The 72089-nt window shown below is 37.9% G+C and overlaps 1 pseudogene across 1 annotated transcript; it reads left to right on the forward strand.

The window, feature by feature from the left end:
- Positions 1 to 33953: 33953 nt before the first annotated feature.
- LOC145575391 (neutral/alkaline invertase 3, chloroplastic-like) lies at positions 33954 to 44166 on the forward strand (annotated as a pseudogene). Its single transcript, XR_014098265.1, has 6 exons — positions 33954 to 34154; positions 34511 to 34681; positions 34725 to 34979; positions 38718 to 39211; positions 39964 to 40012; positions 43663 to 44166. The product of XR_014098265.1 is annotated as a neutral/alkaline invertase 3, chloroplastic-like (transcript).
- The last annotated feature ends 27923 nt before the right edge of the window (positions 44167 to 72089 follow it).

The raw sequence follows: 72089 nt of genomic DNA on the forward strand, positions 1-72089 counted from the left end.
TCATCAGAGCTAAGGGACTGCCGACTGGTGCCAGCAGGGTCCTCCGTTAGACTCTCTTCCGGCGCCTGTTCAGAAGGCCCGGCTGCATAGGTTTCATCTGCCTCCTCCAGTATCCTATCACTAGGAGTACCGCTTGAAGAGGGCGAATGGTAATAAGTGGGGGTAGGAGGAATATAAGAAGGGCTATCAGGGTGTTCCGACACCTCACTTCGAGGCACCCTCATTGAGTCGTCAGAATAAAGAGTTGAACCATCCGACGGGAAAAAAGATCCATCGGAGTTGGGTTTTCTTGCTGTTCTTTTTGTTCTGGCCATCGTGTCCTGCACAGACGCGAAACCAGTCGGATTCGGAGAAGTTCGCAAAGCACAATCGCTGGCCAAGCAGTCGGCACTGCAAGTTCAAGATTCAGCTGTCCCCGGTGACCGGCTGATCACTATCCTATACTGTGCCGCATGCGATTGGGAAACCATTTTTTCGAAAACAAAGAAAAAATGAGAAGTAAAAGAAGAAACATGCGTTACCTTTAGAAGAAGGGTGAGAGACGCTTGGTTGGCTGAGAATGGTCGGACAGCGGGCCGAGTGTCGGATGCTTGAGAACTAAGAAACACTTAGGGAATTTTGAGATTCTTAAAGTCAAAAGTCAGAGATTCTCCAAAGATTCGCAAAGGTGTAAAAGATTCGGGGGGTGAAAACTTTCTATTTATAGAGGGGTTAAAAACCCTAAAACTTTCCCTCCACAATAACTCTTCAAAATCCGACCAATCGGATGCTGACACCTGTCACAGGCAACACGTGGCAAGCGCGTGTCACCTGTGAGGGGCAAATGATTTGGGTAAAAATACCCTAGGCCAGTTGGCCCAATCAGAGTCCGCCACGTGTCACTGAAAGGGGCGCCACCTTGGACCTCTCAGGGAACGACACGTGGCAGACGGATAAAAGGACCTGGGATTGGCGGCTTTCAGGCCCTAATCCCGAGGTCTGCAAAAGCTGCATGAATATTCCCTGGGGCACGAAACCCTAGGGAGTGCACGTTTTTCGAGAAGCCTATAAATAGGAGATGACCTCCTCATTTATGGAGATATATACTTTTCTTTTGACACTCTTTACGAGATATACTCAGTGATTGCCTATCATTGTTAGAACTGTCACTCTCAAGAGAACAGTACACCCGAGCTCGGAATCCGAGCAGATAACCCTTTACATTCCGCACCTTATTCTTTGGACTTAGACTAACTTAAGCTTCGGAGGCGGACCACCGACCATTCGGTGCTCCGTTGTTTTACAGGTACAGGCATCCAAGCGAGCATCCAGTCTTAGTGTTGTAACTCTCCCAAGGGACTCAAAAAACCCCGAAACAAACTCCAGTTGGACCCGCATTGTCTCTCAAACACCAACCAATCCAAGTGCACGGTGCACGGTGCGGTTCAGCTGCGACATGCTCAGGTTCATTACACCCAAGCTTTTTCACTAACTTGTTTAACCCAATACTCTTATGTGTGACCTTGTAGGATCCACTCTATAAGGCCATTCGGGCCATTAAGCTAGCCCAAAGATCAATTGTCATATCTAGCACCAAACATTGACGACACTATAGAATGAACTAATTATCTCCATAATCGTGATCCTTGATATATCTAGTAATTGCATTTATCGAAGACATAACTCCTTCAATCTCCCACTTGTCTGAGACAAGTGTGCAATATTCAAATTCCTTAAGTCAATGTGTGTCGATTTGATGATATGATTGCATCTCATGTCGTGATCATATTAATCTACAAATCTTTTCTTGAAATACTGAGTTAGATTCACAGAACAAATGATTACTATGTAATACATTTGAGCACGGCCATGCATTTTCTGAATTCTCCCTCTTCAAGGGGCTAAGACACATTCCTAATTAAATAGGTAGACTCTATCCAATCTTGTGGCAACCAAGGCTCCTACTCAACTCATGAAGCAACCGGGAAACACCCTTTATAATCCCCAGTTACGGCTGGACATTTGAGTGTACCACAGTTAAATCAATCATTGAATGGAATCAGTGTTCCACTCATGTCAAAGGAATCCACTAATATATCCGGAAGTTCTATACTTGAACTTCAAAGTAGGTCTATAGTTCGATCATGCATCATTCATGCATATCCATGTGATTGACTGAGCATCATCACTATGCTCCTATAGCCCATGAAACTGCACTATCCAATCAATCTTACATGCTAGTCCAATTTAAGAAATCATTTATGTTCAGTTTAATGATTTTGAACTAGGAACTCAAATAATATATGGATTTTGTTCACCTGTGGGGTTTCATTCACCAGGTCATCAACCTGATGAGCCCATCAATCCATAATTATTTTGGACATTTTATTTAACATCGAAAAACCATAATTAAATAAGAGAAATAATAAAATTTCTGATTAAACATAATTCTGCAAATGAATGTATAACATATGTAACTTATTTTTCTCCAAAAACAAATACAACTTCTAATTACATCATTTGCCTCAATCCAGATTCATTAGCATGTTTCTCATGCTTTGGAAGTGGAAGGGGTAGTAAGGGGATCAGCGATATTTTCATCCATATGAATTTTGCACATCTTGACATCTCCTCTGTCAACAATCTCTCGAATGAGGTGATACTTCAATTCCTCTCTACATGTTTGGATTTGAAGTGTGACCTAGGCTCCTTTGATTGAGCAATGGTGCCATTGTTATCACAATACAACTCGATTCCCTTTTGAGCACTTGGTATGATATCCAGCTCAGTTAGGAACTTCTTAATCCAAACTGCTTCCTTAGCTGCTTCAACATCAGCTAAATACTCTAATTCTGTCGTAGAATCTGTGATAGTGCTTTGCTTCGAACTCTTCCAGCTCACTGCTCCTCCATTCAAACAGAAAATGTATCCAGATTGTGATCTGAAATCATCTCTGTCTGTTTGGAAACTCACATCTGTATAACCTTTGACAACCAACTCATCTTCGCCACCATATACTAGAAACATTCCTTTAGTCCTTCTCAAGTACTTAAGGATGTTCTTGGCAGCTGTCCAGTGTGTTTCTCCTGGATTTTCCTGAAACCTGCCACACATACTCAGAGCATATGCAACATCTTGCCCTGTACATATCATGGCATACATGATTGACCCTATTGCCGAAGCATAAGGTTTATCAACAATACGTCTCATCTCTTCTAGCGTGCTAGGGCATTGAGATTTACTAAGTGTAGTGCCATGAGACATGGGGAGAAATCGTCTCTTAGAGTCTTTCATGGAATACCTATCAAGAACCTTATCAATATAAGTCTCTTGACTCAGTCCAATCATCCTTCAAGTTCTGTCTCGATGGATCTTGATCTCCAATATGTATTCAGCCTCACCTAAGTCCTTCATGGAAAAACAACTCTTCAACCATTCCTTGACTGACTCAAGCATTGGTATGTCATTTCCCATGAGTAGTATGTCATCTACGTACAAGACTAAGAAAAAAATGATGCTCCCACTAGACTTCTTGTATACACAAGGTTCCTCTTCACTTTTGACAAAATCAAACTGTTTGATTGCTTTATCAAAACGAAGATTCCAACTCCTGGACGCTTGCTTCAATCCATAAATAGATTTCTGAAGTTTGCATACCTTTCTAGGATTTTCTGGATCTTCAAAACCCTCAGGTTGTGTCATATATACTTCCTCCGTCAAGAACCTATTCAAGAAGGCGGTTTTGACATCCATCTGCCAAATTTCGTAATCGAAAAATGCAGCAATCGCTAGAAGGATCCGAATGGACATAAGCATAGCTACTGGGGAAAAGGTTTCATCATAGTCAATACCATGAATCTGTCTGTACCCTTTTGCAATCAGTCTTGCTTTATAGATGTAGGCATTTCCATCCTTATCTGTTTTAATCTTGTAAACCCATTTACAACCAATAGGTTTTACCCCATTAGGTAAGTCAACTAGGGTCCACACTTCATTTTCAGACATCGATTCCATTTCGGACTTCATGGCCTCAAGCCATTTATCTGAGTTGGGGCTCGCCAAAGCTTGTTTGTAGGTTGTAGGTTCCTCATTCTCCAGTAAGAAGATTTCAGAATCCTCAGTTATCAGAACCTTAATAAACTGTTTGTTTCTGATTCTGGCAGACCTACGTGGGGTAGGAGCAACAATAGAAATATTCTCTCCAACTCCTTGAAGATTTTCGCATGAATTAGATTCAAGTGGGACGATAGGAGTCTCGCTAGTCGAATTAGCTTGCTCCGACGCATGATTAATCGACTCATGCGCCCTCGCCTCTGATGTGGTGTTATCCACATCCATTTGTTGCTCGTCTCGAATTTCTTCGAGAACCACTTTACTCCCACTTGGCTTTCTAGAGAGGAATTCCTTTTCTAGAAAGACACCATCGCGAGCAACAAACACTTTGTTATCTTCGCGATTGTAGAAGTAATACCCCTTTGTTTCTTTTGGATAGCCCACAAAGAAACACTTGTCTGATTTAGGGTATAGTTTATCGCCTTGTAAACGTTTTACATAAGCTTTAAATCCCCAAATCTTGAGATAAGACAACTTTGGAACTCTTCTAGTCCATAACTCATATGGTGTCCTCTCAACTGCTTTGGACGGGCTTCTGTTTAGTACTCTGACAGCTGCTTCTAATGCATATCCCCAAAATGATATGTGAAGATCAGTAAAGCTCATCATGGACCAAACCATATCTAGTAAGGTCTTATTCCTCCTTTCTGACACACCATTCAACTGTGGCGTTCCTGGAGGAGTTAACTGTGAAAGTATCCCACAATTTATTAGATGTTCATCAAATTCTTGGGTCAAATATTCACCACCACAATCAGATCGCAGTGCTTTAATTGTCTTCCCAAGTTGATTTTGTACTTCATTATGGAATTCTTTGAACTTTTCAAAGGCTTCCGACTTATTCTTCATTAAGTAAATATAACCATATCTACTTAAATCATCAGTGAAAGTAATGAAGTAATTAAATCCACCCCTTGCTTTTGAACTCATTGGTCCACACACATCTGTATGTATGAGTCCCAAAAGGTCACTAGCTCTTTCACCTACACCCGTAAAGGGTGACTTAGTCATTTTCCCAAGCAAGCATGACTCACAATTTTCAAATGATTAATAATCAAATGTTGAAAGGAGTCCATCCTTATGTAATTTCTGGATGCGCTTTTGGTTAATGTAACCAAGTCTACAATGCCATAGGTAAGTTGGGTTTGAACCATCTGTTCTTTGCTTTTTATGGTCAATGCTGTAGACATGAGTTGTATATTCTAAAACATACAAATCATTAATTAACTTTGCATTAGCATATAACATATTTTCTTTAGAAATAAAACAACATTTGTCTCTTATTTCAAAAGAAAAACCTTCAGAATCTAAAACAGGAACTGAAATAATGTTTTTAGTAATTGTTGGTACATAATAACAGTTATTAAGCACCAAAATAAGTCCAGTGGGAAGTCTCAAGTGATAACTTCCAATAGCAAGTGCAGCAACTTTTGCTCCATTTCCTACTCAAAGCGTTACTTCCCCTTTTGCTATTTTCCTACTTTCTCTTAAGCCCTGCACGTTATTAACGATGTGAGCACCACAACCAGTATCGAATACCCAAGTGGAAGATGAAGTAAGATTAATTTCTACAACAAAAATATCAAATAACTCGTTACCTTCTGTTTTCACTAGTGTATAATGGGGACACCCTGGTGTATGGCGAAGCCAGTCACCACCATAGAAGCATTCACTTTGTCTCCTTTTCAGGTACTCCTCAGCATGGTTGAGTAAAAGGTTGACTAATGTCACAGTCGAGCCCTCATCATTATGAGTAAGCCTGACTATATCAAAACCATCGTGGAGTGAGAACAAGATTATGTCATGTGCGGAGTCATCATCAAACGGTTTCCCAAGGACGTCCGTCTGATTAAATAAATCAATCAGTTCATTGACATGGGTCCTTACTGACTGACCAGGCATGAGTTTCTTAGCCATTATCTTACAATGAACATTGTAAGCCTCATACCTTATGCTGTCAGTCAAGGAATAGTAAATCTGAGGGATCGAATTAACGACCTCTCTTACATTGTAGTCGTTGAAGTTTCCTCCTCCACTTCCTAATGCCCCAATGCCACCTCGACAGATGGCACGAAGACATTCACACAAGTTGGTTAACTCATATTGCCTGAACCTTCTTTTCCAACAATTTGGAATAGATTCTAAAATGAGATTCCTGATTTTCTCTACATCCGAAACAATTTTCGTATGCCTTTCAGGATCATAACCTTCAGTATACTTGCCCTCAACAGGTATGTATAAACGAGATTCAAGCTTTAGGCTTATGAGAACATTTCTCAACTCGTTCTCCCATTCCCTGAAGTTTCTGAGATTCAGCCTTAAATTCAGTTTTGTTGGCAAATAGTGTTGTCATTATAGTTATTCATCTACAAACAAAAAACAAAACGAGGCAAAATTCAATAATTATGTTTAATAAATTTAAAGTACCATAAGCGATTTTAAAACTGGTAACTTTAAAGCATTTATTCAATTTTAATTGATCCCTATTGAATAAAATGATTCCAAGACCCTTTATTTGTGCAATAATTGACCGGACTTTGGCCCTACCATCAACTATTACATTTTCAAGGTGACTAAACTCTTTACTGATTACAACTCTTTGTAATTCTGACGTGGGGAAAACTAGGTCGTTGGGCTAATTCTCCCTAAGCCAAACAAAATTTATAAACACTCAACAAACCTAAATACAAGTATAGAGGTAAGTCAAGGGTCGAACCCAAAGGAACGGTAATGTCTAAGTGCTTCCAATTATGTGCCTAAGCTAGGTCGAAGACAAAGGGTAAATGAGGACACTAACAACTACTAAGACAAAGAAATCAAACAAATAAAATGCTAGGGATTAGGATTCACTTATATTAGCAATGAACAAAGCAAATTGGTTTAGGAAGTTGACTAAGTCAAGCAATGTGAGGGAAGATTAATTATGCAACCAAAAGAGCATATCAAGTTATTCTCCTAGAGGTCTAACTCGCGTCAACTACGATAAACTCTAACTAGGAAACATCACAAGACACCTCAATCGTGTAAATGCAAGCCACAAATCAATGGTCCGTATCAATGTGAACTTACAATGCAATCTAGTGTGAATAACAAGGGTGATCAAGCCTAAATCAAACACACACATGCACATAATCAATTAACCAATTTAATCACATCATCAACTCCATCAAAATCCCCAATCTACATCAATTCATTACATTATACAAACTTCACCAAATCCCTAACCAAACAACTACTCTAGCAACATCATCAATTCAACAAACAACTAAAGTAATCAACAATCAAAGAAGAACAAATACTCTAATCAAACATTAATCATCAAATCATCAAAATCCAATCAAAATCAACAATCTAAACATGAATACTAAACAAAACAATAAATGAGATAGAGTTTAGAAATGCTCATTGATAATAGAGTAGATCTCCAATACAATTATCACCATTGGATCTTCAATCTCTCAATCACCATTGAAATTCTTCACTTTCTCTCTCTAAAATCTACTCCTAAAACTAACCCCTAAATCTAGAGAGAGAAGCTCTCAACTAAGCTAAGAATATGATCTAATTCTATTATTAAAACTTCCTACAAAAATTGGGTTCAAATAGGTATAAGAAGAGAGAGAAAATCGTCAAAAACCGATCGAAAAAGACCCACGTTGGTGCGGCCACACAACAGGGGATGTGCGCCCGCACCACCATGATGTGCGCCCGCACAACCATGGTGTGCGGCCGCACACCCTTCGTGTGCGCCCGCACATTCTGCGCGTGCGGCCGCACTCAGCTGGGTTTCTTCGAATCTTCAACTCTTCAAGCTCAAGGGGTGCACACATGATTTATGATGGTGATGGAGGACAAGGTAGGCAGTAGCTAAGGCTTAATATTGAGGGCACACACTTCCTTTGAAGGGAGCACAAGAGAAGAGCCAAGACTTGGAACTTCCACTTCTTTGCATCTTGAGCTTCCCAAACTCCATGAACTTGATCCTAAAGCTTCTTCCACCATAGTGGATCACCAAAATCACGACCCGAACCTCTTCCAATACCTACAAACACGAAAATAGAGCAAATAAAGAAGAAAAGGCTAGAAAACCAACGAAAAGCACAAAAACTACAAAATAAGAGAAGAAAGGTAAAACTAAGCAACAAAGCATAAAACTAAGCACTTATTAAGCATGAAAGCTATGAAAAGAGAATAGAAAGGACCTAAATGCTCGTCAAATGTGTGCCATTTATGACACACATCAAATACCCCCAAGCTTACCTTTTGCTCGTCCTCGAGCAAAACAAAACCTAGGGAGTGGAAATGACGAGCTTATTAAAACAAACTAAAGAAGAGACGAGATGAGAATATACACTAACTCACTTTCGTAGGAATCACGGTTGTTTTTAGCTACAACAAGCCCTTTAAACCCCAAAGTCACCTATGAGGACGAGTGAGGTCTCGTAAGGGTATCCTAAGAGTTTGACCCATAACTCTCATAATAATACAAACAAGGCAAAGCATGAAAAAGAAAACAAAATACAAGAAAAGCAAACAAATGTTCATGAAAGGACTTTTGCAAATGTACAAGCACAAGTGGATGCAAATCTTTCTAAATAAGTAAGGGGGTGCACGTTCCAAGATACCCAAGGTTGATTGAAACATAAATATGCTAAGCATAGGAACTAGCTTTCACAATCCACTTTCATCCCAAACGATCTTACCGCGTTCTTCCCACTAGTCTCAAATCTCCCCTTAGTGAGTGTCCCAATGATTCCCCGAAGGAACCGGAAAAAGAATTATTTTAAGGCTACTCGACAATCTTGACTATGCATCCCCTTTCCTTAGGCAATGACCCATGATGCCCTCCCCCGAATAGTGACTCAACTATCTAGGTCGAAAGGTCTTTCCCCAAGGTTGTAACGTAAGGCATAAAGGGTGAAGGTAGGCTAAAATTTAAAAATTTGGTGATATTCCTAAAAATGAAGCAAAGAATGGCCAATTCTTGGAATCACAATCAAGTAATCACCAATCCAAACAAAAATACTCACACCCCCAAGCTTATTCAAAGCTATATACCACAAACATATACACAAAAAGCGTGAGAACGCTTCCCCCCAAGCTTAAATGGAGCATTGTCCTCAATGCTTAAAAAGGGAGAAAACTCACATCAAAATATTTTTGAATTTTTCATTTTTCTCTTTTTTTTCTTTTTTTTTAGTGCTTTGTCCTCGCTTCTTTTAACTTTGGACGGCTTTTTCGAATTTTGCACTTATTTGTCCATGCCTTTTATAATATAGGACGGCTTTTACTCATACACATTTGCCATTATTCACAAGGAAATCAAAACACAATCTTGCTTTCATAAGAACCAAACATTTCAACTTCTCCACCACAAACTTCATCAAGTATGATCAATTGCTTCACAAAAACCAAGAAAAGAAAGAAAAATGAAACAAAAGGCCAAAGAACTAAAGATGTGGCTTGAAAAGAAGGTATAAGGCTCAAATGGTTGCAAGGAGGCAAATGTAAACCCAAAAATAAAGAAAATAACAAAAAATAACAAAAATGAAAAATACCACCCCGAAAAATGTGCCTTTGTCCTTCCTAGATAGTTCGGTCTCGTGTTTGAGAATCATACATCAAGCTTTATTAGATTAGGTTTGCATAGTCAAGGATCCACGCCGCTCATACAAGGAATGTTGAAGGCTAGAAAAACAAGTAACCTCACAAGGTTGTGGCAAAAACTCACTAATGGTGTCAGATCAACTATAGGAAGCAACTACCAACGTGCCACAAACAAGTAGAATCCGGCTTCATGTTCCCACTAGTTCTAACCAACTACCTTAGCATGCTTTATCCTAGAATCAACCAAGCGTACTCTCAAACCGTGCATACCATTACCATTTAGGAAGAAAAGCATTCAATTATACAAGTCCAAATGTTATTATGTCCAAAACAAGAACAAAACAAAACACATTGCAAATTTGCCTTGATAGAAACAAAAATCTTTTTGGAGTTTTCAAAATAAAAGAAACATGGAAAAGCATATACAAAGGTGCATAGCATATATGGATCAACATCCCACCAAACATGATAGAATACCCTCCCCCAAGCTTGAATGAGTCAATACATTCAAACATAAATCATATAATCCATGGGAGGGGAAAACAAGGAGATCAAGCCAACAAACCAACATATGTCCAACATGGCATCATCCACTAGAGAAAGAGCAAGGAAGGATATTACCGGATATTAGGTGGGTGTAAATACCCGCAAATGACCCAATTAAACCTTTCATAGCTAATTTCTCAAGAATTGAACCTTGTTTCCATGTGCTAGTAAAAATAGGAGTCGTCCTTCCTTGATTCTTGATCCAAATCGAAGCACCAAAGTATATCAAGTCATGTACCTAGCAAAAGGCACACAAACATTTCCATGAGAGAAAAATCTATTCTAAAAAGAAAAGGAAAATCTAATCTAAAACATGGGTTACTTCCCAAGAAAGGCTTGCTTAAGGTCCAAGCTTGACCGCTCTAGTAAAATAATATTGCAATGATCGCAAGAGCTTGTCAAATGCACTACTACACATTTCATAAGAAAGTAAGTGTGCACATGACAAAAATAAGGCATGCAACAAGCATAGTGCACACCTATGAGGAGAGAGATGCCAAGAGAAGGAAGAAGAATCAAAAGAAAACTCAACAAAATAAGAAGAAAAAGAAAAAGAGGAAGAAAAGGAAAAAGAAGGCAAACTCTCCTCAAAATATTTTTGGGTGGCATCGTCACCCTTTTCCCAAATTGGAGACAAATGAGCCACATTCAAATCATCATAGACAAAAGGGTCCCCAATAGGCTTGCCAACAAAGGAAGGGAGAAAAATAGGGCAATAGGGGATGTGATTAAACTTTTGAGAGAAAGGGGTATGAGAAATAGGCAAAGGGTTAGCTACTCCCTCAACATAAGGTCTCACATCACCAATGAGGGCATGAAAATCAATCATAGAATCCTCAAAAGAAGAACACTCATGATCACCATCTCCCTCAAACATCCAACTCCCAAGAGGAACCACATAATCTCCTCCACTACTCTCATGAATAATAGCTCCCTCAACTTCCTTAAAGCCTAGAGTCTCAAAACCATGCATGAATGGAGGCAAATTAGTTTCAAAATCATCTCTCTCCCATGAAGCATCATCAATGAACTTGCTTAAAAGGCTATGGCTATTCCCTATGCACTCAACAAACACAATTGTCATAACCTCAAACGAGTCCAAATACTCATGGATAGAAGAGTCACATTCATACACTTGAAACTCATCACAATCAACAAAGGAAGAGATGTCTAGACTCAAATTTCATCAAACTCATTATCACTCTCGACTCTCTCTCCTTCACTCTTATGCTCAACAATAGGATCCTCACACACTCTTGGTTGCTCGGAATTACCATCATCACCCTCAACACACACATTAGATTTGTAACTTTCACACATAAGCATCAAGGATGATAAATGGCTTCCTAGCTCTTCATTTCTCCTTCTTCCCTCCTCAAGACGCTCCTCATTCTTTTTCATCATCTCCAATTGACTTCTTAAACAATTAAGAGTCGACTCTTTTATGGGCCCAAGATCATCACGAAGCTCAACATGCCTAATTTGAGTTTCCAAGGTAGCAATAAGAGATTCAAAAGGGGTAGGAGATTGAGGCTCAACAAGAGAAGAAGAAGTACAACCAAAGGTAGGATCATCATCATTACAAACATGAGCATTTTCATCAAATAGGGGGTTGGGAGCATTTTCAAATGTATGAGATTTGTTAGCTTGAACATGCAACACATTATCATGAACAAATGAGGAAATAGAATTGGAAGCATTTGTTCTAGGTTCAACTATGGGGTCATGTGACATATCATGGTAAATCATGCTAACATTGGAAGAATTTACACATTGCACATCAAAAATGGAAGCACGTTTACCCTTATTATAGACTTCCCAAGCAAACCAAACATAAAATTTCCAAGCATCCTCAATAGAAAATGCTCTAAAATCACCATTATGCATTCCTTCAACTATATCCCTAGTTTGCTCATTCAAACCATGATAACAAATCTCACAAGCTTCCCAAAGACTACAAGAATTATAGTCAAGAAATTCCTTAAGTCTATTGAAATATTCACAAAAAGGCTCATCATCATGTTGAGAAAAAGATAGACATGCCATTTTATATAAAGCAAACAAAAGAAAACAAATAAAAGAAAACTATAAACAAAGACCTAGACTCAAGCAATAAAAAACACTCAAACATAGACACCGTTCCCCCGCAACGGCGCCATTTTGACGTGGGGAAAACTAGGTCGTTGGGCTAATTCTCCCTAAGACAAACAAAATTTATAAACACTCAACAAACCTAAATACAAGTATGGAGGTAAGTCAAGGGTCGAACCCAAAGGAACGGTAATGTCTAAGTGCTTCCAATTATGTGCCTAAGCTAGGTCGAAGACAAAGGGTAAAAGAGGACACTAACAACTACTAAGACAAAGAAATCAAACAAATAAAATGCTAGGGATTAGGATTCACTTATATTAGCAATGAACAAAGCAAATTGGTTTAGGAAGTTGACTAAGTCAAGCAATGTGAGGGAAGATTAATTATGCAACCAAAAGAGCATATCAAGTTATTCTCCTAGAGGTCTAACTCGCGTCAACTACGATAAACTCTAGCTAGGAAACATCACAAGACACCTCAATCGTGTAAATGCAAGCCACAAATCAATGGTCCGTATCAATGTGAACTTACAATGCAATCTAGTGTGAATAACAAGGGTGATCAAGCCTAAATCAAACACACACATGCACATAATCAATTAACCAATTTAATCACATCATCAACTCCATCAAAATCCCCAATCTACATCAATTCATTACATTATACAAACTTCACCAAATCCCTAACCAAACAACTACTCTAGCAACATCATCAATTCAACAAACAACTAAAGTAATCAACAATCAAAGAAGAACAAATACTCTAATCAAACATTAATCATCAAATCATCAAAATCCAATCAAAATCAACAATCTAAACATGAATACTAAACAAAACAATAAATGAGATAGAGTTTAGAAATGCTCATTGATAATAGAGTAGATCTCCAATACAATTATCACCATTGGATCTTCAATCTCTCAATCACCATTGAAATTCTTCACTTTCTCTCTCTAAAATCTACTCCTAAAACTAACCCCTAAATCTAGAGAGAGAAGCTCTCAACTAAGCTAAGAATATGATCTAATTCTATTATTAAAACTTCCTACAAAAATTGGGTTCAAATAGGTATAAGAAGAGAGAGAAAATCGTCAAAAACCGATCGAAAAAGACCCACGTTGGTGCGGCCACACAACAGGGGATGTGCGCCCGCACCACCATGATGTGCGCCCGCACAACCATGGTGTGCGGCCGCACACCCTTCGTGTGCGCCCGCACATTCTGCGCGTGCGGCCGCACTCAGCTGGGTTTCTTCGAATCTTCAACTCTTCAAGCTCAAGGGGTGCACACATGATTTATGATGGTGATGGAGGACAAGGTAGGCAGTAGCTAAGGCTTAATATTGAGGGCACACACTTCCTTTGAAGGGAGCACAAGAGAAGAGCCAAGACTTGGAACTTCCACTTCTTTGCATCTTGAGCTTCCCAAACTCCATGAACTTGATCCTAAAGCTTCTTCCACCATAGTGGATCACCAAAATCACGACCCGAACCTCTTCCAATACCTACAACCACGAAAATAGAGCAAATAAAGAAGAAAAGGCTAGAAAACCAACGAAAAGCACAAAAGCTACAAAATAAGAGAAGAAAGGTAAAACTAAGCAACAAAGCATAAAACTAAGCACTTATTAAGCATGAAAGCTATGAAAAGAGAATAGAAAGGACCTAAATGCTCATCAAATGTGTGCCATTTATGACACACATCAAATTCTTGGTTGAATAATTACCCATCACATGTTTAATTATTACCCTTAGCTTCAAGGTTCTAAACTCTTTAGGTAACCTTGTTGAGTATAACCAAATAAAAATGTAAAATTTTTTTTACCCCTACTCCCCTAAGATATAATATGACACCCTTCTTTGGCATGACCCATCATAAATATCGAAGGTTTTTGATTGGAAAAGCTACCTCAATATTACCGGGACCTAGATTTATTATGTTGTGATTACTTAGTGAACTCTAGCGCATCATCAAGCAACATAAATAAAATCTAACATGCATAATCTACTAATGCATAAACATGACATAGTATGACCCCTTAATCCTAAGAAAACTAATAAAGCAAAAAGCTCCCACTTGAACCTTCATGGATCTCATCCATCTTGCTCCTTTGGGCCTTCACTCCATGGATTTCTTGGATTAACTGCAACCTGTAATACTATTCTATTCTAAATAAAATAAAATAAATTACAAAAATACTTAACGGTACGTAGACCGTATTTAGATTACAAAAATACATCACGATGCGCAGATCGTATTTAAAATCTATGGGTCATACTAGTCTATATAGCAATAAATAACATCATATATTATAGAATGCCATATAATAAATCACTCATCATGCTTTCCTAAACTACAACATCGAATGTTCACAATTAAGGAAACATGGCTCCTAAATATCCACTACAACATAAACGAGCAAAAACAATGGTCAAATGCAACGGTTAAAACTAGTACAACGGTCTGATGCAATGGTGATAGTTAATGCAACGGGTCAAAGCAACGGATAAAGCTAATGCAACGTATTTGTAGGCTATTACAACGGTCCTAACATAACCGTTGCATCAGCCTATCAAATGCAACGGAATTTTAGGCTACTGCAACGGTCCAAAAATGACCATTGCACTAGGTGTTAAAATGTGAAAATTCAAAAACGCGCCTTGTTTCCCGCTCCCATCATTTTTCGAAAATTTGAAATCGTAAATCGGCGGGACATCATTATTTTTGAAATAAATTCTTACCATGTACATACTCTTAATGTTTATCCTCTACTCTCTTTCTCTCTCTATATCTATCTTGTCTCTCACTCTCTCTCTCTTCAAGTTCCAAACTTCCAACATCAAGCTTTAATAATTTCCATTATCATCTTCTTTGTAAGTTTTTGTTATGTGAATTTTATTTCTTTAAATTTTTCATATATGAAGTATTAATTAATGTGTGTAGTACAATTTTACTTAATTTTTGTTTATAATTAGCTATTACAAATCAATGATTATTTAGCTAATGCCTTGTTGTATTGAATAATTTTATAGTTAATTTATGTTGGTCATGATATATAGTTCTTTTCAAGTCCTTATTATTTCATTAAATTCTTCTACTTCTATTAATTATGTTTTTAGATTATTTTTCTCTTGGGGATTTTATTTAATTTGCTCATCTAGTTTTTAGATTATTATTTATGGGTGTTTCTAAATTTAAATGTTATTTTTGGGTTTTTGGTTCTATTTAATATGTAGTATTACCATATTATTGTATTATGACAAATATGTATTATTACTTTTTCTAACAAATTTATCTAATAAGAATTTAAACTAACTTTTTTTTTTAATGTAGAGTGATGTGATTAAATGATATATATTATTCTCTAATGTAATTTAGTTGTTTGTTTTATATATATAGGTACATGGTGATATGATGATGAACAACATGATGTATATCGAGGAGGAAGAATGGTGATGGGATTATTGTGACAATATTATTATTATTATTATTATTATTATTTTATGGAATTATTTGCAAAGTCAAATATCAATGTAAAATTACTTAATGTATATATATATATATATATATATACATATTTCTAGAGGAAAAATAAAGTGGTTGTTATATAATTTTGTTTACATTATTTGTTCTTTGTAGTTTTATTAACTTTTTTATTTACTACGAGCATTAAATAATAATAATAATAATAATAACAATAATAATAATAATAATAATAATAATAATAATGATAATAATAATAATAATAATAATAATAATAATGCAACGATTCTATAGAAAGTAATGGGTGTTGCACTAGAACTAAAAGACCATTGCATTAGGTCTGTTGCAACGGTCTGTAGGATTTCTAAAGAACTGTTGCATTAGGTTTTATCAACCGTTGCTTTAAGCCCTGATGCAACGGTCCATGGTTGATGGTATAAGACCGTTGCGTCAGGTAAAATGAACCGTTGCATTAAACCTAATGCAATGGCCGCAAATGCTACGGTCCTTTAACCGTTGCAATAGGTCTATAACAACGGTTTTTTGCCCTATTGTAACGGTTTTTAGGGGTTGCATTAGCTCGTTTATGTAGTAGTGATCTCATATTTTAATTAATTACTGTAATTAGATAATATCATATAATATTCATAACCAATTATAAAATATCATATACTTTAATTTAGGTATGAGATAGAATCAAATCTTATTTTAATTAGGAAGATAAATCATATTTATTTTCCATGATTATCCTAACTAATTTAGGAGATTCTATCCTAATTACTTTCCAATCACATATTTTAAATCAATTAATATCCTAAAATAATTATGGGATAATCACATTATTTAATCAATTATTATCCATATAGAATCTTTTGCTCCATAATTATCCAAACTTAAAAAAAATAACAACTTTAACTTTGTTAATTATCTTTTCAAAATCAGAACTTATCTTTTTAATTTTAATTTTGAAATCTGATTTTTTTTTTATTTAAAATTAATTTTTTTTTGAAAAACGCGCCAGCCACCATGGTGTGGCCAGCTGAAGCCAGCCACGGTGGTCGTACACCTTGCGGTGTACGCTACCCTGCAGCGACGCAAGGACAGCAGCAGCAGCACACGCAACAAGGTGGTGCACTGCTGCGCTGCCCCTGTTCGACCCCTGCCCAGCCTGCCCTCCCTCCTGGACCACCGCCAGTGCGGCAGTCGCCGTGGTTGCGCCACCCAGCCGCAGCTGCCGCACCTAAATTTCCTTTTTTTTTTAATTTAAAACAAAACATTTTTATTAAAACTAAATTAGTGTGGTCCTTCTAATTTTAAAATTAAATCATATTCAATTTCAAAATTAGGGTTCTTCATGAATTTAATCCCAATTCAATTTAACTTTTAAATTAAATAATTTGATCATGAAAAATTCATAATTTAACATGAAATCAAATAGATTAAATTCATTAAATACATAACTATCGAATTAAATCAAAAAACACAAATTTCACAAATTAGGGTTTATGATTTCGAAATTTTCGAAAAAATAGGGTGGGGGGTTCGAATATTTTCGAATTAATTAGGGCAATTTTTGGATCAAATTAAGGCTAATATGGAGCAAATTAAACAAATTTTAATGATTCTATATTGTTAAATCACATTTAATATAATAATTGACCCATAATTAAATTATTCTCCCTCCTAATTGAATTAAAATTATGGATTATCAAAGAATCAATACTCAATATATGTAATTGCAAGAGGCTAACTGATACCACTGTAGGAGATTATAGGTACTAAATTGCGGAAAATATATAAATCATTTTCATAAAGCACGTATACCAAGGATCTCTTGCATAACACATAAAGAAGTAAGAATTATACCTTTGAAGCGTGATTCCACTAGTGATCGAACAAGAACAATAAGGAGAACAAGAACCCCGCGTGTGATTCCTCTACTTAGTCCACGAGCACGGATTAAACCTCCACTAATGCTAGTTTGTTGTGACTGAACACTTCAATCAACCTTCAACGGAGATTTGAGCCACGAACACACCACAACACCACCCACGCGCCACCACACGCGCCTCCCGGGGTGGAGGGCCGTACGGACAGGGAGAAGAGAGAGAGGGCCAAGTAGAGAGAGAGAGAGAGTTAGGGTTTTGGGAAGCTTGGTTGCTTGTGTGACAATTCACTGTATGTCAATTATTATCTCATGCAACCCTAGGCATGGTTTATATTTATAGATCATATCTAGAAATAAAACCATGTCAAGTCCAAAACCCACAGACTCTTCTAACTATCCAAGCCCAATTATCAACATGGTATGTCATGAACTCATGAGGCCCAAAATAGGCCTCTAACTTGTTTAACCCAATACTCTTATGTGTGACCTTGTAGGATCCACTCTATAAGGCCATTTGGGCCATTAAGCTAGCCCAAAGATCAATTGTCATATCTAGCACCAAATTAACATTGACGACCCTATAGAATGAACTAATTATCTCCATAATCGTGATCCTTGATATATCTAGTAATTGCACTTATCGAAGACATAACTCCTTCACTCTCAACTAAGCTAAAATTATGATCAAAATTATATCTAAAACTTCTTACAAAAATCGGTTGTCAAAAGGTATTTATAGGAGGCGCGGAAAACGAAATCGAGTGAAGCCGAAAACATGGAAGAGCGCCCGTGCACAGGGCATGCGCACCCGTGCGGCTGGGCAGCATGGGTTGCGCGCCTGCGCTTTTCTGGGTTTCTTCGACTTCTTCGCTGTTTCGTGCGTTCGCAAATGGGTCTTCGTGCGCTCCACTTGATGAACATTGGGGGTGGCAGTTTCCAAGGGCCTCCACGGTGGGTTCAACACCATATTTCATGAGAGCACGGCTTGAGAGCGCAAGAGCTAGAACTTGGAGCATCCACTTCCTTGCATCTTGAGCTTTCCCAATGCTATGGGCTTACTCCAAAAGCAGCTTCCGACTTAGAAAACCACCAATATCGAGACTCGAACCTCGTACAATACCTACAACCACAAAAAGAGGAGAAATAAAGGAGAAAACACAAGAAGAACCATAAAAACATAAAACAAGAGAGAAAAGGGAACTAAAGAGAAAATGCATAAAACTAAGCATTTATTAAGAAAGAAAGCTATGAAAAGTAGGTAAAAACAACATAAATACTCATCAAATGCTCCCAAGCTTAACTTTTGCTCGCCTCAAGCAAAACCAAAACAAGTAAGGGAAAAATGATGAGCTTATTCAAACAAACAAAAGAAAAAGAGAGGAGACAAAAATATACACTAACTCACTCTCGTAGGAATCACGGTTGTTTTTAGCTACAACAAGCCCTTAAAACCCCAAAGTCGCCTATGAGGACGAGTGAGGTCTCGTGAGAGTTTCCTAAGAGGTTAACCCACAACTCTCTCAAACCAAGCAACCAAGGCAAAGCATGATATATAAATTAAAAGAAAAGAAAAGAAAACAAATGTTCATGAATGGACTTTTGCAAATGAACAAGCACAAATGGATGCAATTCTTTCTAAGCAAATAAGGGAGTGCACGTTTCAAGATATCCAAGGTTGACTGAAACATAAAATATGCTAAGCATAGAGAACTAATGAGACACAATTCACCTTCATCCCAAATAATCTTACCGCATTCTCCCTACTAGTTTCAATTCCACCTCTAGTGAGCATCTCAATGATTCCTCAAAGGAATCGAAAAAGAAGAGATTTACAAGGCTACTCGACATCTTGACTATGCAAACCGCTCTATAGGCTTGACTCCCATCTCCCTCCACCGACTTGTGACTCAACCAAAAAGGTCAAAAGATCTTGAAAAGGGTTGTAATGTAAGGGCAAAAAGGGTGAAGGAAGGCTAAAATTTGAAATTTGGTGGTATACCTAAATTGTGAAGCAAAAGGTGATTAATCCTCAACAACATAACAAAGTAATCACCAAACAAAAATACCAACACCCCCAAGCTTATTCAAAGCCAAAATCACAAACATATATACAAAAAGCGTAAGAACGCTTCCCCCTAAGCTTAAATGGAGCATTGTCCTCAATGCTCAAAATAGGGAGAAAAACACTTACATCAAAATATTTTTGGATATTTCATTTTTCACATTTTTTTAATTCACTTTTTCCAAAGCATTGGAATGTGCTTTGCTTTTTCTCGTTTTTTCATTTTTTTTTCAATTTTTTCACTTTATTGCAATGTCCTCGCCTCTTTTAACTATGGATGCTTTTTCAACTTGGCATTTGCCTTTATTCACAAAATATTTACAAAACAAACTTGCTTACATTATAAGAACCGATAATCAAACTCATCCACCAAAATCTCCAACAATAATGATCAATTGCTTCACAAAAACCAAGAATGGAAACAAGAATGAAACAAAAGGCTCAAAATCTAAAGATATGGCTTAAAAGGAAGGTTTATGGCTCAAATGGTTAGCAGGTAGGCAAATTAAAACCCAAAATAAAGAAAAGAAAACTATCCTAGAAAAGGAAAAATTACCACCCCGAAGAGATGCCTTTGTCCTTCCTAAATGGCTCGGTCGCGATCTCGGGAGATGAGAGTCAAGTTCTAGGTAAAGCATACAATAGTCAAGGATCCATGTGCCGCTCATGCAAAATATGTAGAAGGTTAGAAAAGAATGAAATCTCACATGGTTGTAGCAATAACTCACTTTTAGTTTCAAATTCACCAAAGGGAGCAACACCTTCTTACCACAAACAATTAGAATCCGGCTTTAAGGTCCCAAAAGTTCTAAAGACACTACCTTAGCATACTCTATCCTAGAATCAACCAAACATACTCTCAAACCGTGCACACCATTACCGTTTAAGAAGAAAAGAATTCATCTACACAAGTCCAAAAGTATTATGTAAAGCAAGAACAAATAAAACACAATGCGAATTTGCCTTGAAAGAAGCAAAAATCTTTTTGGAGTTTTTCAAAATAAAAGAACATGGAACTGCATATACAAATTTGCATGGCATATATAGATGAATCAAAATCCTACCAAACATGATAGAATACCCTCCCCCAAGCTTGAATGTGACAACATGCTCAAACATAAATCAAGTAATCCATGGGAGGGGAAGAGAAAGAAATCAAACCAACAATACCAACACATGTCCAACAAGTCACCAACCAAAAGAGAAAGAACAAGGAAAGATATTACCGGATATAGGTGGGTGTAAATACCCGCAAATGACCCAACTTGTACCTTTCAAAGTCAATTTCCTCTAGAATTGAATCTTGTTTTCCATATGCTAGCAATTGTGGTGCCAAACTTCCTTGATTCTTGATCCGAAGCAATGCACCAAAGTATATCCAGTTATGTACCTAGCAAAAGGCACACAAACATTTCCATGAGAGAAAATATATTCTAAAAAGAAAAGAAAATGAAAGCAATAGAACACGGGTTACTTCCCGAGAAAGGCTTGCTTAAGGTCCAAGCTTGACCGCTCTAGTAAATAGTATTGCAACGAACGCAAGAGCTTGTCAAATGCACTACTACACATTTCATAAGAAAGTAAGTATGCACATGACAAAATGAAGGCATGCAACAAGCTTAGTGCACACCTATGAGAAGAGAGATGCAAAGAAAAAGAAGAAAAATCAAAGGAAAATTCAACAAAATAAGAAGAAGAAGAAGAAGAAGAAGAAGAAGAAGAAGAAGAAGAAGAAGAAGAATCAAAATAATGCAAACTCTCCTCAAAATATTTTGGGTGGCATAATCACCCTTTTCCTCAATAATAGATGAGTGGGGAGCTTAAATATCACAAATAGAAGGAGAGTCTCCAATAGGCTTTTTGACAAAAGAAGGAAGGGACATAGGAAAGTAGGGGATATGGTTAAATTTTCTTGAAAAAAGGACATGAGATGAGGGAGTAGGGACAATGGTCTCACAAATGAACTCTTTTTCACCACCATGCCTCAAATCACTAATAAGAGCATGAAAATCAATCATAGAATCCTCAAAAGAAGAACACTCATAATCTCCATCTCCCTCAAACATCCAACTTCTAAGAGGAACTACATAATCCCCTCCATCACAACAATGAACAACAACTCCCTCAACATCCTTAAAGCCCAAATTAAAGTCTCAAAACCATGCATGAATGGATGTAAATTCATTTCAAACTCATCTCTCTCCCATGAAGCATCCTCAATGAACTCATTCAAAAGGCTATGAGTTTTCCTTTGACTCTCAAAAAACACATTGGACATAACCTCAAACGAGTCTAAATACTCATGGATAGAAGAATCACAATCATGCACTTGAGACTCATCAAGATGGGAGATGGGGTTGGGATTTTCAAATTCAACACTCTCTTCATTCTCAACTCCTTCACCGTCACTCAAATGCTCTTTAATAGGATCCTGACACTCTCTTGGTTGCTCAAAATCATCATCATCATCATCCTCAAAATACACATTAGATTTAGCATTTTCATAAATAAGCATCAAAGATGACAATTGGCTCTCAAGCTCTCCACGTCTCTTTCTTTCCTCCTCAAAACGCTCATCACTCTTTTTCATCATCTCTAATTGACTTTTCATAAAATTAAGAATCGACTCCTTGCTAGGCCCAAGCTCATTACTAAGCTCAATCTGCCTAATTTCAGTTTCAAAAATAGCAATAAGAGATTCAAAAGGTGTAGAAGGTTGAGGCTCAATAAGAGAAGAAGAATTACAACCAAGATTAGAAGAATTAACATTAAGATCATGAGCATATGCATCACGTTGGGGAGTGGGGGCACAATCAAGCATATGAGATTCTTCATCAAGGGAACGAAGCACATCATAAGAAGGCATGGTAAATAATGAAGAAATTGAAACACACCATTAGCATCAACTTGAGCATGCACCTCATCATCATGAACAAAAGGGGAAATAGAGTTGAAATCATTTGTTCTAGGTTCAATCATGGGATCATATGACAATTCATGGGAATTCATGCAAATATTAGAAGAATCAAGACATTGCACATCAAGATTTATAACATGATTACCCCTATTATAAACATCCCAAGCAAACCAAACATAAAAATTCCAAGCATCATCAATTGCCAATGCTCTAAATTCACCATTATGCATGCATTCAACTTCATCCCTAGTTTGCTTATTCAAACTAAAATAACAAATCTCACAAGCCTCCCAAAGATTACAACAATTATAATCAAGAAATCCCTCAAGTATATTGAAATATTCACAAAAAGGCTTATTGTCATATTGAGGAAATGAGAGACATGCCATTTTTTTTTCAAAATAAGCAAAAATCAAATAAAAGAAAAGTATATACAAAAGACCTAGACTCAAGCAATAAAAAACCCTCAAACATAGACACCATTCCCTGGCAACGACGCCATTTTGACGAGGGAAAAACTAGGTCGTTGACTAATCCTCCCCAAGCCAAAAAAAATTTATAAACACTTAACAAACCTAAATACAAGTATAGAGGTAAGTCAAGGGTCGAACCCAAAGGAACGGTTATGTTCAAGTGCTTTCAATTGGGCGCCTAAGCTAGGTCGAAGTCGAGGGTAAAGAATAGAGTAACCAAGACTAATCAACTAACAAAACAAAGAATCAAACAAATAAAACACTAGGGAATGGGGATCAACAAGCAATCATGACAATTACAACAACTTGGGAAAAACATGCTAATCAATGGTTGTGAAGACTAATGACAAGAGTTATTAATCAGAATCAAAGAGTTATCTCCTAATCGTTAAGCTAGTGGTCCCTACGAATAACAAACTAGGAGAATCACAATCTAAACCAATCGACAATTGCAATTCCTAAATCAATGGGTCGTATCATTAGAAATCACAATGCAATCTAGCATAATTCTCAAGGCCTAATCAAATTACACACATGCAAACATTCATTAATCACTTTAATCTCAACAATCAATCAACACAATTCCCAAATTAATCACAATCAATCAATTATACAAATTTCACACAATCCCTAGCCAAACAACTACTCAAGAATCATTGTCTAATTAACAAGCAACTGAAGAAATCAAGAATCAACAAAATATGAAAAACAATTACTCTAATCAAGAATCAAACATCAAAATCAAATCAAACAAACATGAAATTAATTAAACCAAGCCATAAAAAGAGATAGAGTTAGAAATGCTCATTGATAATAGAGAAGATCTTCAACACAATTGTCACCCTTGTATCATGAATCTCTCAAATCACCATTGAAATATCTCAATTTCTCTCTCTAAATCTACTCCTAAACTAACCCTAAAACTAGAGAGAGAAACTCTCAACTAAGCTAAAATTATGATCAAAATTATGTCTAAAACTTCTTACAACAATCGGTTGTCAAAAGGTAATTATAGGAGGCGCGGAAAACGAAATCGAGCGAAGCCGGAAACAAGGAAGAGCGCTCGCGCGTGCAGAGGTGCGCGCTCGCACAAGGGGCCTGCACGCCCGCGCTTGTTGGTTGCGCGCCCGCGCTCTTCTGGGTTTCTTCGACTTTTTCGCTGTTTCGTGCATTCGCAAATGGGTCTTCGCGCACTCAACTTGATGAACATTGGGGGTGGCAGTTTCCAAGGGCCTCCACGGTGGGTTCAACACCATATTTCATGAGAGCACGGCTTGAGAGTGCAAGAGCTAGAACTTGGAGCATCCACTTCCTTGCATCTTGAGCTTTTCCAATGCTATGGGCTTACTCCAAAAGCATCTTCCAACTTAGAAAACCACCAATATCGAGACCTGAACCTCGTACAATACCTACAACCACAAAAAGAGGAGAAATAAAGGAGAAAACACAAGAAGAACCATAAAAACATAAAACAAGAGAGAAAAGGGAAATAAAGAAAAATGCATAAAACTAAGCATTTATTAAGAAAGAAAGCTATGAAAAGAAGGTAAAAACAACATAAATACTCATCAAATGAGTGCCAATCCCTCCCAACATTTCGTTGGCGATATGGGTGAGATGATTGTTAGTGATTTCGGGATAGAAGCGTTGTGTTGGCAACCCCTAGTCAATGAGTCAATCCCCAATGGTTAAAGTGTGCTATGATTATGCATCATGAAATGTTGCTTGTTTGGCTTTTACTTTTGTGAAAAAGGAAGATATTATGCGTTCAAGTCCTTCTCTTTAACTAGAGATTATTCAAGTTAGTTCTCATTACAACCCATATGTAACCTAGTGTTGGAAACCTTGAACCATAACTAAGAACTAGTCTTGTAACCTCTAAGTCCCCAGTGGAGTCGCCACTGTAAGGAGGGTATGCCCATCGTAGGGGATCCTTCTCCTTTATGCCCATGGCCCTTTTAAAAGCCTAGGACTTTACACTTTTTAATGTGTTTTAGGATTTGAATTCCTGACTGTTTGGGAGACCTTTGAATTAGAGTTGATCCTATCATCATGCTTTTTTGTAAGAAACTAGTAAAGAGTCGCCAATGAGTTTTAGGAAAACTCATAAACCTCGTTCATGCCTTTCTCCCAAGTAGAGTTCAAGGGATATTTACCATGAATCATAAGTTTACCCCATGCCCAAATTGGTCTACTTATACCAAAATGAGTTCGGGAGCAAGGGTACTAAAATAACGTTCCTTTTAGGGAGGAATCGCTATTCTAGCCCTAGTGCGGCCTCTAATAACTCTTCCTTTTTCACAATTTCATCCCCAAACAATATATGCAACGTGATACCTAAAACTAAGTTAGTTGATTTTATTTACAAGCATTAATCACGTAGGAATTACATTGCAAAAGTCGTTATACTATTGTCATTCAAATTCGTGAAAAGAACAAAAAATAAACAATGTTCGCCTTGACTTAGGTGATAAAACAATTAATTAATTATTCAAATTCTAGTCTTGATTAACACAAGAATGCTATGTGAATTAAATTAATTAAAATTTTGTTTAAAGTGATCAAAAAACACTACTTATTCAATTAAAGTTATTTAAACAATAAAAGAAAAGTGATTTATCTAAGTGCTCAGGAAACTAACCGTTCTTCTTTTATGCTAAATCTTCGTTTATTGCGTTTTTGGACTTTCTTTATTCTTCGTGCCTCCAAAGACTTTGATGGATTCAATTAAGGTTGGAAAGTGTTTGGGAAAAGAGAAGAAAAGTAGTATGACACTAAGAGAACTTGAGAGATTAGGGTTTTGAGAATGCTAGGGTGAGAATTTCGATTTTTCCGTCCTCTTTAGGGTTGAATGAAAACCCTTATTTATAGGCGTAGGAATCTAGGTTTAGGGTTTTAGAGCCACGGCGTCAGTTGGCGTGCGCAACTCTAGGATTCACGCTGGTTCACGTGCATCTCAATGACTTGCGCGAGCCAGGTGTGCGCAAACTGAGTTGCGCTCAGTGCGGTTTGCCTTAAACGAAAACGGGTTTTTAAAACTTCCATAACTTTTGATTGCAAAGTCAGATTAAGGCGTGTGAGATATCATTGGAAAGCTCTAAATGTCTACTTTTCAATGCCGTTATAATTAGGTTAAAATCTATTATGGATCAAAAGATATTTCCGTTGGAGGGCAAGGGTGTCGGTTTTAGGGGCCCGGTTTAGTGTTTTGATCATAACTTTTTCACTTTAACTCGGAATTGTGCTTATAATATACCGTTGGAAAGCTCTTTGAAAGGAATATCCACTTGTATAGGCCTTGAATAGAAATTTGATAGTTTATTTATATGATTGGCTCGATTTTTAACAATATAAGATCCATTGGATCTAACCATTGCATTTGACGCATTTAGGTCCATTATTAATCAAGTTTAAACATGTACAAGCATGTTGTAGGCCTAATCAGTAGTCAGACAAGGCTCTAAGATAACTTGGTCTCAAATATAGGTTTTTACTTACATCATAATGCATTTCGTAGTCCATAAACACTTCAACTTTGATATAGCATGAAGAATGGGTTTTTGTAACATCATCGCACTTCCTGTTGGGTTAGGAGGCCAAAAGTAGGTGTCTATAGAGCCATTTATGATTTTTCTTTTGAGATAATCACTAAAAGCCTCACGATACATTGAGGAATTTGATAGCAAATCCCATAATGATCTTTCATAATTCTCCTTCTTCGGTCTTGAAGTCGAACCTTCCCCAAAACTCACCATATTGCACACCATGGTTGTCATGTTCGACAAGACTGCATCCCCATGAATTGTTATCACACTGCCGGAGGTTGAAAACCTGAATTTTTGATGAAGTGCAGAGGCAATTGCCCCTATATGTTGTACCTATGATTTTCCCAAGGTAAAGGTGAGGTTTTCCGGATCATCAATTACTTGAAACTCGGCATTACAAACCTAGTCATGATATCCTAATGGCAAGGTGATTTCTCCAATTGCCTGCATAAGAGTGCGATCGTCTGTTCTAACCATCTTCTTTTAGGGTCTTAAAGGAGCTTCTTCACATCCTAATTTCTCAAGAATGGTTTTGCTACAAATGTTGAATGCAAACTCACTGTCTACCAAAATTCCTAAGACTTCGTAACAATCCGATACCAAAGTAATGGACAAAGGCTGATCATTACTGTAATCATTCGGCAAATCTGCATTTGTAAACCTCAAAGTAGGTGGAGTCCACAATCTTGGAATTGGAATTTTTCCATCATCAATCAATTGTTGGACGACATGTCTTAGATCACTACAAACATTTGTATTGTGCCCATAGTCATGACAATAGTTGCAATATTTCCCCATGCCATCCCCAAGAGACGGCATAGTGTAGTTATTATGCTTTGACTTGAGGAAACCTTGCAACTTCAGCCAATGATATATAACACTTAGTGATTCACACCTTCTAGTGTAAATTTGGTGGATGGAACCCAAAGGCCTCATCCACTACACATTTGTGCTCTGTATCCATATCTTGGTCTTTAAATAACGAGTGAACTGCAATTTTAATTTACTAGAATATGGTTAAGAAAAAAAAGCCTTCAAGGTATTGAGGGGTATAAGACTCTCCTTTGAAAAGATCATTAACTCATTTATTAACTCATCAATAGTGATTAAACCATTCTTTAAGTTGAAAAGATTTTATTGAAGGATTTTGGCATCTCTTAAAATGCACCACATATGGTGTTTGTTAGTCTTGGAAAATTAAACTCTCTTGAGATCACATAAGGAAAGGTCTAAGGCTAACTCTCGGTTTAGTATTAGGTCCATAAATAAGCTTCCTAAATAAAAAGTTTCACTTTTAAAAACAAAAAAAAAGATGAGTTTTAGGTAAAAATAAAAACAAAGAAAAACCCTTATGACAACACGGATGAATCATTAACACAAATGACCGCAAATACTTCATATATGTATTGATTCACATGTTTCTTAATCTAATGGGAAATCCGTTTTGAGGAAATTATTGACCAAGTGGCCTCGAATCACTTCCAACTATGAACACCGAGGGTGGACGTTCCTAACAGAGTCGATTGCAATAGCGCACGGATGTAGGTTTACGCCCTTAATTCATTAATTTTGTTGTCTAAATCCGACCTTACCAATAGGTAGAGGTGTCGGCCTAAAAAAGAAAAAGAAAAGAATGCTCTCATGACAATTGATGGATGACTACACACAACATGCTTATAAGAACACTTAAACCATTTAACAACGCAATTCAGGTTTAAATCACTAAACACTTTAAAAAAAGAAATCCCCAGTGGAGTCGCCAGACTATGGTACCTGGTTTTTAGTGGATAAATTAGTCTTAAGAGGTTCCACTTAAGTGTCTGATAAGACTTTTAATTATAAACTTAGAGTCGCCACCTTATTTTTACTTGAATAAGGACGGATTGTAAAACAGTCATTTTTAAGAAATGGTACTAAAAACTAACTGCTAACTCCATGAAAAGAAAATTTTAAGGCACAGTCTTGGGTTCGGGATTTAAGTTAAGAGAATTGAACGTCAGGAACTCGTCTTCTCTTCCGTTCTAAAGAACGGGCTCTTACTAATACGTTGTTTAAAGTCAAGTTTTTAGGCATGTTGGTCACATAAAATGATATAATAATTAATATAAGGTAGGTTTGAGCACCAAAGTTGCACTACGAACCGATCATAGCGGGATTTGAATCCGCACACGAATCAAAACCTTTGTAGTTCGGACTGATGCCGTGTTTTAAATAACCAATTCCATTGGGTTTTTAATTTGGGCAGTTGACATAAACGTCATTTTTGTAAGTGGGATTTCAGTAATCTTCGACGGATTTACTCATAAAAGTAAAATGAACCACCTTGGTTTAGGAAAATTTCCTCGATTAGTGATTACCAAAAATGTCTTTTAAACAAGACAATTCAACAAATGAGTCCCAATTGACGACTTTTTAATGGGTCAAGGTATTTTTTGGAGTGAAACTGTAAGGGTTTACTATGTAATCTCACTTTGGGTTAAAAATCACTCAAGGGTAATTTTTGTAAGGTTTTAAGGGTTATGTGTTTAGGCTTAATGGAATTGGTCAAATAAAACACGACACCGGTCAAGGCCTTACCTCCAAATAAAAGGGAACAATAAACTATTTAATCATATCCGATTGTCAATTAATGCATCGGGTAATTATAATGGGATATGAGCTTATTTTTATGGAGATGGATAATTGTTACAACCTTGTACAACTAAATAATTAATCTTAACCTCGTGTTTGGAAATGAGCCATAACCTTATATTAACTATCATTAATTATTAAAAACAAGTATGCAAAGTTATGGTTCATTCTTGTGTTATGAAAAGGGTTTGAGATAAAAAAGTTCATAAAATTATAAAAGTTTTTATTTCTAAAATCGTCTTAAAATAAGGTTAAAGTTTCTTAAAATTTCATTTATTTCCGATGTCATTTTAATATAAGATTAAGTTTCCTCAAAAACAATCATTTAAGAACAAAAATTCAAGTTTATTAAAACTCTAATTTCTAAAGTCGTCTCTATATTAAAGTTCCTTAAAACTCTTTTATTTCGAAAGTCATCTTTAGATAAAATTAAAAGACATCCTAATAATAAAAGTTTCATAAGTTAAAATTACATACATAGTGTATTATAGGTTTCATGACACCATTAGTTCCTTAAAAACAAATTAATTCAATTTTTAAAAGAAGGTAATTAAGAAAAACGTGCCTTTTTCTCATTTTAGATATCTTGAACGAAAAAAATCATTAAAAATTATAGAAAAATCGAAAAAATTATTGTGAGATATGGTTGGAAAGCTCTTGAAAAATTCTATCACTTGAGATAAAGAAATGAAACTATTTCTGGGCGTAAGGGCTGTTTCATATACCATCTTTAGGACGTGGTAAGTTACACTTTATCCTTGAACATCCTTTACATAAACTCTTACTTCCTTAGGTCTTTAGACTCACTTAAAAAGAAAATTATTCTTGATATATATCTTAGACAAACATAAGAATGCATTAACACTTTATATTTTTAATGCATTAAAAAAAATGAAATGCAATTAACTCCCCTTTTTTATAACCTATCACCTCACCAGTAGGCTTGGCTTTCTAAAATGGAGTAATAAAAGATTTAGGGCTAATTTACCACCTAATATCGTCATTACTCCTGTTGGTAACATCACATGGGAACAAACATATTAGTTAGCATAATAATAATTAAGGAAATTGAGAAAAGTAGAAACTAATACCTTGAGCTAGATGTAGCTATTTTTTAGATGACCCCTTTTGCTTACCAAGGAATAAAAGATGAGTCTTTCTTAATTAAAATGAAATAAGAGAGGCTAAGTGATATTTTTTGGAATTTCGGAGATATTAAGAGAAGCTAATGAAAATAAAGCTAATAAACCTTTTTCGAATATATAAATAGAGTCTTTCTTAATTTCAAGGCTAAGATGAGTCTTTCTTAATTTCAAGGCTTGAAGGAACTCTGTGCTGGCTGTGCAAGACTGTTTTCGAATATATAAATAGAGCCTTTTAACGATATATTCAAGTGAAGGAAACTGTCCTTACTCCTGGTTGACAAGAAGCCATATATACAAGCTGGTCAAGTTCCCAACTTAATATATCAAGCTAGTGTTTTCTTGGCCCTAGCCAATGTGTACAGGCCATATAATTGATGCCTTCCCTTAGTGCCCTTTTCTGAATATCTTCCTTCTCATACTCATGAAGCCTTGGAATCTTGGATACACACTGTGAGTGTATGGAAGTCTCATCTTAAACTCAGTTGTGCTTATAAATCATGTTATCAACTTGCTTTGTCAATCTTGTAAATTGATGTGATAATTCTAGTATTTGGCATTTCATGCTGTACATTTATCGAAACAGACAGTGCTAGCCCTGCTAGGGCAGTTAGATAGTCACAAAGGAAATCTGCTGAACTTCCGTAGACCTATTTGTTTTGATCTTACATGTGCGTCATCTCCAGTTTCTAGATTTTTTGATGATTGGAAACTTTTGTGTGTTCTAATTTCAAGAATATTTTATTTCTTTCAGATAATTGTGATTCACCTGAACTTACTCTTGTGTTATCTTCTATATTTCCTTGGTGAATATCTTGTTATTCATCTGAAATCTCTAGCAATTTATTTGTCGACTCAAAAATTTCCTTGTGCAAAATTGTGATGTTAAAAGGCAAGGACAAGAACTATAGTACAACATAGTAGACTACTTTATGTGTTTGTTTTTAATGACTTTTGCATGTTTATAAGTCTTACTTTGAACTTATTTTCCTACTAGACTAGAAACAATCTGCTGAATAGATTGGGAAACCTTATTAATAACTTATGGACTTAAAATAAGCCTAACTTAAAACTGCACCATGTAAAATCCACACAATAAAGAAAGATTATAAGCTGATTAAATAATAGATCAAAATTATAAATCAAGATAGTTTCTTCAGGCTAATTAGTATGTTAAGTATTAAAACACATATACTCTTGCTAGGTGTGAATTGTATTTTAAGCCAAATATAACAGTAACTTACGCGAGAACTTCTTCAAAGGGTGTCCTGGATTATGCATTAGGTTTTTCATTGGAAGTACTCTATACAACGACTGTTGCTAATTTGTAGTAAAAAAAAAAGTATTTGTAGCTACTCCTCAAGGTTCTTCAAGGTTAGACCTTATGTTCTTAGCAAAATAATCTGATAAGACTAACATGTAATTGGGTCTAGCTTTTGTGAAAGCCATTAGAATACTCCATTATAAAGAGTAAATGCACAGGCAAAAGTGCTCTTATAAAGTGCCTGCACTTATTTCAAAAGTCTCTCGGCAGTCACAAAGTGAAATTAGCAGAACTTTTAAGAGAAGCTAGCTAAAAATGTAAAAGCTGGTCTAGTAGGTGTAAGATACATGCCAATGAAATTGTATGAACATTCTCGTCTGTATCTTGAGATTAACCATCCCGGTGTAAGTTGTCGTCAAATTCAAGTGGAGTGAAGGGGTATTTAAAAGCCGGTCCGGACTGGATATTTAGACCAAACCGGATTGGGCCGAAGAGAACTGGTCTGGTCTCCGATCGAGAATTTAAAACCCTTAAAAACAACTAGACCGAACAATTTATTTTATTTTTTTTTAGTTTTTTAATTGTAATTGTAAATAAAAACCTTTATAATGTTTAGTTTTTAACTTCATTATGCTATGTATATCTTTCTATTATGAGTTATTTGATGTTAGACATCAAAATAGGCATTTAAAAAAAAAAAAAAAATCATATTTCTTATTTTTTTTTCTTGTTTTCATAAAGTTATAAAAATTCTGTAAAGATAATGATTTTTTTTCCTAAATACGGTCTTAATTGTCCGGTCCGGGTTTCGGACGAGTTGAAACGATTCAGTCTGGGACGAATACTAGTTTGGATGTTTGGTCTCCTGGTCTTGAATTTTAAATATTCAGTCTTTGGTCCGAATGTCATGTATGATATCATATTATCATGTATTGAATTGGATGCGAAAGTCTCATAAAATTCACTTCTTACTGACTTATTGTTGTGACTTGTGAGTAAACTTTGACAAGAAGCCTACTATTGTGCTATGTGGATTAAAGTTGGTCTTGTAGGTAAAAGTAACTCTAATATCATGGTGGTTTTTCCATATGTTTCCCAGTCCAAATAATCATCTTCAGTTTTTCTCTGTTGTAGCTTTCCATTTTGGATTGTGCACACTCTTCAAACCTTATAGGATCATAGATTGCAAGTTTTACCCAATTTTTTTTTTCCTGACATCAATACCTTGGAAAATCTTGCATAAAAATTTGAGATTGGTTTCTTTCCTTATGGACTGCTTGCCTGCTTGGTAATGATGTAATCCTACCTTAGGATTGTAAGTTTGATGATTCATATCTCTGAATGCCTGAAGGTGTATGGGCAAACTGACTCTATGGGAAAATAAATCTTTCCACTTTATTTTTTTCTTTCTTCACTAATTCCATGCTGCATCTTCATGAAAAATGATTTCATGGCTTATCACAACTAGTAGTCTCAAGGTCAAGTATCAATAACCTTCATGCTGAGAACTAAAGTCAATAAATACTTCAATTTCAAACTTGACATCTAACATGCTTCTCATTTGGTCTGGCACATGCATATAATAGATGCTTTTGAATGCACGTAGTTGGTTGACTGAGGGTTCATTATAATCTGGACAGGCATGAAGGGACATCATATCTATCACTGCCTTTGTGAATCCTCTATTTGGAATGTATACTGATTACTAAATGTACACCGCCTCCACTTATAACTTTTTGGGAAGTCCTCATGTGCATACTTCCAGCTGTTTCCATCGCTGTATACTGTTAGGGATCATCTAATAGGAGTAAGGCCCACTAATTCATTTCAGAAATTCCATTCTGTTGCTGAGTGTAGAAAAATTCTTAGATGCTCAATTCTTCCGTCTTCACTTAAATAATAGGACTTTTTCAATGTGTACTTTGCGTGTGCCTCTGTCTTGGTCATTAGTGAACAATCACCATGAATTAAACCAATTTTTTCTACATAAAGAAGATAGAAATAGCTTGTCATCTAGGAAAAGAAATATTTTTTTTCCTTCCTCTTAGTAAGAGTGTCTTCACTAATCCACAAATATGGATGTGTAATGTGGTAATACCCACTCCAGACCATGGGAACTTGAGAAGTCTCATAATTCATTGAACTTAACCTGTAGAAGAAAGAAATGTGAAGTGTTTCTTGACAGACTTGATAAGAGTGATAAAATGTTTACATGAAACACAAGTCTGCTTTCTATTATCAAACCTCTTACAGCTCCTCAGTGGGTGATTGGATGACTCTGAGCAGCATACCCAAGAAGGGAAGTAGAAATGTCAAGTTAAGAGGAGTCTGTATTGACTCAGCAACACTAGATAATCTTAAAGTTGTGATGGTGATATTTGGCAAACATGTATTTGTTTCAATAGGAATATTGGTAAACCATTTATTGTTATCAACATATGTAAAAGAGAAACAGAAATCCCTTCCATACTGTTTCTAGGACCCACAGGATCTTCATTTGGTGAAGAAATAATTTAATGGATTAACCACCTATGATAAGGGAAAGAATTGAGGGATGACTGGCCACAAGCCCTTAATACCCTCAAAGCAATGTTTGGTCTTCCATTTACTTAGGCCAAATATGACAGACTTGGTAAGCTGGCAAGCTGCTGTCTGCTGGTTAGAATTATTGAACTATACAATTGAGTTGATACCTTTTTTTTACCCTTTATTGTAGTTGGTGTTCAGTTTTTTGTTTGTCATACAATCACTTCTCTTTTGTCTTGGCAGAGCTGGGAGAAAACAATGGATTGCCATAGTCCTAGTCAAGGATTGATGCCTGCTACTTTCAAGGTTCACACTGTTCCTTTGGATGGTGATGAATTTGCAACAGAAGAGATTCTGCACCCTGACTTTGGAGAAGCAGCAATTGGGCGTGTGGCACCTGTTGATTCTGGTTCTGTGATAATTCTGTTGCACAATTTGCCATGATTCTCATTTACAGTGTACCATTAAAAATTTCTCATCCCTTGATGTGAATTTTTCGGGGCTTTGGTGGATTATACTTTTACGTGCCTATGGAAAATGCTCTGGAGATCTGTCTCTTCAGGAAAGAGTTGATGTGCAGACTGGAATGAAGATGATTTTAAGATTATGTCTTGCAGATGGCTTTGATATGTTCCCAACCTTGTTGGTTACTGATGGTTCATGCATGATAGACCGTCGCATGGGAATTCATGGGCATCCTTTAGAAATACAGGTATTAATGCGCCATCTGCTGCATTGCCTTTTCTATCCTTCGCAAAAAAAATTTGCTGCTTCTCTTTGTATGCTTTTGTAAAAGTCTACACAAAATAGATTTACTGCTTTACAAGCAGCAGTTTATTTCTTCCTTGCCAATTTCCCACAGTCCTTTTTCATTCGTTCTAATTTAGTTTGCCATTTCAAATATTGGTAACTTTTATAAGGTAAAAAAAAAATAATCATTAGAAGTCTTCCTCACAAGGGGAATTCCTAATGTAATTTTAAAAATGGTAATGTCTTTATATAATTATTACCTCACTATTTTCACAACTAAAACTTTGGGTCCTACACTCTGTCATTTAATAAAGTTTATGTCCAAGTATCTTTCACCACATCCACTTTTTTTAACAAATTAACATTTGAGGACCTAACCATCAATTTATTTCCTAAAACTATATGCCATGATGAGTGAGCACATTAAATAGTTATCATCATGAAAAAAGATTATAAAGGACTTTCAAAGCTATCTTAATGCACCGATAAATTTTTCTAATTGCGGGCTTACATTATGACTCTCCTTTGTAATGTGAAATAAATACATAATGAGAATTCATCTAGGAGACTATAGACAATAAAATTGTTACATCAGAATAACTGATCAAGATTCAGTGTTTGCTACCTTGCACTTATTGGGCTTTCATAAAAGATCTTAGGGTAGAAAGATGAGTTGGGAAAGTCATCCAAGTGGTTGAGAAAGGATATAGCACCAGTGGAATGTGATGCTACCTTACAATGACAAAAGGTATTCTTGTGTTTCTTTAATTTTTAGGGGACTAGGGTGGGGGTGGGGTGTACAAGATTTGGAAATCGGGTTGTTCAGGCAGGTCATTTTGGGTTTTGGATATGTTTGGGTTAATAGATAATCGGGTTCGGTCAGACTTCAGGTCAAGTTTGGGTTGGGTCAAGTTCGGGTTGGGTCATTTTGGGTCTAGTCATTTTGGGTTGGGACTTTTAGGCAAATTTAGATCGGGTCGAGACTTTGGGCTAAACTTGGATCTGGGTTAGGGTGTTGGCGGATTGTTAATGGGCTAAAATCTATCACCTTTGACACAGGAAAAAAAATGACTAGTGAGTAAACAAAATTGTTAGCATTTTTCCCCTCTTGGATTCATCAGAGCTCTCTCTCTTTCCTAAAGGGAAACCAAGGTGGTTTCTATTCACATCTTTCAAGATTTATTTGTCTAGTTTAAATAGGTGGGTTTTTTTATTTTGTTTTTTTTTTCTATGTTCAAACAAATCTTACAAGTTTTCTTTCACGTGGAGTTTTTTTTAGTATCGTCAAACACCTGCAATGATGAGGCCTTACATTGAACAAACACCATACTATTGTCAGTTTAGCAAAACGTATGATGCAGTGGTAAATTGTTGAAAAGTACTCGTTCAAACATTTTTCGTCATTGTTAATATTGGAGCATTAAAGAAGAATTATGTTTCCATGTAGACACTCTCTGGAAAACAAATTCCAATTTTTGCAAAATATTGAATTTACCAAATAGGTCTTGTCCATAGGTTAGGGTGTAAGAGTGTGTGACACACTCGTGTCTAGCTATTGGCGAAGGTGCAGGGCTTGTATGGAGAGGGGCTTGTGTGCACTTAGCAACACAAGCAAGAATCTAGTGATGTAACATGAAGCTCTAGTATCTACGGAGAGGGGCTTGTGTGCACTGGTCATTAAAGGCTCATGTATTATGTAGACTTATTGTAAAGGTAAGAAAAAGCAGATTTTTTAAAAGATTTTTTGGTTAATTGAAAATTATATTTTATGACATTTAGTCACCAATATTTTGTTTTAGGATAAGGGTTGTAATTTTGCAAGAACAGGCAAGACTGGCAAGCTAAGCTATATATTTTGTATTGTCTTTAATTTTAAAATTTGAAGCCTAAAAATTTCTGAAATCTTGGTAGAAAATACAATATGTGATGTACACTGGACAATAGCACCTAAAGAATTATTTTGTACCCCCATAATGTAATATAAATGTGTAGATAAATTAAAATAGGATGGCATGGAAATTTTTTCGTCTTTGAAAAGTCTAGATGGATCTCATCTTCTTAGAAGTCAAGTCATGTTCTAAACTTACCTTAGTTATGAATCAGATTCATAGGTTATTTTGCTGACAAAAAGTATATTTATCACCTGGTTCAAACAAAACCTAAACTAGTGTGGTGGCAAGGAAGGGTCATACTTCCACTAGGATTCACAAATGATACAATGGAGTCTAAGACTAGGGATAAGCTATGTCGGAGAGGGGGTTAAGCTGTTCACTAAACTAAGATAGACAAAATGACAAAACGAGTAAATAAACACGTTGGAAAATCAGCTCGTTAGGTATGAAGGAATCCAACACAAACAAACATGCATTAAACTAAGGGAATGAGAAATAGGAATTTTCTGGAATTCTAACATGAATCTCTTTCAAGCATTAAAATAATAGGATTGTTGAAAGCTGTAAATCATATAAATACATGAGTAAACAAGATAGGAACAAGCATATAGGGGATTTAAATTTGGTTTCATCTCTCAATTCTTCACCTACTACTATCCTTATTGAGGACGGGGTAGAAAATTTGGAGTTCCAAAAAGCTAATAATTTATATAAGGAGGAGGGTCACTGCAGGTAGTTCCATTATGATCCAGTTATTAGTGGCTTGAATAATAAGATAGGTAGCAGTTTAAGAGAGAGGAAGACATATTGAATAGTGGTAAGTGTACATAGAGAAATCGATACTTCGGAGAGCATGAACCTCTCAAATGTTGGCTAGGTTGTAATCAGCGATTCCCACCATGTTTTCATTATAAATACAATCATATTTCAGTAGTTTTTCCTTAATTTGATTAGTTATATTTTCATCAATTCATCTTAGCCTTCCTAATTATTAACAGTTTACTGGGGAGTAATTGGGTATGGGTATTACTGGAAAGTGGGTGAAATAATTTGTAACATATTTGTTCAAGCAAGATGAAAAGGTGGAGAGGAGAGAAACTCCATGGGGAGGTGGGTGAAAGAAAATGCAGACGCCATGCACTTGGGTATGAGGAATGTCTTTGGTCCAGTAAGGGACAATCCTGTTATGAGGAATGTCTTTGGTCCAGCAAGAGACAATCCTGTCTTGATGTGATAATTAGGTTCTTACTGTGGGGAAAATTCTATTACTCGATATCTGATCATCTGATGGACCTTGGAAGCATATGAAAGGGAGGACAGACTTACAGTATGAGCTGCTGGAGGGCGATAGGTAGTCAAGATAAACAGTAATGTTAGGGAACAGTATGCAGAAAAAAATCTTTGATTTTCTCCCATTCCTACTGAACTGTATGTCATTTATCTCTGCGGCGTATGATGAGATGTGGGTTAGGAAGGGGCGCGACATTTAGGAGTTGGGACTGATCCTTCCAAAGTGATTAGATCCATACAATGATAGAAAGTCTGATGAACGTGTATGATGTATTGATGTGGCTTTAATTGGAGAGGAAATTCAAGTCCCTAGAAGAGTTGCAAGTCTGATTGATAGGTCCATGTGGGAAGTAAAATGAAAAGATAGAAGAGAGAAAATAGGGGTGGAACTTTTATTAGAGTTTCAGGAAACTGGACTTGAAGTTGTTTCTAATTGAATTCCTTTTTCTTATGCTCCTTCACTAGTTTCTAATTGTGAAGTCATCACTTCATTTATCTTTATACTGCTTGCTTTTCAGGCACTTTTTTATTCTGCAATACGCTGTTCTCGTGAAATGCTTGCTTCAGAAGATGGATCAGCAGAGCTAATACGTGCTTTGAACAATCGTTTGGTTGCATTAGCTTTTCACATCAGAGAATATTATTGGGTTGACATGAAGAAACTTAATGAGATTTATCGTTACAAGACTGAAGAATACTCATATGATGCTGTCAACAAATTTAATATATACCCTGATCAGATCTCTCCTTGGCTAGTGGAATGGATGCCAGGTAAAGGAGGTTATCTAATTGGTAACTTGCAACCAGCGCACATGGATTTTCGATTTTTCTCGCTGGGTAACCTTTGGTCTGTGGTAAGTGGCCTTGCAACAAAAGATCAATCCCATGCCATTTTGGACCTCATTGAAGCCAAATGGGCAGACCTCGTGGCAGACATGCCGTTGAAGATATGATATCCTGTTCTTGAAGGTCAGGAGTGGCAAATCATCACTGGCTGTGATCCCAAGAATACGTACGGTTCTTACCCTGCTTATGCATTGTATACTCCTTGTCATGTACTTCCTTCGTTTCTCAATATTTGCATGATGTTCTAACTTTGACCATGTTTTACTAATGCATTTATATAAATTTCTTTACTTTAATTGTTGTTGAGTTAATCTCAATTTAGATTTTCAAAATATATATATTTCTATTAAAGCAAAACTAAAGATAACTAATGGTCAAAGTAGTACGTTGGAAAATGTGTATATTCAAAATGATGCAAATATTGAGAAAGGGAGGAAGTATTATTTTGTCTTAACACACCATTTTAAGACAAGTATTCCCCATAAATAAATCTGTAGAAAATTGGGTTGGAAGATTTGTATAGAGGGATTTATGGAAATTGGGAACTCATACCGGGAGGAAAATTTTAGTGTGCGACTCTAAAGGCTGTGGAAGTTATATACTTCCCTTGTTTTCCTAAATTCTACTCAATTTCCTTTTTTTTTTATTTTTTATTTTTAAGTTCTACTCCCTTTTACTTTATTCCTTTTATGACAAACTTATTTTTATTATTTATCATCTACGACCTACATTGTGGGGCCCGATTTCTCTCTATCTCGCTCTTCTTTAAAACAAAAGTATCCACATGTGTGATCCCCGTTTTTACTTTTCCTTTATTTATGTAGTTACAGTAACAAAATGGAGGGAGTACTGTAATACATCATTCACTTTTCAATGGCTAATATTGTACATCTTCATATAGCTGCTTCATTTTTGCAGGCCCTGGTCCTATCACAATGCTGGCTCCTGGCCGACATTGCTTTGGCAGGTCAGCATTTTTATTCATTCATTATCTTTCTTGTGTATGCTAGGCCATTTTAATGACGCACCATTACTCATATTGATTTTGTTACTGTGCGTCTGTGCTTATGGGAGTATTTTGCTATGTCTTTAATGTTGGGAAATACAATGTGCAAAAGTATAATATACAAGGATTAACCTTGAAGTGGAAGTGATATATTAAATGGGATCAAGTGAAGGTGGCTGACTAGCTGCATTCTGTTCATGTCCTGAATCCCAAGCCCTGAATGATTAAAGAATACTCTCAGAACTTTATAATGAACAGAACTGATTTGATCTATTTATATTGATAAATATGACAATATACATTCCATGTTATGAGTGGTTGTTAATCAGCATAATGTAACAACCCAAAACTTGACAACCCATTTTAAAATGACCCCCCTCAAGACATAAAATGATTAAATACACAACCATCGATACTTGAAAGATTATAAGGGTTAAAAATTTAAAGTCAACGAAAATGAACCCCAAAAATTATAAAAGCTATAATAAGCAAACATGAACCCAAAAGAACATGAGAGTCAAAACAAAAGAACATATGGGCTAAAGGAAATGAAGATGAACCCAAAAGAAAATACTTTTCAAATCCAAATACATATGGAAGGCCAAAGAACATTTCTATTTTCCATTTATAAAAGAACATGATGTAGTTTAGAATAAAAAATAAAAAAAGGTCAAACACAAAAAACAAAATCAAAAGAACATTGGTTGTAGTGAGAATTTACATTTGGTAAAAGAACTTTATTACACCACCTATAGTCACACTCGACCCACCCCAAAGAGTATGACTCAAAACCCTTGCATACATTTTTACCACCACTGGTTCAACCTTCACCATTGCTTGTCCATGCCACCATCATTCTCAAAACACAGAAAGAAGACAGGAAGATGGTGAATGAAACTGCCACCTAATTCCAACCCTACCATTACTTTGACCCAACTTTCTCATGAGTAAGAAATCATCACAGACACCAGTCAAAGAGAGATGGAGAGGAGAAAGATGATGTGTAAATATACTTACTTGCAACAAATCTACAAAAGGAGAGAAAGATGATGGTGGTGGAATGGCCGTGGGTATTACTCAGATGGGTGATGATAGGTGGAGAAGCTTTGAAGGTTGTGTGGGCTGCTAGTTGGACTGCTAGGTTGGATCAACTGGGCAGTGGATGAAGAAGGTTGTGTCTGCTTAGTTAGATGGCTGACATGGAAGACACAGAGGGAGTAGGGTTATGGTAAATATGTTCTTTTGACTTCCTTTCTCCATTGTCTTGGTCCTAGTTCCAACACACTGTAAAAAGGTAATAATAATAAAATTAAAGAGGAAGTACAACACAGGTATACAATTATTCAGCATTATGCACACTCTACTAATATGACTAGCTTAGTCAGTGTGCCTTAGCTAAAACATGTACATAATCATGCATAAGATTCTTGCAAAAATGTGAATGTTTATTGTAAATATATTTCATATTCCATCTGTTACTTGGAGAGATATAGGAATTTAAATCTTAGCTTGTTAAAAACATGTATACTCAATTTCGATAACGTTTATGGCATCTCGTTCGAACAAAACATTTCAAATCAGTTTGGCACTAGATACTCTTGAATACTTGCCAATATGAAACTGATGTGTTAATATGGTAGCAAATAACTAAACCAACCACAACACACAAAATTTATACTTCCTCCGTATTTTATTACTTGCTCCATTTCTCCATGCGCGGCGTTTTAGGAGAAATAGTAGAAAGTAATCAAATATGAAGAAAGTGGGGTTGGTGGAAAAATAAAGTAATGTAGTTGAAAAAAGAGAGAATCTAGAAATATTAAAGTATGATAGTTGAGGGTAGGGATGGCAATCCAGTCCGAATCCGACCCTACTCTGCCCCGATCCGAGGTAAAAAATCCGCTCCGAGTCTGAGAAAAAAGTAATCCGAGTTCGACTCCGTTAAAATAATCCGACTCCGAGTCGGAGGAGGGTCGGAGTCGGATCCTAAAAAAAATCCGAGAAAAAAATCCGACTCCGACAAATGTCCGACTTTGACGGATTATCCGACTCCGACTCCAATAGATAGTGGATTTTTGTGTGGGTCATGGTGGCATTGGGTGTGGGTTGTCAAGGCCCAAATAGCCCAACATCTCAAAGTATATTAAATAATGTAAAAGAAACTCGGAGTCGGGTCGGATCGGAGTCGGAGTCGGAGGTCGGATATTGAAGTCGGAGTCGGAGTCGGAGTCGGATTTCGGAGTCGGATGTCGGAGTCGGAGTCGGATGTCGGATTTAACATCCGACTTCTTGTCGGATCGGAGTCGGATTTAGCATAATCCGCTCCGAGTCCGACCCATTGCCATCCCTAGTTGAGGGGTTCACTAGGAAAGAAGAAATAAATAAAATATTGTGAAAGGTTCCAAAAAAAGTAATAAAATACGGCCGCAAAAAGAAAGTGGTCCAAGTAATAAAATACAAAGGGAATAGTATATTAGCTAAAATTTCTAGTCTAATTTATGACACTCATTATAGCTGAAGACTAGTGTCATTATCAATTAGGTTAACAACAATAAGCAATGTCACATCTAAGTATTATTTGATCATAGGCTTCCTCCTGCTATTTCTTGTTTGGAAGATATGCACTATCCCTTGGCGACTTGTTAGTCAACAAATAAACCCCTTTCATCAAGAGATATGTACTCATCTAGTTTTGATATCTACAATACCTTTTTATTTTCAATATGCTACAATAAGGCTAATGCATGTAGGATTGTTGTATAACATGTTTTTGGATTAGTCACTATTTATATTTTCATAAACTCAATTTTTTATTTTTTATTTTTTAATTTTTTAATTTTTTTTATTATTTTTTTTTAAATAAATTTTATTATTATACAATTTAAGTTTTTAATGGTCAAAGTTGTGTTCTGTGTATTTGCAAGTGTGCTAGTCAAAGTGATGCATTTATTTAGGAACAAGGGAGTAAAACTAGAAGAAAAAACGATGATAAACAAGCCCTAAATAAATTGATTAAATTAAGCATTGTTTTAGACTTCAGAGCTATGAATTGAAATTAACCGGCTATGATACCACTGTTGGAGATTGTAAGATATGATGTATAATTTATAACCGTGAAGTGATAGCAATGTATCAAGTAGGATTAGATGGAGATGGCTACTATAGTCACTGTATTTTGTTCACGATCTAAATTCCTATTCCTAAATTATGAATTTCTACCCAACATAAGATACCATATGACTGTCAGTAAACTTTTGTGGCTAACCAAATAATCGCACAATATTATCATAACCAAAACTGATTTTTTCTTGTTGTATCCATGAATATGACAAATCAATTCCATGTTATTAAGTGGTGGTAATTAGCATATACTGTAATTACCCACTATTTGTTACTAAATGTGGTGGTTACATTTCCCACTAATCACAAGATCTGATGACATTTGCAACTCTTTAATTGTCGCCTTAACAAAACTATTCAAATTACATATAATATGTCAGTATGCAGCTTACATCTTGCATTCAGATGATATAGCTTTGGATAAGTTAAAGATATACATAGTACAAAGTATAATAATACTTCTGACAATTTATATATATATTTTTTCACAGCTTACTGTTGCATGTATTAAGATGAATAGACCTGAAATAGCAGCTAAGGCTGTTCAGATAGCCGAGAAACGCTTATCCCAAGACAAGTGGCCAGAATATTATGACACAAAAAGAGCAAGGTTTATTGGTAAGCAAGCCCGATTATTCCAGACATGGTCAATTGCAGGATATCTTGTTGCAAAGCTACTCCTTGCCAACCCAAATGCAGCCCAGATGCTAATTAGTGATGAGGATTCTGAACTCATCAATGCCTTTTCTTGCATAATTGGAGCTAACCCTAGAAGAAAACATGGTCAAAAGAGTTTGAAGAAGACTTTCATAGTATGAAACAATAACAGCTTTCATCTTGGAGTACGGCTAATGGTGTTGGAGACATGCCCGGTCACCATATATATATATAGCGCGAACAATTGTTGAATTGTGCATTACTCAAATTCATTTGGTATCCAATTTTTGATGCCCAGGCTTATTCACTTGTTACTAGTAAATTTTGTGTAGATTTGGATATTTTATGTAAATATTTGAAAACTCATTATGATGTATATATGGCTTACAGAATATTGTCATGGGACACGCTCTAATGATTATGTATCTCTATGATGTCAACACTTTGGAGATGTTTTGAGCTTTCAAGAGTTGTGTAGATTCTTGGATACAATAAGGTGCTCAGCAAACACTAAAAACCTAAAAAGCATACATGTAGAGGGGTTTCAAACGACTATCTATTGCATATTTGGTGTACTAACCGAATTATGCATGCCAATTCGAAAGGTGAATTGATTTACCAAGTGTACTCTCCGTTTCGAGGCTACATTGCCCCATTATGGTTTCTAGAATAAGTTTTAGAATGGTACCTTTTTTGTTTCATAATCATCATACCAGTTTGGAACTTTTGAAATTTTCTCCCTCCATCAGTGTTTGTGGTGTGGTAACGTGAGATTTCCTTTGAAGAAGAAGGTATCATGTTTTAGTGGTTTACTTTAGATTCATTCCTTCGCTTTGATTTGGTGATTTTAGGTTTCCGTTGCTAATTGTTGGTTTATGGTATGGTTGTTTAGATTTTTATAATGGTAATAGGGGTTTAGGGTTTACATTGTTGTATTCTATAATGACAATGTTTCATATGTGGCCGGGGTTACTTATGTCATTTAGTTACTTTCAAAGCAATTAGTGTTTCCTATTTAGGGAGGTTTTAGGGTTTACTACTTTATATAGATCCCAAACTTACGAAAATTTTAAATTATGCTGAATTCAATGTGTTGAAATACTTTTCGTGGTAGGTATTATTTGGCAGATTGTTAATTAGGTCATTAGGGAGCTATGGTTTTGGTTTAAATTAATTGGGGTTTCTTTTAAGGTTTTTAATTGTTTATGTTTTGTAAATGCTCAATCATCTAATGAAGTAGTTCAACTAGTTCAATATTTGTAATGCAATTATTGGCCCTTGTTTTTTATTGTACATATATAATTGCGTAGAAATGTTAAATTTTCCTGATTTATATAGCAATTCAATTAATTCGAAGGTTCATAACAAAACAAGGGTTCTACCTTTGGACCAAGGCATGTAAGGTACAATGTTGAAGGTAAATTCAATTCAGTTGTTGTAATTTAATTTAATTCTTTCGATGTATAACTTATTGAAGTTACAATAGATCTTTTCATGATGTAGTCTTTAAAGTGCGCATTCAAAGTATGTAATATAATTATTTTCTCGTAGATTTAAATAAATTACTTTATGTTTATAATGCTTTTTTTTTTTTTTTTTTTTTTGCAATGAGAACTTCATAAATAAAGAGAAAATTACAACCTAAGAGAGCTAAAAGTAAATAAGAATAAAGCTAATACACCAAACTAAACACACTATGTAATACCCTGTATTTTTTAATGTATTTTATAAATTATTTATTTAATTATCAAATATATTTCGAGTCAAACTATTTTAATTATTGGATTATAAACAAAACAAGTTTTAATATTTGGGTTAATAAGTATTTAATCCAAACGTACCCCATTTTCACAATAAGGCCAACCATCCTATTTACTTATTTATTTGGGCCAAATCTGCCATTATTTCTCCATCATATCATTTCTTATGAGGCTCAAATAATTCTAATTTACCCTACTCTATAAATACCTCTTGAATCCCAAATTTTGGCTACTAAAAAGGTCAAATGGTCAAGTAAGCATCTTCCTTTTCTTTTTTCCTTTCTTTCTTTTCCTTTTTTTTAAAATTTTATTTTTTATTCCATGGTGGAATCCTACCCCTGCTGACTGCCACACCCCTGCTGCCACCTGCCGGGCTCCCACCGGCGGCCGACCAACCTAGCCGGCGACCAACCACCTAGCCGACGACCACCCCCCTTGCCGGCAACCTTCCTCTTCTCTCTCCTCTTTATATTTTAGTTAGTTTGATTATTTTAATTATGGGTTTTGATTTTAACTGTTTAAAATTTGTTTAGTTAGTATCAAAATCATGTTCTAAGGGTTTTAGATTATATTTTCAGATTATTATTTTGATCATCATTTTCAGATTTTAATATGATTAAAGTTAAGGTTTTAATTTATCAAAGATGTGATATATATGGTTCTTGTATAAATTAATTTGGGGCTTTTATATAACCAATGATTCTATGGATATTTTTAAGTATAGAGATGTATTTTTGATAAGTTTTAATGGGTTTTTGATTAAAGTTTAATGCTGGAATTTTGCCTAATAAGTGTTGGTTTTGATGATTTTATAAAAAAAAGGTGTAATTACCCATTAAAGAGGGGTTTAATTAAGGGTTTTAAAATAATTTTCAGATTATTGTAAGTTGTTTAAAGCGAGTTTAAGTTGCTGCAAATTTTGTATACAAGGATAAGTAATGTAGTTTTTATTGTCCCTCTATGTAGGAGACTTGATTCGGGAAGTGTTATAATGTAATCGGCTACTTTAAGGGCTTAATTATTGAGGTACGTTCATGTACTTGGTAATTATTTTATTATGTAGAAGCATGTTTAGCCTTGATTAATTAATTCCAAGGTAGTATCATGATAGGTATTGGTTGAAATTTGTTGTATAGTTGATGTTGGAGAGTGATTTGTGATGTATGAATTATTTATGATGGATTGGTGATTGGAATTAAATATGATGGCATGTTGGTTATGAACCACACTTTTATTATTAACGTAATTGAAGGCATGTTTAATTAAACAAGATGTTTAATTTGGTTTGGAATATGGAAAGGAAATTTTATTATGGTTCATATAATTTTTATTGATGCTTTAAGCATGGGAATTGAGCTATCAAGTGTCTTAGTACACAGGAATAAATTATATTGCGGTGCCTATGTGCACTTAAGGTGTTTCTAACACCGAGGGATAGGATTTGCAGCGCATTATGCGTTTAAGGTGTCTTGACACCGAGGTAGATTAAAAAGGGTTCAACATTAAAAGTTATGTGGTCACTAATTATTCAAGAATTAATTTGGTATGGTTGATTGCTTGTATGATTATAATGTTTGATTAGGTTATGGTTTGAGAGTCATCACCAAGTTGAATAATATGTAAATCAACGTGAAGTAAAAGAGACTACGCACCAAAACTCTTGGAACGTATATACCTCGAGTATGAACATATGGGGGGAGTTATGGGGTTTTATATTAAACCATAACTTCTACTTGGAGTACAGGACGATGTATTTAACCATAGCTCCCGGTGTAGTTTACCTTAATTTATTTGGGGCAGGTATTTGGTTGGAAACCCGTTCGATGCATAATCAAATTAAATAAGCATTTGTGTTGGTCTAGGTTTTGTTGATTGTGTTGTATGCTTGTATACAGGTGCAACAAGGTAAGTTGTGTATTGATAGGAATAAAGCATGTTAGAGTGTTTTGTTTACGCTCATGTACTCAGCATTGTTGATTGTGTGTTTGTATGTTTGTTTGACCTTGTCTTTATCTTGGCCCTACAACGACCCATTTCTAATGGTAAGTAGTAGGGACAGTTTAAAGAGAAGCTTTTCAGGTGATGTAGCATATTCATGTTGGAGTTTGAGTGAAGAGCAAATCCTATTCTAGTTTTGTTTTGGATGCATGCACATTATTATTTATTGTTGGACTATTGTTATTGTTTTATGAGACTAACGCATTGGTTTTAAATATTCGTTTGGTTTTGAAAGGGCCTACAATGGTTCTAAAATTGTAAGTTTGACTTCATTTGACTTTGGTTTGACTTTACTTTTGTTTGGTTTGACTTTTAAACTTGGGTTATTTTAAATGGTTTTGAAAATGTCTTCCGCTATGTGTCTTTGATAAATGCCTAAGCCGTTATTACGGTGGTGGTAACACCTTGGTTATTTCCTACTTTGTATTTTAAAAGGGTAAAACAAGTTATTTTAAAGGGGGAAATTTTTAGGGTGTTACACACACTAACATCAAACGAGCAACCTTGTGTAACGTGGGCAAGATATGGAGTCGATTTGAAGACCACCAATTGCATATCACCATTGACTTCGGAGCATGGAAATCCAATAAAAACTTACCGAAAATTCATTGTAGGCTAGGAGTTGCCAACTTAACCGAAAAACTCAAGATGGACCTAGTGATGAGAACTGAAGTTTTCAAAAACCCAAAAAACAAATTCGAAAGAAAAGTTGTTGAGACCAACACCAACCGAAAGATGTTGGGTTTCGTGATGTCCAACACCACGCGGAACTAAAACCGCACCCTAAGACCGGCACATAAATAAGTGCAACTAAAACATGCATATTAATTAACAACATAATTAATAATATAATTAATTAACAAGAAAGGGAAAGATGAAATTACCCTTGATGCGTGCTTCGCTCTTTCTTAGAGCTCGTACTCGAAAGAGTCGAGCCCCGCAAATGAGCAAGCCTTACACGTCTCACACCCTCGAGACCTAACCCGAACGACCCTTACCGCGAAGCTTAGTTGGGGCTAGACCAAGAAAGACTAGATTATTACGAACTAAAAGGTTTTCTAACCTATTGGGAGATGCCTTATTGAGTTCAACTCAAGTGAATAATCCCAACTCCTAAGGTTGGTATTTATAGGCAAAGGTTCCCAAAAACTTCAATCATCTTTCCATGTGGGAGAAATGATAGAGTGAAAAAAGCAAGAAATTAAGTTAATTCTAAATTAAATTAAAAGCCATGAAACAATAATCAAATGACAAGTGTTATCACATAAGGAGGGAGTAGGTAAGGACCACTACCCATCCTTGGAGGGCAAGCATAAATATACCAACCCCATGTGCGTGGTACATGTGGTCAACATAAAGAAGACCAACCTCAACCCTTGGGCTTAGAAAGCAAGACAAGGGCTGCCCACATGTACCCGGTCAGCACGGACAGCTGCCCGGCCTTGGGTAGCAAGGCCAACCTAGCTGGCAACCTTGCGCCACAAGGCTAGGCCTGGTGGGCTATTGCCGCAAGCACCCAGCAGCTGCCACAGACCTACGCACACACGCAGGCCCAGCAGCATTTCTCGGGGCCTTGCAGCAGCACCCGCAAGCGCTAGCAGCAATGCTTGCCCGTAGCAGTAGCGCGCAAGTGCTAACTTGCTGCTGGCCTTGCTAGGCAGGCCCAGCATGGGCTGCCTTGGTGCGCAGGCTGCTTGGCTAGCCAGCCAGCCCGCAATCAATGGCCAGCACAGTTGGGCCTTGCGATAGTTGTTGCGGCTAGGTGGTTTGGTGCTTGCGGCCCCTAGCCATTTTCCTTCGCTTGGTGTGGCTAGGGGCCGTACTATCCTTGTAATTATTAGCACGATGCGTCATTTGATTATTTTTCCGTCTCTGTCGATTCCTAAAATCGACTCGACTTACGATGCTCGGTTTCGATGCTCTAAGCTTGGAATCCGACGTCTTTGTTCATAATACTCTAATGACTCATTTAATCTTTTGGATTAACTCGTCACTCGGATCGATTACCTTATTGGGTGTGACCCGAAGGGTTTAGTCAAGATTAAGCTGTAATATTAATTATGCATTAATATTACTAATCGGAAGCGGCCTCTAGCTAGGCATTCCGATCATTTTACCTTGCTGAATAATTAGATTTTTAATGATTCCGAACCCTCTATCGGAATAATACACTTATTGAAGGACACCATTCCGATCGGACTGCAACCGTGTTGTACTAAAATTGATCGTTTAAACCATTCTACTTCCCAGGGATGGAAAAGTGTAACTACTTCCTAGGAGTCTGGGAATACAACCAAAAGGGTCATACTTTTTTATGACTCTACCTTGAGAAACCTTGCATGATAATGTAGGTTCTCTTCCTGCAACTCTAGTAGTAGTGAGCGCATGACATTGGAGGACTTTACTTACCCCAAATTTTAAAGATGGGGAGCCTCCTTCAAGATATAGATTAACAGCGATGGCTGACTTTTCCATCACAAACACTAATAATGGGATGATAGTAACCGATTGAATACTCTTATCATCCCAAAACCAAGAACCAACTAGACAACCAAACAAACCTCTCCATTCAACAACTCCTTCCTCCTACAAACTCCAACTACATGGAGAACTATAATCCTGCACAAATAAAACCACCCCTAGAAGATTACACTACCATCAAACAAAACCACTCGAAAACACTCAGTCACCCACTTACTTGTAATTTCCAGGGAACCATAGTCACACCCGAAAAAGGACCACAACCACAAGCAAGGTTGAACTTAATTAACCTTGTAACCGTTAACAAGAAAAGCAAATTTTCCCAACCATACCCCAAAGACAACATTCTTTTACCCTCCATAATAGTATTACCAAGAGAAATCCTAGCACAAGACAATACAACAATAATAAGAGAAATTCCCTAATTAAAAGCAGAAAGCCCAAAAAATAAGAGCAAACTACCCTAGCAAAACAAGAACAAACCAGAGCAAACTAGGAACAACTAAAAAAAGAAAACACATACAAACACTCAAAAAGCTACTAGTGATTAAAGAAGATTACAAGAAGATACCACACCGTCGAACTCAAAACCGACCACTACGAATAGCCGTCAAAGGCCAACGCAAGAAGAACCACCTCATCTGAATCAAACCTTGGATTAAGGGAGGGAAACCCTAGCCTTAACTTTACCCTTTCCGTCGGGAGCACAACTAACAAAATTCCTTTCGACGAGGGCGATAAGGATAGCCTTGGATTCTTGTTTCGTTGGTGAATTGGAACTTAACACTGATGACGATCTTATAAACCTTCGATGAAATTGACGGAAAAACTAGTCTCTCTTGTCTTCATAATTGAGAAAAAACTAAAAGAAAGGGAAAAATAAGCAAGCTAACAGTAAAGAGCAGAGCTCGCCGACGATGGCAAAGGGAAGGACGCCGATCGCCGGCGAGCAAGGAGTTTGAGAAGTTAGGCGGTGGAAGAGGCGATGTGATAAGAATGAGTTTCTTAAAGAAAGAAAACTTAAATAAACATTGTCATTTATGTGGACGTGTATGTTTATAATGCTTTGATTGTAATAATAGCGTATTTTGTTAGTTAGTCCTTGTGATGAGTCATCAAATTAATTGTCAAGTTGTTACGGATGTCAAGTTGTTAGAGCACCTACATTAGTAAATAGTGAGTTACTAACCTACTCTCCTATCTCTTTCTTTTCACATCATCTCCACATTATATTCCACAATCTTGAATTACTATTGTGAGTCACTCCTTAATTTTTCCTACAATGGTGAGTCACCCAACCATTCTCCCTCCTACTTTTTCTCAATACACCACCAATTATAAATATAATTTATATTTTAATTTTATGCTAACAAATTCTATGTTTTATAAAAATAGTCATAACTTAATTTTATAATATAATTAATCAATAACCTTATTTTTTAATTACTATCTTTATTAACTACTCCATAACAAATTAATCTAGTTAAGAATTAGTGGTTTTAAATTATTAAAATAACTAAATACGTTACAAAAACAGTGTTACAATCAATTTTAATGGCTTCCTAAAGTAGTACGTTACAACTAATATGGTAAAACATAACAACAGATAAATCATTAAAAAAGAAAAGCTTTCTCCGACTACTAGTTACCTTCATTCATTACCAAAGCGACGCTATGTATGCTCAACGAAGTCTTTGTTAATTGACATATGAATATCCCTATTTCATACATTATTTCAATTTGCCCTATAACCCGCTAAATTTAGTTTGTCTAGTCTTCCACGTCTCACTGTGAATGGTTTGTTGTTATCTTGGTTTGAAGATTCGTCTATATTTTGAGGTTGGTCAGAGATAAATTATGATGCACGTAATGCAAATAGCTTTCTCGCTCATCTTCAACAATCATATTATGCATGATTATATATGCCATTATAATTTTCCATAATTTTTATGTCGACTAGGCAAGAGCTAGTTGGCGTATTATAGCGAACCGAGCTTGTAACACTCCAAAGGCACGTTCAACATCTTTGCAATAACTTTCTTGTTTTTTCATAAATAATATTTGTTTAATAAACGGTTTGTGGAAGCTTGATTGCTAGGATAATGCAACCCATTTTTTCTAGTCCCTCAGGAGAGTTATGTCACTAAGTCCTGGAGTCTTCTTTCTGTACCTGCAAAATAACAGAGACTTCGGATGGTAGGAGCTCCGCCTCCGACGATCAAGTTAGAACGTGTACGGAGAAAGGTAAAAAGTGCGGAAAAAGGTAAAAGCGAGATCTTCTCGGATTCCGAGATCAGGTGATTTCTCTGATGTAAGAAAATGTAGGTAGAATGTAATAAATCAACGTGCCTCAGAAATGGGGGAAATCTCCATAGTTATAGGGTCGTTGGAAAAGGTGTCCTCTCTTAGGTCACTCTAACCTAGATTTGGAGGGCTGCGCCGTTTTTTGGTTTTCTTGGGAATTGGGCCTTGAAGGCCCCCACTTCCTATTGTCATTTAAGGGTGACACATGTCATTTGGCGAGTAGTCCATGTTGGTTCTGCTCAGGAATGACACGTGTCCCTCTCTGATTAGGCCACGTGTCTAGGGTATTTTTACCCAAAATAATATATGCCATCTGTAAGATAGTATCCCATATGGTATGTATTGTCGTTGACATTAAAGCTAATCAGTGGGACTCGACCCTCACAAATATCATGAAACATTGGCAACCGTTGGAGGACATTTATATCATTGAGGGGGCCTGGTGTACTGTGCCAAAAAAGCATGACATATCCACAAGTCTTGTGACACAACGACTTCTAAAATGAATCATAAAACTTATTGAATGTGTATTAATCTTTGATTTGGATTTTGCAGGATGTGCAGCAACCTTCCGGGAGTCGCCGAGCACCGTGATTCATTTCTTATTTTTTTGTTTTATGGAAAATGTAGATGTTTTTATTATTAAACATACGACATTTTTACATTCAACGTATTTTGTATATATGGCCATTTTGACTTTTATTGTATTTTTTGTTTTCCATAAAATATTTGCGAAAAAGTTCCAAGGGAGAGAAAGGGTTCCCGACTTACCCCCCTCAAAAAAGAATGACCAAAAAAAGAAAACGGAAAAAAAAGAAGAAAAATAAAAAAAAAGAAGTAAGAAAAAGAAAGAATAAAAACCAAAATAATAATAAAAGAAAAAGGAAACAAAGGAAAAGGCAAAAGAAAAATTAAAAAATTAAATTAAATTTTTTTTAAAAAAAAAAATCAAAAAGGAAACAAAAGGAGAAAGAGAAAACGGAAAATAAGGAAGTTAAAAAAATTTCGCTGCCATAGAAAGAGGGCGTGCAACTCTGAAGGTTGCGCGCAGACGTCTCGTGCAAGTTCAATAGTTGCGCGTGGCTGCCGAGCGCAACCTGTTGCGCGCGACACCTGCAGGTAAACTGTCCTTCGAGCGCTTTTAGCCAAAATTCGGACCGTTTTAGTCTTTAAACATGGTTACGTCTAGGATTTTGATCTTCTCATATTCATTCGACACCAAAATAATTAGTATTACTCAAATTATTTTATTATTCTCTCCTTTTTTTAATCTTACAATGGTGAAAAATTTTGAGCAACAATTGAAACAATGGGTAACCTCCCTTTCAAGTGAGGATAAACTAGCTTTTAAAATTTACCATCTAGATGCCCTACTAAGTTACATGTAACTTAATATTAATTTTGATTTTATTCACGCTGTTGTCAACCATTGGGACTCTACCCGGCAAATTGTTTTATCCCCTAACTTGTTGGATTCTAAACCTACTTTTCAGCGATTGTTTTTGGCTTGAATGACAATGATATGGCCAAAATTTATACAGAGCATGGCGTGAATTTAATTCAATTCATCGAAAATTTTGTGACTCCTCAAAATAATTTGACTAAATAACGTTTTAAAATTCGTGCTTTGTGTTTTTGTCTTGTTATCAATTGTTAATTTTGGACAGGAAAAGAATATGGAGATTATTCAATGGTGTCCGTGGTAGAGCAAATAGAGGGATGTCACTCACCTACTCCACTAGCCTTAGCAGAAACTTTGCTTTGCTTTAATCGTCTTAGAGGAGATCAAAACGAAAATGGCTTCACCGAAAGTCCACTCCTATTACACATAAATTTTTTTACGTGCTCGTCAACGCGCTCAACTCTAAAGGTTGCGCAGGTATGCCTAACGCAAGTTTCAAAGTTGCGCTCCGGTGGCGTGCGCGACTCCATGGGTTGCGCGCGACACCTGTTGTAGTAAAATCCACAATATGAAATTCTTGGATTGAGTATTGGACTAATCTCCCTAAGTTGGTAGTGCAAAATCCCACTGCGAGTACGGTCTTATCTTCATATGACAAAACTAGGATGAACGCGGTCAAAAAGGGAGAGTTAAACAACGCTCGTCAACAAAACCAAGCCGCCTTGGCTCGCAATCCTCCTAAGACTCTAGTGCAATAGGCCACTAGTACTCCTACTAATGACCAAAACAAAGGAGTGAGGAGGCACTTGGACTTTTCCACATCTCCTAAGGCTCGTCTAAGAGAACCTAAGAGGAAGGTTGCTCCCAAACTCGCGCAACAAGGCATAAAAATTAAAGAACTATCCTCGAATCCTTGAAAAAAGGCTCCTTCAAATCCCAAAGAAAAGGGGAAAAACTGAAAAAGGCATCCCAAGTTACAAAACAATGTGTGGATTTTGAAGAAAAAAGGAGAAGGTGAAACTTCTAAGGCAGCTAAGAATACTGCCATGGATACTACTCCTCCTTTTAATGTAACGATTGAGGACATAGTGAAGCCTTAGGGTGTTATAAAATATTAATAATTTTGTTTTGGATAAAGTGTAATCACTACTAGAAGTTTTTTATTATTATTATTGTAGACATCTGATTGTGTCTCCCCAAAAACCAAACCTAGTGATGAGTATCTTTCATGTCATTGATTATCGAGTAAGGTGAAATGTTATAGAGTCTCGTGAATTTTCCCTTTTCTAAAAAGTTTTAATTCAAAATAATTCATTTCGTATTTCTTAAAATCATTCATTTCGTTTCCTATTTATCAAAAACGTCCAAACCAGTTTATTTTGGTCCATAATCCGAGGGAAGATTTTAACATGCACCATGGTGCATGTAAAACTGTGTGCTCCAACTAATCAGATTTAGATTACAAAGCCCCACATATTCTCTCTCCTCAGTATTTTTTCTCTCCTCTCTTCTACTCCTCTCACACTTTCCTAATTTCTCTCTCCTCTATTTTTCTCTCTCTTACTTTCATTCATTATTGTGTTTTTTATTTAATTCCTTCGTCACCATTGTTATTACCATAGATTGAATTCTTCCATCTCCTCCTATTACAATTTCCTCATTTCCGATTTCTCTCTCCTCTATTTTGCTCTCTTTTAAATTCATTCATTATTTTATTTTTTGATTTAATTCCTTCATCATTATTGTTTATCACTAGACCTGGCAAATGGGTCATTCGGGTCGAGTCTGGGTCGAGTCGGGTCATTTCGGGTCAGCTAACATTCGGGTCGGGTATGAGTCGGGTCGGGTCGATTCGGGTTTCGGGTCAACTTCGGGTCAGGAATCCAGTTCAGGTCGGGTCAAGTATGTTCGGGTCATATTCGGGTCAGGTCAAAATCTGTTCGGGTCATGTTCGGGTTGTTTCATTTGTGAATCAAGCTCAAATCAATAATTTTATATGCTGTATATATTTTGTTATTGTTATAACAACACTACCAATTCAGTTTATGAGCTTATATACGATCGAAGATGAACAATTTAAGTTATTTCTGGTACAAGACATTTTAAGTTCAATTATAAGGTAATTTTAGTTCAGGACATTTTGGGTATCAGGTTTGTTTGGGTCAATTTCGGGTATCGGGTCTGTTCGGGTCAAACAATTCGGGTCAATTTTGGTCGGGTCAACTTCGGGTCGGGTCAGTTCGGGTGTCGGGTCAGGATCGGGTCAACTCCATTTTCGGGTCGGGTCAGGTCAATTTCGGGTTTCGGGTTAATGTTTTTGGGTCACGGGTCGGGTCATTCGGGTCGGGTCGGGTCATCGGGTCTGGGTCAGGATTGCCAGGTCTATTTATCACCATAGATTAATATCCAATTTCATTCTCTTCAACCTTCAATTTGAAGCTTCGTTAATGGAGTTTCTGAATTGAAGTGAAGTTAAAAATGGCGGATTTAATGAGGAGAAGGTGGTTAAGATGACGGAGATGATTATTTTCCGATGAGATCCATTATCTTAATCACCATGGCTAGGTTTGAGTTATGAAATATGTAGCTTTCATATTCTATTGATTTTTTTAGTGATATTTGTGTATTTTATTATCAACAGTTTTGTTTATGGTTATATTTTGGTATTTTTGAACAGTTTAAGTTATAAATATGAACGTGTGACACGTATCCTATAAATATATATTTTTACTGACATATATTTTTGGAATTATGAACATCTTAATTATAATTTTGAATATGTGATACACTACTTACAAACTTTTTTTTTTTTTGTTTTAGATCTATGTAGTTTGTAATTAATTTTTTTTTTTTTTTTAATTTTTAAAATGGCATTTTGTACATTATAATTTATATATCTGAACATGTGGTTCTTTGCATATGAAAATTTATTTTGTTTTCGATTTATATATTTTTAAAACCTTTATAAGTTTTGTAATTATGAACATATTAGGTTGGATTTCAGAACATGTTTATGTTTTTATGAACATTTGAGCTAGATCGACATATGAACATAAGTTAATTTGGGTTAAGGAATTATGAACCACAATTGGGATTTGATATATAAAATGAACATTTAGTATATTTCAAATGAGCATTAGCACAAAAATTTACTTGAAATAATATGATTTATATATTTTTTAACAATTATATAAATAAAGTTTTAAACTACAGGTTTTGAAAAAAAGAACATATAAAATATGAATATGACACTATTAGAATTTGAACTATAATTTTTGAAAATAAACATAGAAAATTTTAGTAATAATAATAACACTATTTTATAATGAGTATCAATAAATATGAACATGACAATACTCGAATTTGAACATTTATTATTTGAAAATGAACATTGAAATTTTAAATATGAACATAACATTATTTTATAATGAACATCAATTTTTTGAAAGAAGACTGACTCGGGATAACTCAATTGTTTTGTAATATAACTGAATATTTAGTTCATATAAAATGAACATTACGTTATAAAATATGAACTTGTAAAATTATATGTTCAAGTTCATTTTTTGTGACGTGTTCATATTTTTATGCTAAATGTTCATTTTTTGTAAAGTGTTCATATTTTTTTATTAAATGTTCATGTTAGCGTTGTGGTGCACCTTATTCTAGGTGCACTATGGTGCACATAATAACAATTGTAATTTGGATCCAATAATTGTGTAGATGGATGGGGCTTGAAAAGAGCTTTCCAACGATCTACTATAAGCCCAAATCCGAGTTATAACGAGGAAGTTATGGCCAAAATACTAAATTGGGCCCAATAGAGCTTTATATGCGGACCCAATAATTATGTGGAGGGTCCATTAATATAAATTATATTTCTAAAACCATTAGGATTTATCTTAAGCTTCTAGAATTATCTTGAAGGTTGTTTTAAGTTCTAAAGGCAATAAGATTGATTATTGGCTTCTAGAATCTTCTAAAATGTTCTAATTTATCCTATTTTTGAAAAGATAATGATTAAGAATCTTATATCAGATAAAATAAGTGTTTTTAATATATTTAATTCTTATTTAATAAGGACAAGTACGGAAATTCGACTAACCCAATTTGATCGGAAGTCGGATTCCGTACGAATCTTATCTTTTGGAAAATGTCGCGTAACGATGGATCCATCGCACAACGATATCCCCATTGCATAGAGATGAATACATCGCCAAGCGATGAAACCTGTTTTACTCCGGATGGGATTCAGATCGTTTTCTGATCTTTTCGGTCGTTTTTTCCTATAAATAGGGTCTTCTTTCCCCCGTTTTAATTACAATCATCATCTGTTTCTCTCTTTAAGCTAAAGCTTATTATTCTCTCTTTCTCTATTTTGATTTTCTACACCTTTGCCTAAACACATCTTAAACACACACCATACGTCCTTTGCGAGACTCTAATACACCTAGGCAAGCTCGAAGTTTCCTTAGACCTCGATGTGAAAGGTTGATAGTTCTGAGCGAGGGTTGGCCCCAAATCTATATTTCAATTATTCTTTAAATTAATTGTTTGATTTAATATCTTTATTGAAGTTACTAACGTGCGTATTCATTTAATAGAAAGAGGTACGAGGCTTCAAAGTGAGTAATTCAATTTCTCTATTCCTTTAGAAATCATGCTTAGATTGTTATTTTGATTTCTAGTATCATGTTAGGATGCTTTTATTGCTTTCTAGTATCATGTTTAGGATAAAGCTTTGATTTTTATTGTTTAGTACATGTTAGGATTTGTTATTTATAATGTTAGTATCATGCCTAGGATCTTGCTAATATTATGCTTTAATTCTAATATTATGATGATGATGATTTGTTGTGTGAATATACCTTGCTTGATTATTCATGATATTATTGTTATTGCTTGATCATGCCTTTTCTTTCAAGTTTAAAGGGAATTTGTACTTGAAATCATGCTTAATAAGATAATTAATAATTTGATTCAGGCTTAATGTGATTTTAATTCAAGTGATTGCCAATAATAGATTTATTTGTGCATTAATAATCAACCAATGTAGATTAAATATGTTTAGGGTTAATTTATTGAATGTATGTTGATTGGAAAGCGCACATGAATATGATAACAATAAAGTAGAGGCCTATTTAGTGCGGGTTCAATCTCTTTTAGGTTGGATTCGTATCATCATCCCCGAATATCTAATCATGGTTTCAGATCACTATGAAGCTAGCGAACTCTGTGATCGTGAATGGGGTGTAACTTTCACACCCGTGGACAGTTTACAAGTTCCTAAAACTTGTTGGTGACTCTTTTGCTCTAGCTTTTTTCCCTTTGGACGCCACCATGCTTAAGTGCATGATTATAGTGGGGCTCAAAGTTGATGTTTGAAATATTCCCTACAATTTTTGGCGACTCCACTGGGGAAGATTTCTATTTTAAATTCCTAAAATTTATTTTGGCAATTGATTTAGAATGAGTGGATGAGACTTGAAACGTTGTAAATCGCAATTTTGATTAACAGTGTGGCATAAGCATAAAAAGGTCCGCATTGGAAAGACCATCCGTAATGCGTCAAAAACATAGGATTTTTACATAAAGGAAAATTGGGAAATATCTTTCACAACTAGAATTAAAAAAATACTACAAAAAGTCGGGAAATTATGAGAACATAGAAAGTTGCCGTGAAATTTGCCTTCTTGTTTTGACCGATTCTAGTACTATTTGGCCGATTCTACATCCTGATTAAGTTTTTCCTTCTTTTCTGAAACTCATATGTGTTCTACATATGGCTTTAGCCCTTGGGAATTCATGCTCCATCTACCCAATCGAACGCTCCGTGTAATGACGAGTACATCCGAGTTTGTGAATTCACCAAACCATGAAAGCAAGTCTAACTTGCGGGGTCCCATCCATACGCGCCAACCCTTCCAAAGGTAAGGCTTCCGCGCGATGCATCTGGACTCATAACCATGGACCCTCTTTATGTTGGGTTTCGGAAAGTTTGAATTTCCGTGGAACAAAACCCGACCCTAAGACCCGCTCACAATTAATAACACTAAAAGACATAAATAACAAGATAAAGAGAAAAGACCATCTTACCCTTGACGCGTGCTTCGCTCACACCACGGAGCTCTTACTTGAAAAGCTGAGTCTTGCAAGTGCAAAGACCTCCTATGGTATCCACCCGCAACCCGACCCGATCGGTCTCTTACTCGGAGTTTACCCGAGTCGGACTAAAACAACTACTCGAGTATTATGTGAACTTAAAGGTTTTCTCTTAAGTGGAGATGCCTTTTTGAGTTCCTACTCAAGTGATTTTCTCCAATTCCCAAGGTGGGTATTTATAGAGAATGTCATATGAGGATTTCACTCTCCCATCAATGTAGGAGAGTTGGTAAAATCAATTTTCTTATTTCATTTTAAATAAAAAATAAAAGGAATCCCAAACAAGTAATTAATCAACAAGTGGCAATTATAGAAGGAGAGGGTAGGTGAGGACCACAAGGGGAGGGGACCATTTCCTTACTCCCCAAGCTTCCCCATAGCCGTCCTTCTCAAGCCACACGGACCAACCGATCTATGCCACATGGCATGGCCAGCCTTGGGTGCCAAGGCAGCCTAGCTAGCGCCTAGGCCCTTGGCTGGGCGCTAGCAAGCGCGGCCCAGTAAGCGTGCCTTGCTTGCTAGCAGGCCACTGCTGGGCGTTGCTTGCTTGCTAGCAAGCTGCTGCTGGGCGTTGCTTCATTTGCGCACCAGCAGCAGCACGTTGGGCTCGCACCAGCCCGCACATGCGCGCTGCAAGCCTCGCACGCAATACGGGCTACTGGTGCTGCTTACGTGTGGCTGGTGCTGCTAGCATTGCTAGCATTGCGCCAGCAGCTTACTAGCCATGCGCACCCAGCACTCTAGCTTTAGTGCGGTGCGCATGCTAGCACCATTGCCCCCAACACTCGGTTTGCTCGGGGCATTTCGATGCTAGGGGTATTTTGGTAATTGTTGATTAATTATTGATTTTACTGTCTCGTCTTTTATTAATTCGAATCAACTTGCGACGCTCAGTCTCGACGCTCCTAGCTCGATTTCCAACGTCTAAATTCATAATACTCGAGCGACTCATTAATTCCTTCCAGATTAATTCGTCGTATCGGATTGTTAGTTGCTTGGGTGTGACCTGAAGGGTTCAGTTAAGATTAAGTTGTAATATTAATTATAGATTAATATTACTAATCGGAAGCGGTCTCCAACTAGGCACTCTGATCACTTGACCTCACTGAATAATTAGCTTTATAATAATTCTGAATCCTCTATCGGAATAATACACTTGTTCGAAGGACACCATTCCTATTAATCTCCCACTTGTCCTTCCGGACAAGTGCGGTTTTTGTGTATAGCCTATTTCCTATGTCACTTAATGTCTCTTCATGAACTATAAGGTAAGTTCATTCGTTATCCTTATTATGTCAAGAAGTGTTTCTCGAAATCGGGGTCCGACTGTCAATAAGGAGATGATTTCTTAAAATCCATCTGAGCATGGCCATGCATTTTACTGTCTTGATCTTCGAGAGGCCTTGTAAACAATAAAGACATGTTCCCTATTGTTAGTGGGGAGACATTCCCAGTCTTGTATTGTCAGCTTCTCTTACTGAGAGGACCTAGCCGCCCGAGTATTGTCGTTATAATCTCCTTGTATGGCAGACGTTTGACTAACATCAAAACGGACTAGTACTCTAACAAGAGAACTCACAATACTTATGGTCGAGAAAAGACGTTCCGAAGCCATAATGAGAAGTATATTTATGACGATTTTTAAATCTTTTAAAGTATTCTCATAGGTCGATCCAGTATGGTTCTAAACCAATACCTATGCAAATGATTTATGACAATCATGTCCTTGTAGCACAAAGAAACATTGCTATAAATCAAACTACATACTAATCTCAAGTGGTCATTAATCGTCCATCTTTTAAATGACCTCGATTAGGGATAACTTCGATTACAATATTCAATGTTCACTTAATAGGTGTTTCTTTATCCAAGACTAGTCTTGATACCCTATTTTGATTATTCTCAAAATCGAATAGACTCATAATTAATTCTAAACCACAATTAAATTGTTTTGTGGAATAATTAGAAAATTTTTATTTAACTATGAAACTTTACATCGTTTCACCTTATGATAAACGGTTTTCCCAAATGTTTTAAGAGTAATACTCTTTATAAAACATTTATAGAAATTACACCCATATTTAATATGCTTGATGTTTAGGGGATTTTTGGAATCCCTCAGGACACTGGTCACGTACTGCTGGCAGCAAGACTTGGACACCTGCAAAACAACAAATATTCCGGTGACGGAATATTCACTTCCGACAGTCAAGTTAGTAACCAGAAATCAGAAAGGCTAGAGAGAGAAAGTAGAGAGAAGTTGGAGCTATTTAGTGCTCTATTAAAGGTTATGTCCCAATCCACCCCTCCTATCATAAATGATAGGGGTATTTATAGGGGTGGGAATTTGTGCCCCTTTAGGGTTTGTGCCCTAAATTTCCGTATCCTGATTGGCTGCGCAATTAGGTATTGACACGTGTTAAATGGGGGCGCCGTTTTGTGGCTTTCTACAGTAATCTCGGGATTTGAGCTTTGATATAAGAAAAGCCCTTTTTCTCTTATTTCAGGTGCTCTTTGTGAGCTTTTTACACATGTTATCTTCCCATTGGGACACGTGTCACCCTTTGATTGGGCCACGTGTCTCTATGGGATTGGGCCACGTGTAAGGGGTATTTTTACCTTAAACATTTGCCCCTCAGAGGGGGTGGCTCGTACGCTACGGGCCGCCTCCTCTGATCCTTTACACTTCCTACCGCGTCCGCGTAAAAAAGATTAAGGCATATGGTGGAATAGGTGGACGGATCCGTTCGCCTATTTTGATGGATGACTGTCTTTAAGCATGAGGCACATACCGTCTGCCTATAATCCCTCAAGCGGACGGCTGAGTCTAGGAATTGGGCGGACATAACCCGACACATCATCTTCTTAGAGGGGAGCTCAGACGCCCGACTTTTTAGGATGGCAGTTTTCGTTCTGCTGACGTGGCCGTCTATTTGGACGTGCCGTTATACGTCCGTCTCTTTTTTCCGTCTTAGTTAACAGGGGGTACTTTCTAACCCTTTTGAATTCTAGGTTAAACTTTTCAAAAAGTAACCGTTCGAATTTTTAGGCGGGAGAGATGAATTTACCATGTTGCCCTCAGAAATTTTGCTTATAAATAGAGGGGGTTTGACCTCATTTTGGCACTTTGGAACTTTGAGAATTTTTAGAGAGAAGTCAGAGCTTTAGAGAGAGAAAGTGATTTTTCCCTGAATCTTCAAGAGCTCCGCCGTTCGTTTGAGTTTTCCGGTCAGAGTTTGAGGTTTCCAACCACCTTCCAAAACTTTCTACACGGACAGAGGTAGGCCGACTAATTTTATTACTTTACTTTTTCTTCCCTTCTTTTCTCTCTCTCTCTCATTTTTTCAAAAATTTCACACCTTCAACCTTTTTTCTTGCAAGCTTTTTATTGATTTGATTTAACAATTTTTGCGGCCGTGTGCAGACATAGCGGAGGAGATGAGTATGAAGCTGCCCGACCAGTCGCTAACTAGTGCGAACAGAAAAGCCATGAGGGAAGCCATGGTGAGGGCTGTCCCTCAGGAGCAGAGGGACAAGCTAAGGGGAATCAACGAGGGCTTCCTCGGTCCCATGATTAACTGCAGCGCCGAGGTAACCGTTCGTGACTGTTTGCCCCTTTAATCTTCATACTTAGAAATTATTTCTTGATTTGCTTTTACTAACAACTCTTTGTCTGGGTGCAGCTCTTTCTCATGCTCAATGCCTTCTTGGAATGGAAGGAGAAAGAAAACGAACGGCTGAAGACGGCCTGGGCCGAGGTTAGGAAGGCTCAAGATGCGGTCACTGGGACGGCCGCCATTTAGAGGGGTCATCTGGATAGCTAGATAATCGCACTGTCCGATAAAGCGGCGCGGCAGGCTGAGGATCTGGTGAAGCTGGGAAAGGCTCTTGAAAAAGAGGCCTTGGCTAAGGACACCTTTCGGTAGGTGAGGGATGCAACGATCCTGGACGCCCAACAATGGAAGGAGGGCTTCGAAGCCTCTGAAAAGCTCAAAGGAGACCTGACCCTGGCCCAGCTAAACTTGGAGACGACCCTCAAGGAGGCGGAGTCCCTCAGGGCCGAGGTGGAAGCATTGAAAAAGACTGTCTCAGACTTGACTGAGCAGCTAAAGGCACCTCGGCCGCCCAGCCCCACCGAAATCCTCCGCATTGAACATAACTCCGAGGAGAGGCTAAAGAGCCATTCTTCGAGGCGTTAGAGCTAATGTTGGAGGAGGGGTCGGCCGCCTACTACAAGGAGCGCTTCGCCAAGTGCCTCGACTTCCTCTGCCTTAGAGACGAGGCCAAGAAGGCCGGGCAGCCCTCTCCTGAGCTGGTCGTCACTCCGACCGGATAGGACGTGGACGAGGACGATGAAGAGGAGGAGGTAGACGAGGTTGAGGGCGAGGAGGAGAAAGAGAAAGAGAAGCCAGTTGAGGATGCATCCACCCTCGCCGCGGAGGATCCTGCCAAAGATGACAACTTGGCTAAGTAAACCTCAGGTCCTCCATCGGCCGCTGCCCAGTTTAAACTTTCTAGCACTTAGCTTATCTTTCTGCTCTTTTTGAACAATTTTTTTTTGTTTGTTTCAGTGCCGTCTGTTTTGAGAGGTTTGTATAAATACTTGCCGCCTACTGAGCGGTCTTATTTTAATTGAAATCTTGCCGTCTGCTAAGCGGTTTTCCATGCTTTTTCAATACTTTGCAATATTTGCGCAACTTTTATGCTTTTTATTGCTTTCGTACGAGCACAGGGGGGTATGCCCCTTTATTCGGCGATCTCCTAGTCCAAATTTTAAATGGTTTGATTAACTTGGTAGATTTATGCCTCAAAGGGTATGAATTTAACAACTTAATCAAATCATATACCATGATTTCCATTGGACTAGGTGAGCGCCGAATCAATATCAAGTATTCGGCCGTTCTACTGGCTTTGTAGGGGCCGATCGTTGAAACTATCGCTCGGACGTGCCCAGAAAAGTTCAAGTAATATCTCAACCGGAAAATTTCTAAATTTTGGCTGGGCTAGGACGCCTTGGTATGCCCTTACTCTCTTTTGGGGCATAAGATGCCTTAGAGAAATTTAGGCAACCTTTGTGCTTGACCGTCCGTCTTGGTAGAAATCGGACGGTTATTTTTCATGGGATGCCCTTGTTTAGACAATTATGCGGCCGCTAGGTTATACCTTTTGCGGCCAAGCTTTTACATTGCCATCATTATAAAAATTATTTTATTTCGCCTTTTTACTTAGCCTTTTAAGGCCGAGCTGCTATGTTGCAAGCAGCATCAATTCCTTTTTCACTCAGCATTTCTGCTAAAAAATGGAAAAATATAAACAAACAGAATAAGGTAACAATGCTTGGTTATCAAGACCTAGCTGTATATACAGCTTTTACCTAAGTAAAAGAAAAAACTTAAACATAGTATTTCTTCAAATTGTCCGTGTTCCAGGTTCGAGGAATTGGATGGCCATCTAAGGCTTTGAGACGATAAGTGCCATCTCGGACTTCTTCTCTAATTTGGTATGGCCCTTCCCACTTTGGGGTTAACTTTCCGTCCTCATTTGCTCAGCTGACCGCTTCCATTTTCCTTAAGACCAAATCACCTATCTTCAGCGGCCGCCTAGAAACTCGGCGATTGGAAGCTCTCGTCATTCTTAGATGGTAGATTTCATGTCTAAACGCCGCGTTGCCCCTTGCTTCTGGGAGAAAATCCAAGGTGGTTTTCATTGCCTCCCAATTAGCATTCTCATCATACAACATCACTCGAAGAGTGGGCTCGTACATCTCAATTGAGAGTACTGCTTCAGCGCCATAAACCAAGAAGAATGGGGTTTCACCAATTGAACTCTTTACCGTTGTACTTATGGACCACAAGACATTAACCAACTCATCCGCCCACATGTCGCTTGCTTTCTCAAGGTTTCGCTTGATGCCGTTGGAAATCAGCTTGTTGTAGGCCTCAACTTGGCCGTTGGCTTAGGGACGGCCGACCGAGGCAAAACAATGAGTGATGCCTTGGTCACTTAGCCATTCTTTGAGTTGGCGAATTTCAAACTGAGGTCCGTTGTCAAATACCATGGACTGAGGCACTCCATAACGAGTAATAACATTCTTCCAAATGAAGGCTGATATGTCCATCCACTTAATCCCCCGGACGGCCTCAGCCTCAACCCATTTTTTGATGTAGTCAACAGCAACAAGCACATAGCGCCTCTGACTAGATGCTGGAGTATACGGCCCTAAGATGTCCATGCCCCATTTTGCAAAAGGAGAGGACTGTTTGTTTCGGGGTTTTTTGTGATTCCCTCGGATACTGGTCACGCTCTGCTGACAAAGACTCGGACACCTGCAAAATAACGAATATTTCCGGTGTTCGAAATATTCGCCTCCGACGCTCAAGTTAGTGAACGGAAACGGAAAAGGCTAGAGAGAGAAAGTAGAGAGAAGTTGGAGCTCTTTAATGCTTTATATTTATGTTATGTCACAATCCACCACTCCCATCATAAATGATTGGGGTATTTATGTTATGTCACAATCCACCACTCCCTCTAGGGTTTATGCCCTGGAATTTCGTGACATGATTGGCTGCGCAATCAGAGGTCTCCACGTGTCGTAGGGGGCGTCGTTTTACGGCTTTAAGGTTTTCTCGGGATTTGGGCCTAAGGTCATCAGGGCCCTTTTCTCTTTCTGATTGCAGCATTGGGGCATTTAGAGATGGCTGACAGGTGTCACCATGACAAGTGGACACGTGTCTCACTATCATAGGGCCACGTGTCGCCTGTTTATTGGGCCACGTGTCATCATGAGATTGGGCCACGTACCTGGGGTATTTTTACCCTAAACATTTGCCCCTCAGAGGGGGTGGCTCGTACATTTACTGGCCGCCTCCTCTGATCTTGCTCTCTGGACGTCCTGGTACTCTGGGAGGAGTTTGCTTCCCATATGCCCTGGACGTCCATATACTTCTGGCTCAAGGCTCTTTTTGCTACGTGGACGTCCATATGTTTTGCCCTGGACGTTCTCGTAGTCTGGAATGGGCTTAGCTTTTTGCTTATCTGGATGTCCATACTTTGTACTAGACGCTCTCGTAATCTGAGAGGCTTAACCTCTGCATTCATGTGGTCGTCCACTTGTTTCAAGCTGGACGTGCTCATACCCTGGGAGAAGTTGATCTCCTAACAGCCCAGGACGGCCACATCAATGAGACTGGACGTTCTGATACTCTAGGAGCAGTTGATCTCCTAACTGTCCAGAACGGCCACAGCAATGAGACTGGACGTTCTGGTACTCTGGGAGGAGCTTATCTCCTAACCACCCAGAACGACCACAGAAATGAGACTGGACGTTCTGGTACTCTGGGAGGAGCTTATCTCCTAACCACCCAGAACAGCCACAGAAATGAGACTGGACGTTCTGGTACTCTGGGAGGAGGTGATCTCCTAACCACCCAGAACGACCACAGAAATGAGACTGGACGTTCTGGTACTCTAGGAGGAGCTTATCTCCTAACCACCCAGAACGGCCACAGAAATGAGACTGGACGTTCTGGTACTCTGGGAGGAGATGATCTCCTAACCACCCAGAACGGCCACAGTAATGAGACTGGACGTTCTGGTACTCTGGGAGGAGCTAATCTCCTAACCACCCAGAACGGCCACAGCAATGAGACTGGACGTTCTGGTACTCTGGGAGGAGGTGATCTCCTAACCACCCAGAACGGCCACCTATCTCCTTTGAGGTAATTTGGGCTTCCATGATTTCAGGCGTACTTCCTGGCTTTCTATTCATGCTTCGTACGTCTGAATTCCTGTTTCAGAATAAACGTCTGAGGACTGGGCGGACGTCTTTTCCTCTTAGATTTTCTCAAGTTTTGGAGACTAAGTGTTGAAGGTGTAAAATTCTTGAATTTTCCACTTATTTCAATTCACTTTAACGTGCCGTTAATTGCCCGTTCGATTTTTTTTTTACAAGTTAACAGAACCCTAACATCGTTCTGTCCCTTTCTTCGAGTAATCTCTTCAAGAAATTACCGTTTGAATGTTTAGGCGGGAAAGACGGTTTTACCATTTTGCCCTTATGAATTCACTCTATAAATATGGGAGGTGAATTCTCATTTTCACACTTTACCCAATTGTGAATTCTAGAGAGAAGTCAGAGCGTTCTAGTGAGAGAAAGTTATTTTTTCCTTAATCTTCAAGAGCGCCGCCGTGAGTTTGAGTTTTCCGGGCATTTTTTAGTTTTCCGGTCAATCTTCAAGAACTTCACCACCACCTTCAGAACTTTCAGAACGTACAGAGGTAGGCCGTCTACATTTTCTCTTTTACTTTTACTTATTTTCCTTTTCTTTTACTTCAATTCTGGATCCATACTCGGCTTCGTCCGACTCTTCTCATGAGGCCGGCCGTTCGCCTGGGACTGAGGAATCTAGAGTGGACGGAGAAGAGTTGTCTCCTCCTTGGAGTGAGTCTATGTCTGATGCGTACATACTCACCCCCACTTGTTCTTCTCTGTCCCAACAGGCAATGGCAAGAACCATGCGTACGCGTGAGCTTCACGCGGCCAGGAACCCAGACGGAAGTCTGGTTCATCCTAGGGTCCCTTATGACCCTAGTGACCCAAGTACAATGGTGGAGACTGACTCCACCACCCAAACAACGACCGCCTCCACTGGCTCTCATCACTTGGCCGTGGAGGTCACTTCTTCCTTCGAGGAACGCCTGCGAGCTGAAGGCGCCTCGTCCGCACCTGCTCCGGAACTTAGGTTCCCTCAATTTGCCAGTTCAGTCATGGATGGGGCCGAACTGGTAGCCTGCAAAGACAACCCTTCCAATCCTGGGGCGGACGCTTCTGGTTCGTCCGTCCCCTCTTCTTCTCAACCTCGGCCTCAACTGGGTGGGGCGGACAGACCCTTAACAGGAATCTCAATCCGCGAACCGTCCGCCCTGCCTATTCGCAACGCCCCTCCTTCGGGAAATGAGGCGGACGCTGCCAAGGATAAAGGCAAGCGTCCAATGTTCGAGGAGGACGTTCCTTCTTCAATGGGCGTTCCAAGCTCAAGGGGTCGAAGCTCGGCCGAGGTAGCAGATTTGGACAGAGTGCTGTCTTCGGAGTTTGGGAGTGCCCCTTCTCACCAAGTGGAAGAGGAAGAAGTTGAGAAAGAGGTCGTGGGTGAGACGGCCGAAGGCGAGGCGGCGGCCGAAGAAACTGTCGCCAACATTGATAACTTCAGGGACCCGTACGCCTGTACAGTTGGGGAGACAACCCTGAAGTTTTTAAAGAAGGATTTTGAGAAGTATAAGGAGTCCCTCCATTTGGGGGAGGGATTCGAAATTCAAGTCCCCAGGAAGGCCATTGCTGTGGCTACCTGGGATGAGGAGAAGCCGCGCAAACGAGCGTTTTGCGTCTACAGAGCCGCCTTGGATGTGGGGCTCCGCTTCCCTCTTCACCCATTCGTCCGGACTGTCCTGGACGAGTACGACATCGGCCTCTTCCAATTGACGCCAAACAGTTGGTTGAACATCTTTGGGTACTTAGTGACGTGCATCGCTAAGAAATTTACGCCAGACTTTGCGGTCTTTTGTGAGATGCACTCACTCACCCGGCTGGAAAAGGAGGTGGATGGTTGGCTCATCTTGAGTGCAACCAGGGATTACATGGTCGTGGTCGACCGTGTCAGTAAGTGGAGGGACTGGAAGCACCTCTTCTACCGTGTCAAAACTCAGGACGCGGAGTTCAACCTTCGCATGAACAGGTGCCGTCCAGAGCCTATTCAGCTCGGACGCGGAGACCACAAGCCTGACAAGCCGCCCATCCACCCAAGCCACGAACACCAGCTCGAGTACTTCAAAGTTAATCGAGTTAGGCGGGGCAACAAAACTGAACGGGTCCCTAGCCATTGGGTTCCTCTTGCCAATTGGCTTAGGGACCCTATCATCATTTCTGCGTACGGCCTATACCAGAACATGCCCCAAGGTGGACACTTAGATATATAAACTTTTTTGTACGCACGTAGAGTTCTTCAGAAAAATATTCTAACACTTTTGCTCTTTGTTTTTGCAGCGGAGGCGTACGCTATGCTTGACTCGGCCCAAAAAGCAGAGGTTGAGATGTCCGAGGTGGACTTGGCCAAATACAAGGCTCGTTTCAAGATGTACGAGCAACTCAAAGAGGTAAACACTTAGTTTATTTTTTGAATTTCTCATTCCTTAATGTGTCCGTTCTGCTATATTGGAAGGAACCTACTTCCTAAGTTTGCACGGACGCTTTATGTCCGTTCACGCATGCTGGAAGGGAGTTCCTTTCCCAAATCGCACGGACGCCACCAAATTTTTCTAACTTGGTATTTTTGCAGACCTCCTCCTCTACCCCGAAGGCCAGGCGGAAGCAGCCGGCCACGTCCACTCCTGATGCGAACGCATCCAAGAGGAGAAAGACGGTTGCTTCCAAGCCGTCTTCTCAAGCAGCGGCAACGGCAAAGTCGCAGACTGCTACAACGCAGTCTAAAGGAGAACAACCCCGGCTGACACAAAGCGGGGCCTCCAAGCCCATGGAACCTGTTGCTGATCAGGTCCGTGAGGAGTCCGTCCCTTCGGACGGTGGGGATAGGTTAACCCCAGAACAAATGACCGGTCGCTGGATCGGGACGATGCTGGTCAACCCGCCGTCCAGCGACGCTGAAGGGAGCCGTCCGGAGGAGGAGGAAGCTCCTTTACCGCCTCCTCCCACCAATCTTTCTCCTCCAACCTTCTCCACTAGTTAGCCATCTTTTTTCTCACTTTTTATAAGTCTTTGTTTACTTGTAAAATTTAGCTAACTCTTCTTACACGGTCGTCCGCAGATATATCAGAGGAGATGCAGTTGAAGGTACCCGGCCAGTCACTGACTGGCGCGGACAGGAAGGCCATGCGCGAGGCCATGGTTCGCGCGGTCCCCCAAGCGCAGCGTGATAAGCTACGGGGGATCAACGAAGGCTTCCTCGGCCCCATGCTAAACTGCAGCGCCGAGGTATACTTCTACCTCCTTATGTTTTTGCTTTCCAGCACTTAGCCAATTTTTCCATATTTTTGACTAAGTTTCTTTCCTTCTGTCCGCAGCTCTTCCTCCGTTTGAACGCCTTCCTAGATTGGAAGGACAAGGAGAACGAACGGTTGAAGAATGCTTGGATTGAAATCAGGAAAGCCGAGGATGCTGTAACTGGGACGGCCGCCGTCCAAAGGGTACACTTTGAGACCCAGATAACCGCGCTGTCCGACAAAGCGGCGCGGCAAACAGAGGACCTGGTCAAACTGGGCAAGGCACTCGAACAGGAGTCCTTGGCCAGGGAGGCCATGAGGGTTGAAAGGGACGAGGCCGTCCTGGAGAAGAAAAAATGGAAGTTGGGCTTCGACGCGTCCGAGGCCCTGAAGAGTGAGCTGAAGTTGGCCCAAGCCAACCTTAAGTCTGCGCTAGATGAGGCGGACGCGCTGAAGGCCGAGGTGGAAACCTTAAAGAAGTCCCTTGCGGACTATGAGGAGAAACTTAAAGCTCCTCGGCCAATCAGTGTTGAAGAAGTCATCCGCATCGAGCAAAATGCTGAAGACAGGCTTAAGGCATACTTCTTTGATGCCTTCAACTTGATGGTGGACGAAGGTGAAGCCGCCTATTACGAGGAACGCTTCAAGAAGCGGCTTCAGTACGTCTGCCTTAAAGAAGAGGCAAGGAAGGCCGGCATGCCTCCTCCAGAACTAGTAGTCACTTCCCCCGAGTCCGGAGGGGACGAGGATGAGGAGGAGGAGGAGGCGGACGAAAAGGATGCCCCGGCCGAGGACGCCAAGACAGCGGACGAGCCTGCCACAGATAATACGGTTAAGTAGAGCTCAGGTCCTCCAGCAGCCGTCTGCTCAGCTTTCCTTTTCTTTTCAGCTTACTATGTACTTAGCTTATTTTGTACTTCTCTTTTTTTTTTTTTTTTTTTTTTTTAAGGCCGCCTGTTCGAGCGGTTTTGTAAACATTTCGACCGCCTTTGTGCGGTCTTACTAATGAAAATTTTGTCCGCCTTTTTGGCGGCTTTTACTTCTGTTTCATACTTAGCAGTTTTTTGCAAATTTTCTGCTTTTTGCAAGTTTTCCGTACGTCTCAATATTATGCCTTTTCGTACGTTTCCTAGGGGTATGCCCCTTTATTCGGTGTTCGCCT

Source organism: Chenopodium album, chromosome 13, assembly GCF_948465745.1.
Source record: "Chenopodium album chromosome 13, dcCheAlbu1.1, whole genome shotgun sequence".
NCBI classification, from domain to species: Eukaryota; Viridiplantae; Streptophyta; class Magnoliopsida; order Caryophyllales; family Amaranthaceae; genus Chenopodium; species Chenopodium album.